Source organism: Tamandua tetradactyla, chromosome 25 (genome assembly GCF_023851605.1).
Source record: "Tamandua tetradactyla isolate mTamTet1 chromosome 25, mTamTet1.pri, whole genome shotgun sequence".
In the NCBI taxonomy this organism is placed as follows: domain Eukaryota; kingdom Metazoa; phylum Chordata; class Mammalia; order Pilosa; family Myrmecophagidae; genus Tamandua; species Tamandua tetradactyla.
The window spans coordinates 32,279,742-32,351,830 of NC_135351.1; the positions used below are offsets into that span (position 1 = coordinate 32,279,742).

The 72,089-nt window shown below is 36.5% G+C and overlaps 2 long non-coding RNA genes across 4 annotated transcripts in view; one reads left to right on the forward strand and one right to left on the reverse strand.

The window, feature by feature from the left end:
* Nucleotides 1–6,627: 6,627 nt before the first annotated feature.
* Nucleotides 6,628–29,378, forward strand: LOC143669032 (uncharacterized). 3 transcript variants are annotated; one of them, XR_013168655.1, is made up of 5 exons: nucleotides 6,628–6,702; nucleotides 12,112–12,178; nucleotides 26,040–26,103; nucleotides 27,283–27,372; nucleotides 28,859–29,378. It is a non-coding gene; the product is annotated as an uncharacterized LOC143669032 (long non-coding RNA). The 3 variants fall into 3 exon arrangements; XR_013168657.1 differs by lacking the exon at nucleotides 27,283–27,372; XR_013168656.1 differs by lacking the exons at nucleotides 26,040–26,103; nucleotides 27,283–27,372.
* A 30,608-nt stretch (nucleotides 29,379–59,986) lies between these two features.
* The window catches only part of LOC143669033 (uncharacterized), a 19,458-nt gene continuing 7,355 nt past the window's right edge, over nucleotides 59,987–72,089 (reverse strand). The window contains exons 2-4 of the long non-coding RNA XR_013168658.1: nucleotides 70,937–71,058; nucleotides 69,071–69,135; nucleotides 59,987–60,133 (exon numbers count right to left, since the gene is read on the reverse strand). This is a non-coding gene — a long non-coding RNA (uncharacterized LOC143669033). The remainder of the gene's footprint in view (nucleotides 60,134–69,070; nucleotides 69,136–70,936; nucleotides 71,059–72,089) is intronic.

Here is a 72,089-nt window from a genome sequence, read left to right on the forward strand (position 1 = left end):
CTATGCCAGATAAGCCCTGAAACCCAGAGGTACCAGTCACTCCAAGAAAATCAACCAGTTTCTTTCCTCTACCCCATAAGATCAACAACCCTTTCCAGCACTAAGAAGTTAAAATGGTCATTGGACTATAATCATTCCAGATATCTCTGAAGATCGAAAGAATGATCAAATTAGAGGGAGGAGGTGTAACTGAGAAACTAGGACATAACAAATGATTATGACTACAGACTCATTGTATAGATATTTCTTTTCAGTTTTTAATGTATTAGAATAGCCAGAAAGGAATACCTGAAATTGTTGATTTGTAATCCAGTAGCCTTGATCTTTGATAATGATTGTGTAATTATATAGCTTTTATTGTGTGACCATGTGTATTAGTTTGTTAAAGGCTGACAGAATGGAATATACAAGAAATGAGCTGGCTTTTATAAAGAGAATTTATTGAGTTACAAGTTTACAATTCTAAGGCCATCAAAATGTCCAAACTTAGGCATCCAGAAAAAATATCTTGACTCAAGAAAGGCCAATGTCTGTCACATGGGAAGGCACGTGGTTGGCATCTGCTGGTCCTTGTTCCCAGTTTCATTGCTTCCAGGCTCTGATGCCAGTAATCTCTTCTCTAAGTGTCCTCTGGGATACAACTCTGGAACTTGGCTTACTTAGAATCTCCTGGGAAGGTGCATGCCAACATCTGCTGGCTCTGCATCTCTATGTGTCTGTGTCTAGGTGCCTGCTCTCTCGGTCAGCATTTCAAACATCTTCAGATGTCTGCATCTCTATCCACTTTGGTTTCTGTCCAACTTCTGTTGGCTTTCTCTGCTCTTGGCATCTCCTGGGACTTCTGCATTTCCAAACATCTGTGTCTGTGTCTGCGTTTGCATCTGAGATTTCTCCAAAATGTTTCCCCTTTAAAACGCTCTAGTAAACCAATCAAGACCCACCCTGAATGGATGAATTACATCTCCATCTAATCAGAAGTCCACACCCACAATTGGGTATGCTACATCTCCATGGAAACTATCTAATAAAAAGTTTCCACCTAATCAATAGGTCTGGCCCCAGATGTTCTAGTTTTCTGCCTGCTGGAATGCAATATACCAGAAACAGAAGGGCTTTTTAAAAAGAGAATTTAATAAATTGCTAGTTTACAATTCTAAGGCCAAAAAAAAAGTCCCAATTAAAATAAGTCTATAGAAATGTACAATCTAAGGCATCAAGGGAAAGAAACCTTGATTCAAGAAGGCTGATGAAGTTCAGGGTTTCTCTCTCTCAGCTGGAAGGGCAAGTGGCGAACAAGGTGTCATCTGCTAGGTTTCTCTCCTGGCTTCCTGTTTCATGAAGCTCCCTGGGAAGTACTTTCCTTCTTCATCTCCAAAGGTCGCTGGGTGGTGGACTCTCTGCTTCATGGTGCTTTAGCATTCTCTGCTCTCTCTGAATCTCTTTCTCCAGAATGTTTTCTCTTTTATAAGATTCCAGTAAACTAATCAAGACCCACCTGAATGGGTAGAGATACATCTCCGCCTAATCCCGTTTAACAACCACTCTTGATTAAATCACATCTCCGGGGAGATGACCTAATTATAGTTCCTAACATACAGTACTGAATAGAGATTAGAAGAAACAGCTGCTTTTACGAAATAGGGTTAGGATTGAAACATGGCTTTTCTAGGGTACATACATCCTTTCAAACCAGCACACATGGCTTTTCTGGGATACATAAGTTTCAAACTGGCACACTGTATGATTTAAAACCCTTTACCAGTATATGGTAGATGAGTAACAAAATAAAGACATGCACGAAAATAATAATAACAACAGGTGGGGAATATGGGGGAAAATATTCCTATGCAAACTATGGGCAATAGTTAACGTTACCACTGTAATCATCAGTTGTAAAAAATGTACTTACTGTTAAAAAAAAATAGTAGAAATACAAAAAGTGTCATCAATTGTAACACATTTTCCACACCAACGTAAGTGTTGGTAGTGGGGTGGTGTATAGGAATCCTCTATTTTTTGCATGATTTTCTGTAAGCCCACACCTTCTCTAATTAAAAAAAAATTACTGCAACTGGGGTCCAAGACATTTGTATTCTTTAGTCAGATTTCTAAAGGAGTCTGCTTCAGAGTCCCAGGGTATTTCCTAGGGAAGAGGGAGCTTGCAGGGCAAAGCCTGTATCATTTGCTTCATCAAAAACACTAATTCACTCAAAAAACAAATAAAATGAGTCCTTTGATCTAAAGTGAGAGAGAAACAGAGAGAGAGAGAGAGAGAGAGGAGAAAGAAAGAGAGAGAAAGGATCCTCTACCTAAGATGGTATCTTCTAACATTTGTACCTTGTTGGACTCTTACCAGTTTTGGTATTACTGCAAGTCACTTGCAATATGAATACCAATGAATGCATTCAGGTTTACTAAAACCATTCTAAGTGAAAAATAAGACTGCTCAGTTGAATAAAGAAGCCAAAAGTACGAGAACTGTATACCCTTCTATCCCCACATCAAAACACTTGGTTCCTGTTCTAATTTCTTAGCTTCTAAAACAAATGCCATTCAATGGGTTGACTTAAACAATGGGAATTTATTGGCATATAGTTTTGAGGCTAGGCAAGAAGTATAAAATCAAGAGATCAGCAAGGCAAGACTTTCTTCCCAAAGACTGTGGCATCCTGGGGCTAACTGCTGGAGATTCTCATTCCTTGACTTTTCTGTCACCTAGCAATGCACATGGTCTTTCCCTTTCTCCTCTGAGTTCAGTTGACATACAGTTTCTTCCCCTGTGAAATTTTCTCTCATGTCTAATTTTCTTTGCTTACAAGGTCTTCAGTCACATATTGGTAATGCCCACCCTTATTCCATTTGAACACACCTTAACTAATAACATCTTCAAAGATTCTGCTTAAATGGGTTCACAGCCACAAGGTTAGTGGTTGGGACCTGTGATGGTTAGGTTCTGGTAACTTGACCAGGTGATGGTGCCCAGTTGTCTGGTCAGGTAAACATTAACTTAACTGTTACTGCAAAGTTATTTCATGGCTGGTTGATAAACCAGCAGGCTAGTTTATAAATCATTAGTCAGTTGATTGCAGCTGTGGCTGAATACATCTACAATCAACTAAGGGTATGCCTCCCACAAACAAAATAATCCAATCAGCTGGATCTGATCCAATAAGTTGAGGACCTTTAAGGGAGAAGAGAGAATTTTCACTGCTTCTTCAGCCAGTGAGCCTCTCTTGCGGGGTTCATGGGGACCTTTCATCAGAGTTGCCAGCCTCACAGCCTGCCCTACAGATTTAGGACTCTTGCATTTCCACGGTTGCATGAGACACCTGTATAAATCTTATATTTCTGTTTCTCTAGAGAATCCTGACTAATATATGACCTGAACACACCTTTCATCAAGTGGCATGATTCAATTTCCAACAGTTCCTCAGAACTACAGCACAAGGAAAGCTATAGATGAATGAAAATCTTTATTCCTAGATAATACTGTCTTGAATTGCTCCCATCTTCCTTATCTTAGTGAACTTGCAGGATAACCTGGAAGAAATGGAAAAGACAACAAACCACAATTAGTCCTCTCTCCCCTCCCCCCAAGAAAACCAGCTTGCAGTCAATTTCTACTTTTCCCATTTCTGGGTCTCATCTCTGGGCTCTTCAGAACCAAAGTGTCCTGCTTGAACAATCCTCTCACTCCCCCAACATCCTGATCCAGTCCCAGTGAGAGCAAGTCCCTCTCAAAGGCCCAGAAACTCAATGAGCTAGTGGTCTAGTAGTTAGGAACACAGGACTCTGCTCGCAAGAGACAACTCAGTATTCCAGCTGAGAAACTGGGTGTCTTTGTGCAATATGTTTCTCCAATTTTGGCTTCCTCATCTATAAAATGGAAATAGCTTCTATTTCAGAAGAATGTCATGAATATTAAATATAAAGCTGGAAGCTGCAATTCAACTGCTTGGGAAATGCTTATCATACGTGGTCTCTCCTTTTTTTTCCACTCTCACTCCTGGTTCCTTTTTCCTCTTCGCTTTCCTCTCTTTAAATATATTTCTCCTTCTTGCCCTCTCACCTCTCTCCTTTCCCTCTTCCTCCCACCTTCACCATTCTTGATACTCAATCCAAAAATGCCCACAAGCAAAATATCACAAACCAAAAATTTGTTTAGTCCGGAATAATTTCAGGAGCCCCCAAACTCATACATCCACAGAGACCTTCAAGAGTTCTCTACCTTCCTGATTGATAAGTCACTTATTTTAGTAACCAATGGTTCCTCTCAACTTCCCTCCAGCATTTGTGATGCCAAGGCTTAAAAGGAATTGGCTAAGAAATCATGTGTGGTACTTTCTATCTCAAGCTGAATTACTATTCCAATTTCCCTAAATCTTAGCTGTTTCTGACATCCTTGCAACTATTTCATTCCCTTGTTAGACCTCTGCACATGTCCATTATATTACCTAGATTTTCTGATTCCTCCTTTGACATCCCACGCAATCCTACAAAGACTAAGTTTAAGTTCAGCAGTGAGACCAACACTTTCATAATAGTGCTTGAAAGTCTTAGCAATCAAAATTCCATCTGCAAATTACACACTGCCGTCTCTAAGGATGCCACTTGCTATCAGAGAACAGATAGGTATCTTGCTTCAGAGCAGCAGTTTTCTGTGTCTAGTCCTTGTGATGGGTTGTTTGGAATAATTACCAAAAATGTTCAACTCCAGTAAGATTTGATATTCTAATATGAAATAAAATATTACATCTGTGAGTGAATTCATTTTTACAGTATAAATTAGGATGTCTTAAGGTTTATTCTTATGATAATTTCTCTCTCACTGGCTTACACTCTGATAGGCTGATCAGGAATTGGACATCACCAGCAGCCTCTGACTCAGCTGAGATTCCTCTGATGGACCATTAACAGCTGAAATTTGGAATCATTAATGCACTTGCAAAAGAGATGTGGTGGGTGATATGAAAATCAGGGTTCTAGTTTCCTAGCTGCCAGAATGCAATATACCAGAAGCTGAATGGCTTTTAAAAAGGAGAATTTAATAAATTGCTAGTTTACAATTCTAAGGATGAGAAAATGTCCCAACTAGAGCAAGTCTATAGAAATGTCCAATCAAAGGCATCCAGGAAAAGATAACTTGGTTCAAGAAGGCCAATGAAATTCAGGGTCTCTCTCTCTCAAGTGAGAAGGCACATGGTGAACACAGTCAGAGTTTCTCTCTCATCTGGAAAGGCACATGGCGAACATGGCGTCATCTGTTAGCTTCTTCTCCTGGCTTCCTCTTTCATGAACCTTCTCAGGAGGCATTTTCCTTCTTCACGTCCAAAGGTCGTTGGCTGGTGGACTCTGTTTCTTGTGGCTATGTCGCTCTGCTCTGTTCTCTCTGACTTGCTCTCTGAATCTCCAAAATGTTTCGTCTTTTATAGGACTTCAGAAATTAATCAAGACCCACCCAGATGGATGGAAACACATCTCCAGCTAATCCAGCTTAACAACCACTCTTGATTAAATCTCATCTCCAGGGACGTGATCTAATCACAGTTTTAGAAAAACAGTGCAGAATAGGGATTAGAAGAAGTGGCTGCCTTTACAAAATGGGATTAGGATTAAAACATGGCTTTTCTAGGGTACATACATCCTTTCAAACCAGCACAATTGGCGTTTTCCCAGGAGAGCACACTGAGCACATAATGTTGTTGCTCAGGGTGTCCCAGCAAATAGAAGCTTGCAAGAACTCTTTTGGAGTAAGAAACAGCACAGACACAATGGCAAATCATACCCACCATCTGATAATGCAGAAAACTTCATGTTTCCCATTGACCTTGATTTGTAATGACAGAGGGCAAAAATTCCTTCACTGAAGTGAAATTTTAATGAAACCTTAGGTGAAACTCTAAAGTGTCAAAGCGTATTTTACTGTAGTATTAATATAAATTTCTTGACATGGAGAAAGAAGTATTTTCCTTGATTCACTATGACTGCTGAGGAGGAAGCCTCTGTTTCTTATACCCTCTGTTTCTTATACCCTCTTGCCATTTGATTGTTGAATAAGGGGCAGTGGAGATCAGATGGGCAGGAAGTCTTTGGAGGTGAGTGCCATGTGCTTATTGTTCCTTGGAGCCGACACTTTCTGGCCTACCACGTATATGCTAAAGAAAGTAGGATATGGTTAGTCTTGTGGTTTTCAGCTAAATTAGATTGAGCATGGGAATTAGCTTCTTTGATCTATATCTGAGAGCCAGTTTATAAACACTGAAAAAAGAGCCATCGTTTTAGGTGAATGTTAGCTAGTAAAACAAGATTTTCTTGGATGCTAATAGATACCTAAAATCAAACATAAAGCAGCCAGTATGGGCAAACAAAAGAAAGACTCACATACAAGTATAGGGTTCCTACAGCAAGAAATAATTATGGTCAACAATGTGGAAGGAGAGTCACCCCAAAATAGCTGACTACAGTGGATTAAGTTTACATCTGGCTACTAGTGACTCTCCAAAAATGATTCTGGGAGGGCAAGGAAGCATTTGACAGGGCTGTAATTTTTTTCTCTGTTTTTTGTGAGCCTCTGCTGGCAGTGCTTCATTAGTGCATCCATTATGACATCATTTCATTGGCAAACTCTTTGTGGACCAAGAAGATCTGAGAATCCCTGGAGTGAAAGGAAATGCCACAGACATCCATGGGCTTGGATGCTCAGTGAGTAAACTGTGGTTTTCAAGCAATTTTTAGGGCCTGAGGAATAGTTGGTCATGACCCAAGTCTACGCCCTTCAGCTTAAGCTCCCTCAGAGAACAGTTGGATACATCTGCAAACCCCATGGTCCAGCATGTCCTGACTACATTAGAACAAATAAGATTAATATGGAGGAAGATGCTATTGAACTCACTTCTTTTATGGAGCATGCTGGTGTCAGGAGCCTGAGGGCTAAGACGCTGATGCCCACTGTCAGTGTTGACAATTAACACTCGTTATAGTGTTGGCATGCATGATGTCTGAGCTCAACCTTGCTCTGGATAAAAGAAATAAATTCAGATAATTCTAATGCCTACATGCATAATCCTGCATAATTATAATATTCTAAGCTTAATATGGAAATATATGCTTTCAGCTCAGTGTATGTACATACATCTATATTATAGATGAAAGGGAGGTTGAGTGTCCATGATGGGTGATGATAGATATAGAGATACATATGTATATATACCTATATATCTATATCTCTATATGTGTATCTGTACCCTATCTATATTTACATCTATATTAATATAACTATATATACATATGTATGTATCTATCTATCTATATATATATTTATATATAATCACTCATCATGGACACTCAACCTTTCATGTGTTAACTTTCATAAATCTCTCATAACTCTTGTTACCCAAACAAGGCTCATTTCATTCCATCATACCTTTATTATGAATTTCCCCTACTTCCCCTGCCCAGAACCACTACCTTCAATTATACTTCTCTTTCAAGACACCTGAAAAGATGTGACTGATTTTGTCTGAAATCTCCAACTACACAGTGGCTCCTCTAGCTTAAGAAATATGCTTCTACCTCTCTCACATTACGTTTCATTCCACTTTATGTCTTCAAAGGTATGAGGTATGCATTTAAATGCATACTGAATTTTTTGAAAGACAAAGCTGACCTATAGCTGTTATTTAGTTAACTCAGTCTCTCTTTTTGCGATGTAACATCACTAAGCAAAATATCATATGTGTGTAACCTAACAGAGTTACGTTATATAAGGGCCATATACAGAAACTTCTATTTGCAAGTTGATACCCAGTGCCATAATCCCTCCCTTTGATATGTACATGGATCTCAGTGTCAGAAAGACTATTTACTAGAGGGCGCATGAAGATTATTTTTGACTTATTGATGTTATTCCGATTAAATTCTTTTTTTTTTTTGGTCTATATCATGTCAAATGAAGTATTTGCTGAACATAAAGAAATGGGTGGTGACTTTCTTAACGTATAGACACATTTTCATTCTAAGCGGATCATTTAAACATCAAACATAAGCTTAACATGGGATTGTTTTGACAGTTACCAATTTGTGTGATTGCCCATTCACAGATATGTATTGCTCCCTTCTCTCCCTGTCCAGTGTGAATAAATGTGAAATCACAAACACCTCATAAAAAGCCCTGAAATACTACCACACTCTTTCAAGTATCACCTCACTCTATGTATGTTTGTAAATGTATGAATAGACCTATAGTAATGTTATGGCAAAAAGATGCCTATTTAAAGAAGAGAACTAAGAATCGTAAGTTTTAGCAAGGCATTCATTCTCATAGCAAACCTGAAGTATCCATGATAAATTACAGACTTATTTAATGTCTGATTTAGTGAAAACATTGCACCAAGTTAAGTTTTGTGGTGGTTTGAAACTGTATATACCCCAGAAAATCATGTTCTTAAAGCTGATCCGTTTCTGTGGGTGTGAACGCATTATAAGTAGGACCCTTGGATGAGGCCACTTAAGTTAAGATGTGACCCACCTCATTCAGGGTGGATTTTAATCCTCTTTACAGGAGTTCTTTCTAAGAGAATAAAATTTAGAGTTAGAGAGAGAAACCTGGAAGAGAAGGAAGGGAGAGGCCAGGAGGTGCTACCATTTGACTTGCTGTTTGGCAAAGAAGCCAAGGATCATAGGCAGCCAGTCTTTGGGAAAAAAGCATTGCCTTGATGGTACGTTGATTTGGACCTTTTTCTCAGTCTGAAAACTGTAAGCTTATAAGCTAATAAATTCCCATTATTAAAAGCCAACCCATTTTATGGTATCTGCTGGTGTAGCCTAACAAACTAAATAGGTTGCTTTAAGAAATGGATATAGAGGGCTTAGTATTTCATATAACATAATTTTGGTGCAATATTAAGCTTTAAATGCCAGTGAAAATAAGAAAATATATATATTCCCAGTCAAAGCCATTCTCTGTTATTTAAAACACCAGCATCCCAAAAGAATATACATTTTTAGATGCAGGCAATGCAGCAACTTAAAAAAAACATGGACTTTGGCATCAGGCAGTCCCAGATTCAAATTATGACTTTGCCACTTAATATCTGTGTGCTGTTGGGTCACAAACTTAAACCAAGTCTCAGATTCCTCCTCTTTTAAAAGGGAATAATGATAATGTTTTTAAAAAGCTGTAGTGATATGTTCAATGAAGCACTATTCTTAGTAGTAAAACTAGAAATAATGTCTAATTACAATTGTATTAACCAGCTTTTGTCACAATAATGCATGTAAAAGCCATTTCCAAACTCAGTGGTTTGTAACATGAAGCATCTATTCTCCTCATGCTCATGAGCCTTCAGGTCAGCTGAGATTGGCTGAGCGAGGCTAGGCCTGACTGGGTAGCCCTGCCTTGGCTAGGCTTTGCTCCAAGACCCAGGTCGGGTTCAGGCTCGTTTCGCATTTGTATATTTGGGGGCCTAAGCTGAAAGAACATCAGCTACCTATTGTTAAGCAAAATAAAAAGGCTTCCTGCACTGGATGTTGTCAGAAGCGACCCCTTTTCCCAGAAAGGACTTTCCAGAAGGCAAAAGCAATTGACTTGTGAGGGTTTTCAGAGAAAATGAAACAATGGAATGCACCTCACAGAATTGCAGATAAGCAACACCTAGTGATAAACTAGTTTTGGTCCAGAAGGTTACACCTTATCATAAGGGCCAAGCATATTATATCTGTTTCCAACTCTGTAAGACCCCTCTGTGTAAAATGGAAACCTAACAACAGCCAAGCTAACCATGTCCTCTCTTGCTCCCACCTTTACCCTACTCAAACGTCCTCTTTGTGTGCTCTTGGTAACACCTCTTTTGGTGCCCTTTCCACTTTTGGTTTGGTGCTGCCCAATTCATGAATTGTTTGTTGCCCAAATAAAGTAAAACAAAATTTAAAAATCTGGTGTCAGAAGTGGGAACCAAAGGAGACCTTCCTACCCCCAGCCTCAACTCCCTGGCAGCTCCCAAGAGCAATTAGTAACCAGACAAATATACCCACAGAACCACGCTGTGCTCACTGCTTTCATTGTCATGGAGGCCATGGGTAAGCCCCTCTTGGACCAAGCAGCACAGCCTTGTGTTGAACTTTCTGAGTTTATTTTCAGGTAAGACACCCACCCTTTGGAAGGGGCCTTTTGGAAGGGAAAGAAAGTGATCACTGGATGCATGAAAATGTGTTCTGTACTAAGGATAGCTCAGAGCTATAGTGGGCATGATGGGGAAGTTTTAGTTTAGACAAGGTTATTCATGAAGAGGCACCCTAGAAAAAAAGAGGATCCTGAATACCCCAAAAGAATGAAACACTTTTTTTTTTAATTGGTATGTCGAGACACTGAAAAGAATTAGTGATACCATAATAGTTCATTAAAAAGTTCTTAACAAAAGCCAATAAAAAATATAAGAATCAAGAAGCTGAGACCACTGACAAGGAATGTAAACAAATTGACTTCATTCATATTATGCCTTCAGCCCTTTCTTCTGATCCTCCTTTGCCTAATTATTTTGAATCTGCTAACCCTCTTTCTCATTTTCCCTTTTACTTGGAAGATGATAAAGGTAAGGAAGCTGGACAGATGCCCTTTAAGTTTAGGCCCTTCACAGACCCTGGCATTCTGATCACTACAAGTTTTAATCCATAGTCAAAGAAAGAACTCACAAATAAATTAGAATTCTTTTGGGTGCATATGAGCCAGGGGTACTTGATGCTTGAAGGCAAAAGCTGAAGGAACTGACCCAGAAAGGAACCTGTAGGATCCCTCACTCCACAATAAATCTGAGGGCCAAATAGGTCCACGAAATAAGGCAAAGCTTCTATAAGTTTTACATATCAGAAAATCTTAAAAGTTTCCTCCACGAATGTCACTGGGATAACTTTAGCTCTCATATTAAGTAATGAACCTCAACTTGTCCCATCTGCCAAGAACAAATTCTGATAAAAATGTGAGAATAGGGAAAGAATAAGAAAGCCAGCTGTTTTTTATGAGCTAGTGAGTTTTGAATTTCAATGTTTTCTGTACTTCTGTGTTCTTATGTCTGACTCATGGCTGAAAATTTTTATATTGAAGCCGTAAAGTCCCTATTTGTGTCTGTCTGTATGTTTGATGTATGATCTTTCTCTTTATCCAGGTGGTATTACTAAATTAATTTATAAAATTTCTCAAAAGAGCTCTAGTCAAATTGACTTAAAGATAAATAAAAGCTTATATATATGTATATATTAAATACTCCTAAAATCCCAGGAATTTAAAGAAGCTAAACTTCTAACACTGCCAATGTAAAAAAAAATTTCAAGAGAAGTATTCTCATAAAAACTAACCCAATTGCTTTGAAAACTCAGGTTCACATAATTTAGGTAAACTTTTGTCAGATGGAACTAGTTTAATGGTGTTCATTAAATCAAAACACCTAGTCTTCTGAGTTATCAATGTTAAGTACAATGCATTTTTATCATACTTGGGTACCTTCCTCCTAAATTTATATGGAATTAATGAGCAAATAAGCTAGTATTGTATCTACTAGATGTTTAAGGTGATGGAAAAAGTCAATTTTGCTGGACAAAATTGAGTTATTATTTTGAGAAACTTTATTTCAAGAGTAGTTGTGTTTTGTAGAACGTTTGCTTAAAGACATTTTCCAAGATCGTTTTGGTAAGTTAAATATGTAAGCTTTGCAGGTTGTGTTTTTAGTAGGGAAAAAAAGAGAGCAGTTTTGCCCTGAAGTAAAATGGCTGGTTGTTGCAGAATGAAATAGGAACGTATAGGACAAAACCTGAATGGATCCAGAAGTTATAGAAGATCTGTGGAAAACGGGTTTTATTTTTTGTAGTCAAGTTTGGCTAAGATTTGATAGGTGTATAAGATTTCAAGAGTTTTCTTATTAGATAGTATCTACACAAAATTAGAATTTGGTTTTCTCTCTGTCAAAATAATATTTTATTGAACTATTAGTCTGCTTTTAGTAAGAGGTTGGAAAAGATTTTTCTTAACCATCTGAGTGATATGACCAGGAGGCAAAGTTTCTGTATCTTATCACAATAATCACCTGTGCTTTATATTGAGCTTATCCTTCATTGTTTTAGGGAACAAGTCTTTCCAAAAGTTCCTTATGAGAACTTCCAGCAAAGCAAGCATAAAAAAGCCTATATGGTAAGCTATGTATGTAAATAATCAAGCCATATCTAATGAAACCAGCTTTATTTTACAGTTAAGAATAACCATTTTTTGGAGTTATCTTTGATCAAGAGGGGGATGACTATAAAGATAAATTTTGTATTTTAATAGAAAACTAGAACATACCCCTGTGGGTTATCAGATGCTGCTCTCTTTCATTATCTGAGCTATTTTGCATTCCCTTTGTAAACTGCAGATAACTGCATGGTTCGGTTTTACTTTAAAATTAATAAATCTGGTATAAGGAGTATTTTAAAGGTTTGCATTGAGCTGTTTCATGATATTAGTTGAGCTCAAACATTTCGATGGACAGACCTGTTTCCTGACCTTGGTCTTGGTTTAATGGAATATGGGGACAACTAGCACGCTTTGGATTTTTGCTTTTCACTGTGATAATCAATTAGTATGTTTTCATTTCTTGTCGTACAAGCTGTTTTTCAAGATTCCGTTCAAATTCTTGTCATCTCAAGATAAATTGTTGCTCTTAAAATACTAATCAAACAGAAATTGAGATAGAGATGAGACAGTTTCTAGCAGACTGTGAATAAAAATAAAAATAAAAGACACCTTGACTCTGAGAGAGGACCATACTGTGATCCACTCAACGGAGTAAGTAATCCCACTCCAAGGTCTTAAATAAAATTGAGCAGTCACTCAGCGAACCTCAACGTGATCAAGAAGGGAAAAAAGGGGACAGAAAAACTGACCTTAACCTACTTGACTCCCCAACACAAAAAGAGACCTATGGTGGTGGCTAGTGGCAATGAGATCACTGGAAAAATGACCAGAAGGGGAGACTGTTAAGTAAAATAAGATGGTTGACTGCATTGGGCATTGCTGGGAGGGACTCCTTTGACAGAAAGAATTTCCCAGAAGACAAAAACAATTGACCTACCAGGGTTTTTGGAGAAAATGGAGCAATGGAACACTACAGGATCACAGATAAGTAACACCTGGTTTCTGCCTAGTAGAGATAGCGTATCAGAATGGATGTGTACCATATTAATCAATATTTATTTGCTCACCTCTCTGTAAGACCTCCCTATGCAAACCGGAAATGGAACATCAGCCAATTGGAACATTCCTTCACTTGCTATCGTCTTTGCTGTATATAAGCTTTCCCTTTCCACTCCCTCAGCAGAGCTCGTTACTACTTTTGGTTGGGTGTTGCCTTATTTGTGAATTGTTTGTTGGTTAAATAAACATGAACAAATTTTTTAAATGCCTCAGTTTATCTATGACACTATGGTGACTCATCAAAGCACTAGAGTCAGGATAATCTGGGCAAACAGATGCAAGAACTCTACTTGAATAAAATCCATTGACTTCCATTAGTCAAAGTAAGTTCCATAGCCAAGGTCACCCTCAACAAAGATAGAAATCCATCTACAATAGGACAGAAAAGAAGTAAATATTTGCTGTATGAGAATTCAAATTATCAGAGAAGCTAATTGTGAATGCAACATTCATATGATGAAAGGCTATTTATCCATTTAAAATTTGTATAGCAAAGATGATTGATATAGTAATATTGTTTATGATATCTTTTAAAAAGAAAGGTAAGCCATTAGAAGACACACACGTGGGAAAATATAGGAAGATTTTGAACCAAAATATTAACAGTGATCATCTTTGAGAAAAGGGATATGGTGTTATGTTGGGCTATTTCCCAACACTTTACATGCTTTTCAGTGTTTTCCAAGTCATCTGGACTGATTATATATTATTTTTGCATTTAAAAAGTTCTTCAAAAAAAACCTTTTTCTTAATTTGGGAAATCATAAACTCTTATCTGAGGCAGCAATATCACTACAAAAACATGGCTCAGATCATACAACAAATACGAAATTATGGTATAAAGTTTCCAAAGCAGAAAACAAATTAAGAGACTTTTTGTAATTTGGACTATGTCTCAAATTCCAAAAGCCTATGCTTTAAGTGTCTTTCCTGGGTACATGAATTATGTCTTTATCTTATCCTCATACTCAAAATATAGTTTTACTGAGTATAAAATTATAGCCTGATACTAATTTTTTCCCAGAACTTTTAATATGTTCTTTTGGCTTCCACTGATGTTTTTAAGAAGACTACCAGCTTAATTCTTATTTGTTTGAAGTTATTTATCTTGTCCCTCTTGAGATTTTCTCTTTGTCTGCTATCTCATTGCAAAGTGTCTTTTTTTTTTACCCTTCTTTTTATCTGTTGGATTTCCTAAGCCATTAACTTTGAATACTTCCTTATTCCAAGTCTTTCTTTTATGCTTCTGAAACCTCAGATATCTTCTCTATCATTTGTTTTCCTACCCATATTTCACATTTTCAGTCTTTTTGTCTGTGTACTCTCTTTTGGTTAATGCCTTTATTTCCACATTCATCACTTGGTTCTTTTTTTTTCCAAGTCTGCCTAGTGATTTTTGAAAATCTCTTGTTTTTCATAAGTTTGATATTATTTTATATTTTTTTAAGAAAGAAATATATATGTTTAACATATGATTGCAATTTATTTCATAGTCCATACGTGTCTTTCCAAAATCTGTAGTATTTTGACTTGGAACCTCCACTGTAATTTTTCTGGTGACTTTCTTTCATGATTGTTTACATGGCCCCAATCTCCTGAAAATGTCTTTTTCCAAGTTCACCTACCAAGAGTGTCGCCTTTTAGTGGCATTGGGTTTGGGATTATTTCTTTGCTCTTACATCTCCTCTTACACAGACTCCACACTCTGTCTCTGCTTTCCCATACAGCCCTGACCACCAGGTTTGGCAGATATCTTCAGGGAAACACTGACTCAAAATTGTCTGCTTCTGTGAAGTCATGTCTTGTCATTCATAGCCATCAAGATTTCCTTTAATTTCTCATCAGCTCAGATAACACAAAAATGTACTATTTTAAAAAATATGTTCAGTATTTTTAGGTATCATTTTCTGGAAGGGTTTTTCTGAATAACTATCCTAGTTTCAGAAATAAAATTGCCCAATCACATGCTTACCTCCAAATAATTATCTTTTACCTCCAGAGAAGCAAAAATTTCTTGTGGATATGTGTTGTGTTATACATGTAGGAGTTTCAGATACTTAACCCAGTGCCTGTCACAAATGAGGCAATGATGAAATAAAGAAGAATGAATGGAACAAATTATTTAATCTTATAGTATATGGTTGTTGAAAGCTATAAATCACCCAAGGAATATGGAGATTTTACTCCAGGAATGTTACTCCAAGGGATTTGAAAGTCATATGAAGTTTTCATTTTATTCTAAAAGTTCCTAAGAAGGATTGCATAGCTTAATAAAAATGATTTTTATGTGATAAAATTAAAAAGTCAAAATATTGCTAAAAATCTATATCTCATTCACATCAAGATTTTAAAAATTTGTGTCAAATGGTAGAAAGGCTACAATTTTGTATTGTTCACTATGCTTTAAAGTTGCCCTGCTTTTGACTTGAGTTCATTCCTGCACCTAAGAAAAAGATAATATAATTATCTTTATTACTGACTTTGATTTATTTTGTAGAATTTTTCTTCACCCTGTGCAAATGAGCCTATATGATAAAAGGGGAAAACAGAGAGAGAATGCATGCTAGAAACTCCTATATCATGGGGAAATATTTTGAGGCCGGGCCCTAGAGAAAAATTTCAAGGCGTGGTAATTTATTTTCAACTCTAATCTGTTATGTATGCCCTAACCATGAAAAACTTACCTCCATGGGTTTTATTTTTTGTGTTTTAGTTTGGTGTATTTTGTTGTTTTTATTCAAGAGCATGCACAATACTTTTAAAGCCTAATAGTTAAACGTGGAGAAAACAAAGCAAAGAAGTGTCCATGTACTTTTACTAGTTACGCACAATTTTTTTTCTTCAATTGCATTGACTAAAATTCCTGGGAAAGGGGCAGATGTGTGGAGGGGAAGGGTAGGGTTGGAATGAAGTGTCTACCTGTGTTTACACTTTGTTTGTGGCTCACATATTTTGTGGTTGAATTATCCAAGTTCCCTCTCTTCTGACGAAGACTTGCATTCCAACTTTATTGCAGTGTGCAGTTCTTATGTGTGGCTTGCCTTGCATCTGAAAATAATTTGGGAGAAACAGAAACATAAAATTTGATTTGGTCTGAAAAATAATTTCTATTGAAAATGTGACAGTCCAGCCATTTCTATATAAGGAAAAAGAGTCAAAGACAAGCTAATCCAGGAAAAATGTGAATGTGAAAACTTCCTCAAATTCAATATTTGGACAAAATATTCAAGGTTTATTCCTTGGCTCTAAGAATTGCAGCATCACAGGAATAGCCTTTTCCCATCACTGGCAGTTCTTTTGCTTGTTCACACTTTGCTATTGTAATTTTCTTCTCATGATTCTTCTTGAGAAGGATTGAGTCTAACAGGAATGAATACTGCACCCCTGAAGTCACTAGAGGTGCAAGTCAAAATGATTTTATTTTCAGGCATCAGTGTAAATTCTTTAAGCTCTGGGGGACTCCGCTTGAAAATTAAAGCGAAATGGAAGCCATTTTATAAATTATGGAATAACTGATTCAATGAAACACTACCCAAGCTTATTTACAAAAGTTTGGAAACTATGGTAAGTTGTTATTCTAAAGTTAAATGGAAAAGTAAGATCTAAAATTATATGATGCTACACTAGTATGATATTTTAAAACTAGAATAGACAAAAAGGTGGAAAAACACCATCAAATTGCTAATAGTCATCTTTTTATTAGGAGAATATGGAGTTTTTAAATAATCTTCATCAATTTTTTAAACTTAATGAAAATGGATATGTTTATGATTTTATGTATGTCTGTAATGATTTATATGTTTAGTTGGAAGAGACAGTGTGGTAGGGCACGATGGGTTTCCAGAGACAGTTCTAAATCTTCTCTTTACCATCTAATAATGAGGGCTTCCTAATAAAATCTTTTATGGTCTATAAAATGCTATTATCCTGAAATCATATCCATTTCATCCTATACTCTAGGACATCACAGAAAATGTATTTTTCTATTCTCTTTATAGTATATAAGACAGGTGTTTATGAAGCTGTTTGGATTGGTAGATACCATAAATCACAAATTTCACTTGGAAATGACAATTTAGATAGAAAAGATGGCTTTGTGACCCATAACATCTGGATTTGTCATGAGAGAAGGTGGTTGCTCTGCTTGACATGGAGAATACCGGCCAATATGTAGTGCTATCAAAGTGATGAAAGCAAAGGTGGATTAGCAATCTCCTTTTTATGGGCTTCTATATGTTAGGTCTTTCCACACAAAGGCACATTTCTCTAACTCATAGCAATAATATTTTGGATATTACTTTAAATCTTCAGACTGCAGTGGGATGTTAATTCACCACAACAAATATCTCATGTGAAACTACTTGCTAAATAATTGAGCATATTTTCTCCCCACTGCACTTTTTACATCACCACCAGTCAAATTAGTTCTAAATAGAAAAACATGAAAATGTCCAGAGTTTCCCACTAATGTACATGCTGGTTCTGATTTTTCAACTGTCATAATCCAGTTTTCAACATGAACTGTAGAAATCATCTTTAATCCATTTGAGGTTGCATTTTTCTCCTAGTGCATTCCTTAGTCCCTTCAACAGAAATATTTTCCCTCTAATGAATGGCTGATGCCTTCTGGAACCTTCAAGCAATACCTTCTGTGGATATGATTTCTTAGAAGTTTTTTGAAATATTTTATAAAGTAGTCTACGGAAGACCACAAATATTCCCCTCTAACATAGTGTAGATTATCCTCAAGTCTCTTGAACAGCCTACCTATTTAAATTACCCAGTGGAGGGTTCTGACAGTGGTTTGTCTGAGGAATTCTAGGTTGTGCCATTTAAGGCAGACCCACTGCTTTAACTGTTTTAGGAGACATTTTTCTTGACATCTCTGGTTGAAATTTTTTCAAAGAGAGAGTCATTTTTCAAGCAGTCACCGTCAGTTTGGACATTGGAATCCATGTGGGATTGTAATCAGAACCAACGAATAGAACATGGACATCTCCAAGTAGAGGCTGGTTTCTGAAAAGTCTATGAAAAAGCCTCACTCAATCTGGAGGTTCAGATGGACTATTAAAGAAAATGATAATGGACTTTAATTTTCACTTGAATGTGCTTAACAAACAAAATTTTAGGTGGTAACAAATATTGTTGCCTTATTATATTTTATGAAGGTTCTTAACATTTCGTACTGTAACAGTCTGATCCAGATTAGGCAATGGGCCCACCCACTGCTTTCATTTGGAAGCAAAGATCTCCAAAAGGAAACAGGGAAATTGTTAGCAGATGAAAGGGAACGGGGGGCTGGGTGGGCAAAAGCTAAATTGTTCAGACTTTTCTTCTTTATTGTGCTTGTTTCTTGAGTCAGAGCCAACAAAGTGAGACAGCCTAGTGAAACAGAAAATATTTAGACAATAATCTCTCTAATTTAGTTAAGTATCACAGAAAAAAATTTGCTTCCACTCCCGCCTATACCAGCAAAGGCTGAGAGGGGAGCCTAGATTTCCAAATGCAACAATTGAAAGGCGAGTCCCAAACTCACTCTCCTCAGTAGGGTAGTATCAGAAGAGGCCCTTGGGAGGATCAGGACTTCCACCCGAGCCCATAGGCAGTGAGGCCACCCCCACCCCATGGTGTTGGTGGAGGTCACCTGGAGAAAAATAGGGTGCACTTCTACCACTGTCAGCTAGGGCAGCATCAGGGGAGGCATGGTGAGGAGCCTGAATTCTCATTCACACCTGGTAGCAATGAAGAGTCCCTCCTCCTCTTGGGACTCAACAGAGGCTGAGCACAGAACATAGACTTATACCCACAGTTGGCGTTAATGAGGTGACAACCCCATTTTCCCTGATAAGATAGTGTCAGAGGAAGCTAAAACTGAAGGTTTGAATAAGATCCAGTGTCAAAACATAATCCACCAAATGTCCAGGTTTCAACTGAAAATCATTCTTCATACTGAAAACAAGAAGAACCTCAACTTGAATGATAAGAAAGACAACCAACAGATGCTCACTCCAAGAGGAAAGACTAAATAAACATCTATATGATGGAATACCACTGAGCAATAAAAAAGAGTGAACTATTGATGCATGCAACAACTTGAATGATTTTCCAGGGGTTGTGCTGAGTAAAAATAAAACAAAACAAAAACAAAAAACAGAGACAATCCCAAAAGAATACTTACTACATGGTTCCATTTATAGAACATTCTTGAAATGTTAAAATTACAGAAATGAGGACAGATCAGTGGTTGCCAGGGGTTGAGAGGAGAGAGATGTGAGAGAGAAGAAAAATGGCTATGAAAGAACAACATGAAGAATCATTGTGACTATGGAAACTGCTGAATCTTTAATGTCAGCATCCTAGTTGTGATCTTGTACTATAATTTCACAAGATGTTACCAGTAGGAAAAACTGGGTAAAGGGTACCTGGGATCTGTCTGTATTATCCCTAACAATTGCATGTGAATCTACTATTTCAAAAGAAAAAAGTTTAAAAAAAAGCAAAAGTCAAAAAATTCTGAACTTACAAAATCAAATTAGTATTAAAAGTTACTTGTTTTCAAATTTTTGAATGAAAATCATCTTATCTGGAAGTATTTAGGGTTACAATTATTTCCATCTAAGATCATGTGATTTCTTGCTGGCAGTTACTTCTCTCATCTTGTGTTAGAAAAGTCCTTTCAGGGGCATTTTAAAAAGCCATTATCAGCCTGAGATGATGCAGGATTGATTCTGGATTTGTATTCAATTACGATATATATTATGATTACATAAATGAATATGTATACTTTTTGGATGAAGATTAAGTTTCTTGATAAATATTTTTGTTCAGATTTGAAAAATTATAATGTTGCTATATACTTGTAAAACGAGGCTCTACTTAAAGTAATGAAACTTGAGTAATTTCTACTAGCTTCTTGCAAAAGCCACTTGCAATGTGGCGAGATTTTTGTAATGAAAAAGAAATCTACTGCACTCTGAGAATTACCTGTGTTAAGCCTACTATTATCACGGCAATGGGATATTTGATTCACTAGTTGATTAAATTATGGAATCGGTGATTAAATCTCATACTGGTTCCAAATTATAGAAAAACAATAGAAGGATTGGAAATAAAGATATTGATTACTGAGAAGTATAGGGTAAGCAGGCATTGACTGGTAAAATGGAATGAATATGTATTGCTCCTTTAAAGAAATAAAATAACATAGATAATAAAAGAGCAGAAAAGAATAATGACAGTTAATTCTGAAATTTGGGCTTTAAAAAATAATTGTTGCATTGTGGAGTCATACAGCAGTAAAAGAGTTTTAAATTGGGAACACACTTTTATATATTCTAAATATATGAAAAGATAGATAATTTCCAAGATTGGAAGGAAAAGGATCACTCTCATACACAGCTGTCAGTAGTATTAATTACAACAGATTATTTGGAGGGAAATTGGTAACAAATTTCAAAATGTAAAATTTTCATACTCTTTGATTCAGTTGTCCCTCTTGTAGAAATCCAATCTAAAGAAACAATCATATAAATGCACACAGATAAACATACATGTTCATTGTGACCTCATTTGTGATAATGAATACCTGGAAATAATCAATAGTGAAATGACTGGACAAATTATGACATATTCACAATTTGGCATATTCTGAGTCATTACAAAGAATCAGTGTTGTGTGAATGTATGGACATGGTTCAATATTCATGGTCTTTTGTTGAATAAGAAAAACAGGTTGCACAGTAGTATTTATAATGTGCTGGGTTGAAACTGCTATGTACCCCAGAAAAGCCATATTCTTTTAATCCATTCCTGTGGGTGCAGACCTACTGTGAGTGGGACCTTTTGATTAAGTTGTTTCCATGGTGATGTGACCCACCCAATTTAAGGATGGTCTTAATTCTCTTAACTGGAGTCCTTTGTGAGAGTGTAAAAGGATAAAAAGACAGTGAGGAATTCTCACTTGCTATGCAGGAGACTCTCCTGGTCCATGCACTTCCCAAACAAACAAACAAATAAATTCAACAAATTGTGTTGCAATAACAGGATACTCACATGGAAAAAGAATGAAATGTGACCCTGCCATACAGCATGAAAAAAAAAGAAAGGAATAAAAAAGGACAGTAAAGGCCGAGAGAGTTCAGAGACATTTAGAGAAAGAAAAAAAAGCACTCAAAGACATTTTGGAGAGTGTGGATACAGAGCCCAGGGAAACAGAGAAATGCCCTGAGATGCTCAGAGTGGACCCGCAGGACACAGAGAATTCAGAGAGTTGTTCCTGGAGGAACAAGCAAGGACCCATAGAAGCTCAGAGAGAAAGAGCCTGGAATAAGAAACTGAAAGCCGCACGACCCAGGAGTGAAGGACCAGCAGATGCCAACCACCTTCCTTCTCATAAGACAGAGGGCCCCAGATGTTATCGGCCTTTTTTCAGAGTCAAGGTACCTTTCTATGGATGCCTTAATTGGGACATTTTCATGACCTTAGATCCATAAGTTTGTAATCTAATAAGTCCCCTTTGTAAAAGCCAATCCATTTCTTTTGCAAACCAAAACATATGTGTATGGTCCTAGTGCTGTATCAGAAAATAACATACAGTAGTTACAAGTCTTGCAGAGCATAAAAGTGTGAAAGAGGCAGGTCAGTAGGTTCCTGATTTTAGAGGGGAGGGCAGCTGCTTTCCCTTGTTGCTTCACATGCTCCTTTATTAGTTCAATAGTTTCAACAAACATATAACTACTTCTATAATCTTCCAAATGGAAACAAAAGGGCAGGTTCAGAAGGGAAATGAAGTATACTGAAATAGCACTAGCGCTGTGAAAATTGTAGAAGTTTATTGAACACTTTTGTGGGAAATAAGCTTGCTAAAACCATTTTAACAGTAATTTTCCTATTAGTAGCACAATTATGAGAACATTGACGTGTGGACTCAACTTAGATAACTCTCAGTCTATATTTTCAAAACTTTTAAGTAGATGTAAGAGTATTTATCTCTTGTCACTTGTACTTTTAAAGTTAATTGTAATTAATTGTAATTAATTTTTAATTAATCAGATATCAAAGACAGTAAAACAAAGCCTCAATATTGACCATTTCCTAAACATCTGTTACCAAAAAAGGTGAACACAGCAACACATGTTTATGTTATGTAATGTCTACTGGACATAAAACAATTTCCACATATATTGCACATGTTAAATTAGCAACAGTATTAAAATTTCCCACTACATTTAGATTAAATAAATGAATTAAAAGAGGGAAATATAATTCATTTTTACCTTGTTTTTTGGCAAAAAAAATAGATATCACAAAGATTAAATTAAAATCTCTACAAATACTAAAGATTTCTCAGGACCTTTTTTTACACATTAACAATAAAGAAGAGGGGGGTGTTCAAAATCAGTGGCGAGCAAGCTTGATTACACAAGGTCAAATAAAAAATATAGCTCTATTCATAGGCCATATTTTTAGCAAACAATTATATCTTTTAAAGTCAGGAAATTCATTAACTATTGCTGTACTCAAGCAGTAGTTAATTTGCTACCACTTGAGCATTTCCACATACTGACCAACCTTGCAGAGAGTACATACATGATACACACTGTAGCAACCAATTATAATGTTGCAGCTTGAACAGATTTGCTTTTGAATGCAATTTTGAAGCTTATTTATTCTATAATCTGCTTAATGGGAATATTGTTTTTTTCTCATAGTGCATTTATTTCATTGACTTAAGGATAGTAGCTTTTCCATTGCAAATAAATTAAACAGCAATCCTCACATGTCCCAGGCCCATACCACAAATCATCCCTGACTTAGGCAATTGGCTCCCACTCCTTGCTTAGGCCATCCATTTGTGAGTCTTCCTCGTTCTTGAAGAACTGACCAAAGCACTCAAGACCATAGAAGTTTTAAGTGGGCCAAGATGCCCAAGTTTACCTCTGTAGGGTAAGGCTAAATGAGATCTGCAGGTAATTCATTTTAAGCTTTCTCCAATGGAAGTCCCCTCCTTTTGATAATTCTAAATGTCACATTTAGTTACAAATTAGGTGTAGAGATTATTGAGCATGTTGGTACAAGAAACTGAAAGTTGAGCACTTGAAACAATGTTGCAGTGGTGGGTTCAGGAGATTTTAATCCACATGGAAAACATTGCTTTCTCCGAGTAATAATTCAGTTGATTAGAATGGTGATAAAAGCAAGCATTTGAGGGGTTTGGGGATAAGATTATGTAATGGACTCTTGGTCATAAAGCAAGGATACAATGCTGCCAACTTCCATCATCATTCAAAACGCAAAATTAGGCTTCCCCTCTTAAAATTCCAGAATTGGAAGAGATGTTACAGCTTATTTAATTTAACCACTCATTTTAGAGATGAGTAAATGAGAACACAAAGAGGTGAAATTATACAGTGTGTCAGGCCCACCAAGTCTTAAAGTGGATGAGATGCCTCCAGGAGAGCCCAAGTAAGCCGCTCAAACTGGAGGCCCACATTTCCATATCACCCATCACCACGGTACCAAGACCTCTTTCGTCGACTGTTACCCATGGCTGCATCAGGGGTCCTGCTTGACGACTGACAGCGAAGGGAAAGAGCAAAGCTTGGTTCATAAACTGTCTGCTCAGTATGTGTGTGCAAGCCAAAAATGGACTGAGGCTTCACTACAGCCCCTTTCAGTGGTGGTCTTGAGGGGAATTTCCTCCTAACAGGCAGACCTTTAGGTGTCGTGACCAATTATCCTCTTTTTGAGAAAAGAAAAGGACCCAAGATGAGAATATCTACAAATGTATTGCCAAAACAAAAGCTCAGAGGAGAAAGATGGGAAGATAAGGGGCAAACAGGCCAGGGTAGTGGCATGTGGACAGTCGCTAAGAGTGGGCTCAAAGTGGGGAGATCTTCATATTACGTGCTAACATCCAGCAGAGAACATCGACCCCAGATCAGCATTAAACAATCAGGTAGTCAGAGTAGATGAAGTGTCAGCTGGTCCATTCAACCATCCACTGTCATTGGAGACCCCAGTGTTTGAATATTGAGCACATGAACAGAGTAAGCACAGTGCCAGAGATGGAGGCTGTGCATGGCCCAGTGCTTGAGCTCCCAGCTACCAAGGCTGATGCAACTTCTGCTGTTGCTGCATATCCAACAGCCAGCATCAGAGACCAGTGCTAAGAACCAAGTACAACACAAGCCCTTCAGGAGACTGACTACCTGGTGCCAAGTTGAATACATTGGACCTTGTCCATTCTGGAAGGGGCAACAATTCATTTTGAATTAACACTTTTTGAATCAACTTTATGTTCCAGGTAAGATTTTTACTTTCCTACCTAAAGTATCTCAGACAGCACCATATATGCATGAAATTACAGAGCGTTTACTCTACCAACATGAGATCCCACATTGCATCAAACCCTTAACCTGGGCCGATAACCCCCCAGGCGCTATTTGACACTGTTTGGAGACCCTGTTGTTTTTCACAATTGGGAGGTGCTACTGACATCTAGTGGCTAGAAGCCAGGGCTGCTGCCAAACATTTACAATGCACAGGCTGGCTGCACCCCCACCCCCCACCCCCCGGCCGGGCTGCCACCGTAGCAAAGAATTATTTGATCGAAGATGTCAATTGTGCCACTGTAGAGAAACCCTGGATGAAGAGACCCACTTCAGAGCAAAGGAGATGCAGCACTGTGCACACGAGCATGGGATCCATTGGTTCCCTCATATACCACACCATCCTAAAGCACCTGGCCTGACAGACGGATGGAAAATAAGCTTATACAAGGCACAGTTGTGGCAAAAACAGGGAGCCACCTTGCAGGACAGGGTATGTACTCAGATCAACAAGCATCATGTGGTTCTGTTCCCTCATTAGGTAAAATACATGGCATCAGGAACCAAGGGAAGCAATGACCTCTAAGGAGTTTCTGCTTCCTTTTTCCAAAATTCTGTGTTTAGTGATCCCGGTTCCTGAAGTTGGAATACATCCACCAGGGAAATATAAACTATAGCTTCTTTCTGACTTCTTATGCCAAGGGACCTATGGTCAAAAGTGGAGCACCATAATGAGAGGAATAATTGATCTGATCATCAGAAGGGAGGCTGACATAACATGGTAGCGACAAGGAAGAATATATTGGCATCCAGGTAATCCAGTTGGTTATCTGTTGGTACTTCCTGGCCCAATTAGATGATAAATGAACAAATACAGCAGCCACAACCTGAGAAGGCCTGGATGATCAGGGTTTCAGATTTTCAGGGATAGAGATTTGGGTCACCTCACAGGTACAACACTGAGACCAGCAGCCATGGGAGAAGGGAACCCAGAAGGAAAACACAGGTTTAGCATCAAGGTCAACTGCATCAATGAAGTCTATGGTTTTTCCCACTAACTTTCTTCAATAACTTTATCTCAGAAAGGAGACCAGCGTCCTGGAAGCATGGCTTTTAGAACATAGATAAAGTAAGAGGATCCCGCTCGCACAAGAGTGGACCACGTTGGATGCTGTGCTACACTGTCAAATTCCCGACTCCAGGGAGGAAGGACAGATTCCCTCAAATGTTGAGAGGGTTGCTGACTGATAGCTCTTAGCTGTCAGTATTCTCTTGGAGTTGTCCTCCTTTCCCCTGAAGTTGCCCTTAGGCAAGCTGCATCCAAAGTCTATATAGTGTCTTTGTATGCCTGGTCCCTTACCCCAACTTGGGATATAATTAAACGGCAATCCCAGCCTCAAGGGTCCCTTTGGAGTCATCCTAACACTTGGGACAGCACTGCAACCCAATTTCTCCCACAACTAATTCAGCTTTCTTCCCTTCCCCTGCAGATGTTGATCCTGAGGGTACTCACCATCCAACTCCCATTTTCTTCCTACTGAGCTCCATCTCAGAGTGAGTTTTCCAGGGAAACTGACCTGCAACATTAACACACACACACTATAGCCCTTGCACATAAAGATTAAGAGGAAGTATGCTGTTTCCTTCTTCACTGAAGGTTCGCCTTTCAGATGTCTGTTCATAGATACACACCATTAATATTCTTACCCACTCTTGCTTTTTTCTTTCATATTTGGAAAAGTTTTCTGTTAGAAGCCAGGCTGCCTTTTTCACCTTTTTGTTTTGTTTTATCTGCAACCAGTACTATCAATATTGATAGGAATCACAATTACTTTTAGTCCATCAAATATTTGACCTGAAGTCTTTGTTTATGAAATGCAAAATTCACCTTGACCTAGGTTCAAATTTATCAGTGTTTTTCCTCCTTCTCCTTTCAAACACCCTGACTTTATTTGTATTGGTGCTGATATTTAATTCACCATTGGGATGACATTAACTTTGATTTGTTTGTTCAACAGTGGTGCCAAGTCTCTATGTTTTTCATTTCTCCTCTTGTACTTCAGTATATACCAGGACAGAAACTGGCTGAAGTTAAGGGAAAACATTAAGTACTAATCAAATGACAAAAAACATAACTTCAACCATATTATACTCAATTGAAATCACTAGTCAAATTCTTTTCTTTATCGGCCTGAAATCTAAATAGTTCCAGGAAATCAACAAATCAGAAAAGAGTAGGTATGATTGCTTTAATTTCTTCCTGAAATGCTTGATTTAATTCAACAGTGAAGCCATTTGGGCCAAGTGTTTTCCTTAAGGGAAGGTCTTAAATTATAAATTGTATTTATTTAATGGAACTACTCAATTACTTCTTTTATTTTGGCAGCTTGTTTTGTTGTGTTTCTCAAAAATGCTCCTCTATTTCATCTAATTTGTTCAATTTATTTACAATTTATTAAGGTTGATCATGGTGTTTCATCTCCTTTTCTTTTATAACCAAATTTCCATGTGGTATCATTTATTTTTAGCATTTCTCATAATGCATATCTGTAGTGCATATCAGCTAACTAATATGTTTCTATATTAAAAGGTTTTATTTTCTTTCATTAATTTACATGTTTTTCTACTGTCTTCTGATTTTCATTGGTTCTGATGAGAAAGTAGCCTTATTTCTTATTTTCAATTCTCTGCATTTAATGTATATATCTTTTTTTCTTCTCACTTTTTAAATAGTCTGCTTTATTATGAAACTATCAGAACTACTGGAGTTCAGGGAGACAGATTTTGGGCCAATGGGCCATCTCATCTCCTGCTACATGCCTGGTAATAAACTTTTTCTCTCTTTGAAACTCCATTGTCTCAGAAATCTGGCAAAAGAGTCCAGCAGTAGAAGTATGAATTTGATCCTATAGGTTTCAAATATTTTTTAAAAGGGGAAACTTTTATTGTTGTTTCGGGAAGATGATTAATATTGCTATAATGTTTAGGATGAATTGCAAGAGGTGGATAGAAGACAAGAGGTCATGAGAAGTTTGTGAGGGTTGAGGACTTTTAGCTGTGGAGGTGAGACGATGAGAGCCTGGCAGTGGGGATGGAAGAGAAGGAAGTGCTTTGAGTTTTGTTGAGCTGCATAGTTTATGGATGTATTTTCCTATGCTTCCTCCTTGAAAACCTAAAAGTCTTTGTATTTGTATATTGCAAGCCTTATAAATAGAGTCCATAACTAGAGATACCTCAGTGGATGACATTAGCACCCAAAATATATTATTTTATGCTATTGAACACTGACTCCAAAGACTAATAATACTCAACGCTTAAACTAAAGGGAAAACACAGATGCCTAAGAAAAGAAAAGTTGGCAGCACAAACTTCTGGGAATTGGGCAGGTTTCTTTTGGCTTCTTGCTGCACAATAGGCAATTGTGGTTCAGGTGTATTTGTTTATTCTGGTAGAATAAAATCCTCCCACGGAAACAAAAGTGCCATTATAGAGTGCTAGACATACCCAACAACACCCTACTTTGTTATGTCTTTCATGGCTGTAAGAGGGTCACACTCAGAAATGGTTGATCAGACTTCCTTTGTCTCCTCCTTCCACAAAAGCATTTTGCAAATTGTAATACTTCTCCATGTTCTGAAGCATCATTTGTCCAGGAGAAAATAATTGGCCCTCAAGCATAGAGAGGTCTAGAGGTTTCTGAAATGGTTCCTTTGGGAGTCCTTTTCTAATATGTTTGTCGGCATGTCTTTCTTCAATTTCTGGTTTTGTTACCTTCACTCTGTTTTTGATGTAAGCAGCAATACAAAGGGAGCGAGCTTCCTGTTGCTCAAAATAACTACTTATTTGAGTAAAATTTACAATGTCAGAGTCTACTTTTAGCCAGGAAATACAAACAAAGCTTGGAGACTGCTTGTTCCCTGACCCCAAATTCATTCCATGTTGCTATAGCATCACCCTGAGAAAATGGACCTGCCTGTTTTCCTCCCCACGAATGCACTCAATGGGCTTTTGTCAGCTCTTGAATTATAGCATTAAAATTTAAAGACTAAGGATTTAATGCAGGATTATTATGACACTCCAGTGCATTCCTGATGCTGCCATTAGCAACAACCCCAAGGATGCAGTAAAACAATTCTTTTAAGAGGTGTTGTCTTCCTCAAAGATGAAGAATTGATCTTTTTCTTGGCATTTTACAAACTGATTTGTGTCGGTCACTATTAGTATGAGAAGAGTATATAATAATATGTGTGTGTATATATATATATATATAATGCCAGTCCAATGATTTAAGATTTTTTTTTCCTTTTAGTTCAACTGACCTATGAAGGCAAAAGATATTTTCACAGGCCCTCAAAAGATGAACTTCTTTTGCTGCTCCCAAATGCATTCACTTTTGTCTGGAAGACGTGCAAAGCAATGACACTGCATTCTCCACCTCAAATTCTTCAATGCAGTGGGAATAAAAGAGTCCCAGCAAAAGCTGAGGGAGATGTCTGTCTGTATGGTATGGTAATGACTGAAGCTGTTCCAGGTCAGATTCTGGGACACACCCAGCCATTGAAACGTAATGAATGGAACTAAGAATTTCTTGCTATGATTCTGTTTCTTTGATTGGTCATATCCTTGTGTCTAAGAAGACATCAAAATGTACAAGTAAAGCAAGATATTGTTGGATAGGTCTTTGAATTTTTGTTTAACCAAAATTGCTTTTGATCTGAAAAATTTTCTTATATATGATTTTGCATCTGAATTTGTATTTTCTGCCAGGCCTTTAGCTTTCTAGTCATGTGCCATTTTAACTACTTTCCTATTCAAATCTCAACATCAAGGTTTCCATTCACGATTATATTTTTCTTTTCAGCAACACAGATCACATAAATTTTTGTTGCTGTACCAGCTACCAAAATATAGATATATCCTTCTCCTATAAGCCTTGCTGTATAGACCTTTTCAAAAGAATACAGTTAAATGTTATTATCTTGCTTTCAGAATAAATTTAAGTTCATTGTGGAGATAATACAAAATGAGTTATGGGCAATAAATAAATAAATAAATAGTGCTTCGGATTTTCACCACCCAGAGATAATGCTTCTTAACCTAACTATTATTTATACAGAGCAGTGAAAATGAGTCTTATCATCACCAAAGACTTTCAAGTTTCCCTGTCCCTTTCTGCAGAAGAAACTTTACCACCAGTTTCTTGTGTTTTTTATCATCCAAACATTTTATATATGTGGTTTTCACATGAACATGATCAATTTTACATCTTTCAGCTCCTTGTTTCATAAATATCCATAGCAGTTCCCAAAATTTGTATGGGGGGATATGGGCATAGTAATCTTCTAAGACTGGAGGGTTGAGAGTTTGAGGGAGAAGACTAAGGGGTTGGCCTTAAATTTGACTTTGCATTTATTTCTGCTTTGTGGACTCTGACGTTCAACAGTCATAGACACAGCTTTTTGGCTAGGGCTGCAGGGTTTGCTGCCCCATATTATGATAACATTTCCTCTTCCACCCTCCCAGAGGAGAGCAAGTAGCAAGTCACTGTCTGGAGAACCTGCTTCAACCTTACCTCTCATTGCTCAGCCTCTAACCATTCATTAACAGGTGGGTCTGCAGAGGACCCTTACTCCCCCCACCACCCCAGGATTCTTTACACCAGAGAGTTTTATATCCCCAACCCTGGTCAGCGGGACCTTTGTCCTTCCCCTTCCAGAGCAATATCTCTGTCAGGATCCCATCCTTGTCATTAAAACTGCCAAGAACTGTGAAGTGTCTGAAATGTTCTCTTCCTTGCAAGCTAACAAGTTGGCCTGATAGTTTTGTGGATGCTGAAAGATGATTCCAGACTTGAAAGTCGAAACAAAGCACTTTGTTGCTCACAACAAAGGAGCAACATGAAAATCAGCCTGTTTCTGAGAGTACCTCTAGCTCTCAAGTCCTGTGGAGGTAACACAGGTAGACCCTGTTGGATGCCTGTACATGACGGGGTTTGCATGCAGGGAAGGAGCCCCCTAGCATAAGGAACATGATTGCTGTATAATGAGCGGTGAGCATGCACGCCCTTTGCTCCAGAGTGAGACCTTATCTTTATTCTACTGTACAGTAAGCATGCCCACCCTTTGATCTGGGGAGGGATACTCTATTGTCCAAGGCTATTCATTATGCAAACATCTTTGAAAAGATAATTCAGAATAAAAAATAGTCAGGATCTCTGTTCCCAAGCTGTGCCGAGACATCTATGACCCATGGAAAATTGTCTCCTAACACATTCTAATTGTTTGGATTCACTTAAATTTAATCAAATACTCTCCATATTGGTTTGGAATTCTTTCTTTCTTTCTTTTTTTTTTTTGAAATACCCTGTAAGCTGTGATAATAATCATTCACATAGACTGTTCATTGCTATTGGTAGGTGGACATTCATAATTTAATTTTAATATATTTTGCCTGTTTGTTCCATCCTGGGGTTGTTCAAATTAACCCTTTAAATGAGTGTGTACAGGGTGACTTGCTGTCATTGTGAAAACAAATAAAAGATACGTCTCATATCCTTTAATTTAACTTTTCCTAGAAAATGTAATGAAGGCAGAGGCTAGAGAATTTTTTTTTTTTTTTTTTTTTTTTTTTTTAAAGGAAAGACAGAGAGAAGGAAGGAAGGATAGAAGGAAGGAAGGAAGGAAGAAAGGGAAACATTTTCTTGTTTTTATTGTATTCTGTTTCTCCGTTTTTGTTACATGGGCTGGGGCCGGGAATCGAACCGAGGTCCTCCGGCATAGCAGGCAAGCACTTTGCCCGCTGAGCCACCGCGGCCCGCCCGAGGCTAGAGAATTTAATTATAAGTTTTATAAATAATCTTTAATGCAATAATAAGACAGTCGATACAGGAGATTTGAAAAGACAGAGGTCACATGTATCTATTATATTAGATAAGTAAAAAGTTAGGAAATATTTCAATGCTTACTACCATAAAATTGAAGGTAAACCTACACTCATCCTGTATCTTGTCATTTAGAAATGTGGGTTACTGTCTAGGTATATTTCAAAAAATAAAAGACAAGCGTTTTTCTGCATTATTAAAAAGTTTTTGAGATTCTGTTTATTATCCCAAGCTTATGACTTTTTAAATCAGAAAATACATTTGTTAATGTTTCCTGTAAAGCACTGTATTCATTTGTTTTCGATTATACTTGTTGTTTGAGACTGAGATTCCCAGTAATCTTGCAATAATTAACTTTGCTAAGACTCCACTGATTTATTCTGTACCTTTACTGGTGGTGGATTGAACTTACTTGGTAGCAGCAAAAACACCAAGGCCCTTCTTAAGTTTTCTTCTAACATATACTATGGTTTATAATAAACCTTGTGACTTAACATAGTCAATTCCAACAAATCTTGTGATTTGACATAGTCAATTCTAATAAACAAATTCAAGTTTTTCTCCTCCATCAAAATCTATTTTGGCACTCAATGCCATAACTCTTAAATTTCTGCCCAACTGCTAGGTAAAAAGCCATATCTCATTGTTATATTAATCTTCTGTAAAGGAAATCCAGGCACTCAGGATTTTTACTGATTTATGTCAATCAAACATGATCTCTCATCAAAGTTCACAGCAAAAGCAAAAGGAATCCAATTATCATTTGTGAATCGATGGAATCAACAAAAAAGGGAAGTAGATCCCAGGGAATTCAGATAGTGGGATTATCAGAAATAAGACAAATGTATAAAATTGTTTCAAAACAACAGATAAAAAAATGTTTTTAAACTACCATTCGGATTTAAACAAAATAAAACTTTTAGGAATTTAAATATAATCTTTAAAATTAAAAACCTAGAGGATGATCAGATTAGACACAGATGAAGAGTCAATTAGTAAATTAGAGGTTTCATCATAAAAAATACTTATAAATACAGCACAGTGACAAAAGGAAATTAAGAATCCTAAAGAGAGATTTGAGACATGTAAGAAAGAATAAGAGGATCTAAACTTTCATTTATCAGTTGAAAAGAAATGAACAGAAGTAATGGCGAACAGCCAACATTCAAAAGGTAATGACAAAGAATTTTCCATAAATGATAAAGGACTAGAATATACAGATAGTAGAAATACAGTGTATGCCAAGTAGAGCAAATAAAAATAAGTCTCTAATTATGCACTCCGCATTAAAATTTTAGAACTCCGGAGACAAAGAGAAGTTCTTAAGACAGCCAGCAAGAATGAACAAATCTACTAAAATAAACAACTAAACTTACAATAGATATTTCAATAGCAACAACAAAAGTTAAGACAGTGATATGATAAAATTGTCAGCTAGAATTAGGTAAAGGGACATACTCTCAAAAATAAGGAGGAAAAAAAAACATGTTTACAGAAATAAAAACTAGAGCTTTTACCACCAACAGAACTCTAGTATAGTAACTTCCAAGGTATGTTCTTCAGCATAAAAGGAAATGATTTTAAACTGTAGACCAAAGATGCATAGAAGCAAAGAAACTGGAGATACAAATAAACAAGCTTCTGAGGAACTGTTCAAGAAAAGTAAAAGGGAGGTGGATCAAATATCCAATACTAAGAATGGAAAAGAGGGCATACTTACAGTTACAGCAGAGATTTAAAAGATATTGGAATACTTTGGACCTTTACATTTGGATACCAGAGAATTAGAAAACCCTGGGGGCAAAGTAACTCAACGAAGAATAATCTCACAACTATAAAATTAATCTGACAATATTAAATAAAGAATAAACTTGCAACAATTTAAAAATTGGAATAGCATTTTAAAAATCTTTACAAAACCAAGAGCACACACAAATAATTTTGAAGGGGAAGTTCTACTGAACTTTCTAATACATCATTCTTATCTTGAGCAAAATCTTCCAGGGACTAGAAATAAAGGAAAAATAACCCAAAATCATTTTACAAGTCAAGTATGACCTTAATAACAAAAATCAAATATATTAGTTTTCTATTGTTTCTGTAACAATTCGCCACAAACTTTGTGGCTTAAAACAACATATATTTTTTATCTTACAGTCTTGGAGGTCAAAAGCCCAATGCATGTCTCACCAGAGTAAGATCAAGGTGTCAGTAGGGCTGCAGTCCTTTCTGCAACTTTAGGGGGGAAATCAATTCTTAGAAGCTGCCCACGTTGCCTGACTTATGACCTCCTTCCTCCATCTTCAAAGCCAACAAAGGCAGGCTGAGTCTTTCTCACCCTACATGTCTCTGGTTCTCTAAAGCTGGAAAATGTTTTCTGCTCCAAGGACTAATGCTATTAGATTGGACTCACCCAGATAACCTTCCTACTTCAAGATCCTGAACATGAATCAAGCATGCAAAGACCCTTGTCTATGTAAAATAACCTGTTCACAAGTCCCAGAGATTAAGATTTGGGTCTCTTTGGGGTTGGGAGCCATTATTCTGTCTATCATACCCAACAAACATGAGATGAGAAAGGAAAATCAGAAGCCATAGATATAGATGCAAATATCCTAAACACTATTTTAATAAACTAATCCTTTGGTGCTCTTAATCTGTGATCATTTTATAGTCAAGGATTTTAGTGTTGTTAAATAGCTCAGAAGAATCTATAACTGTAATTCACCATTGTAAGAGAAAAAGGGAGAAATATATCAATATCTCAATTAGGTACATAATGCAATTGTTAAAATTCAACAATTATAGAAGACTTGCTTCTATAAGGAAATCACTATCCCCAAATTGTCTCAAGCAATTTCAACAGGACTTTTTTTTTTGAGAAATATCTGAAGCTGTTTCTGAAATTTATGAGGAAAGGAAAGTCTCAAGGTTAACTAAGACATACTCGAGGAAGAGATAAGTTGAGAAGATTCTCCTCACCAGATAGCAAGATCTATTAAAAATCTATGGTAATTAAAACAGTATAGTATTGTATCATAGATTTTAAAGGATACTGACAATAGAAATGAGAGACCAGAAATTGATAAATGTAGCTACGGTAATGCTATAGAATCGAGGCAGCAGGTCAATGGAAGAAGGGGCACTATTGAATATGGGGTACAAGAACAATGGATCATTCATTTTAAAAAATATGGAGTTGGATCCCTACTTTATACAAGTCCCACAAATCAATTTCATATTGACTAAAAAATTTGCCCTAGTTTCTCAGAGCTGCTGTAGCAAAGTACCAGTGAGTAGTTGAATTAAACAACAGAAATATATTGTCTCACAGCTCTGGGGTTAAAAGTCTGAAATCAAGATGTCAGCAAGACCTTAATTCACTTAAGGGAAGAATTTGTTCCTTGCCTCTCTCCTGCCGTTGGGTGGGTGACTGGCAATCCAAGGCATTCCTTGGCTTGTAGTAGAACATCTCAGTTTCTCCTTCTCTCTCATGGCCATCACTCTCATTCTCAATCTCATCCTCTCTCCGTGTCCAGATTTCCTCTACTTAGGACACCAGCTGTATCAGATCAGGACCCACTCCTATCCAGTTTGGCCTGATCGTAACTATTAACATCTTCCAAGAGCCTATTTCCAGTTAGGTTCATTCCCAAGACTGGAGGTTAGGAATTGAACATATCTTTTGGGGGGACACCTTTTAATCAATACCAATACTTAAATCTGAAAGGCAAATTTTTTGAATTTTAGAAGAAAATCAGGAGAATCTATAATCTCGGGACTTGGAGAGGATATTATCAACAAGACACAAAAGTACCAACTAAATGAATTAAAATCTGTAATTTTGCCTTAAATGAAGAATTGCTGTTCATTTTAAGACACCCCACAGACACACCAAAAAAAAAAAAAAAACCCACGAAAATATAAGCCATCAATTAGAACTCATGGACCACACATAAAAATGATGAAGGATTATATCTAAAAAACAAACAGAATCATAAAACATTGGAGAATCTATGAGAAAAGACCAACAACAAAATGGAAAAATGGCAAAAAGCATAAACAGTTTTCAGAAGAAAAAAGTACAAGGCTGATAAGATATGGAAAATGATGAAGCTCTGAAAAGAAAGCGAGGAAAGATAACATATAACAGGATTCAAATGTATAGAGCTCAGATACATGAAAAATTAAACAATGCACTGCTAAGAAATATATTTTGGAAAACTTTTTTAAAATAAGAGCAACCAACCCAAAATTCAGAATGATTGCAATTGGGGACAGCAGGAGGAGATATAGAGAATTACACAGATACGTACAAGTAATTGCAAAGCTCTTCTAACACTTTAGTTCATAAATATGGCTCACTGTAGTTTATTTCATTATTGTGCTTCAAAATGTAGTGTATATGTTATGTATGTTTCATGTGTATTAAATATTACAGATTAAAAATTATAGAAGTTATGCATTACAGATAAGAGGAATCCTTTATTTTAAACAAGAATCACAGCCGCAATGTTCTCATTATCAGTGATAATCATTGCTAATATTTTGGTATATTTCCTTCAAGTACACACATCCACACCCACAGCCATCTCTCCCTTATTTTATTTTTCTAAATAGGATCATATTGTTTAGACTATTAGAGTTTTTGTCTTTTTACCAACACCATGGTATGAATGTTTTCATCTCTTAGCATTTAAAAAAAATTTATTCACACACCATAAAATCCATCCTAAGTGTGTAATCAATGGCTCTTGACATAATCACATAGTTATGCATTCACCACCACAATCAATGTGAGAATCTTCTCATTTCTTCCAGAAAAAAAATCCCATGCCACCTTATATGCCCCCATTATTGACGTTTAGCTTTGGTACAATGCTTTTGTTACAATTCATGGAAGAGTATTAAATATTGCTGTCAACTATAGATCTTAGTTTGCCTTAATTCCATTTTCTCCTATACACCACCTTATTATTAACACCTTGTAATAGTGACTTACATTTGTTCTAGCTCATGTAAGAACTTTCTTATACTTAATAGTTAACTACCCTCATGTCCACTCTAGGTTTCACTAAGTTATACAGTCCCAAATTTATCTAACTTTCTTTCTGGTGACATACACAACCCTAGCCTTCCACTTTCAACCACACTCATACTCAGCTTTGTTAATTGCACTTCCATTTTATACCACCATTGCACAGTATTGTGCTATTCATTTCCAAACACTTTAGTAGTGTTTTTTTTTTTTTTTTTTTTTTTTTAAAGAGAGAGGGAGGAAAGGAAGGAAAGACAGAGAAGGAAGGAAGGGAGGAAGAAAGGGAAACATTTTTAAACATTTTCTTGTTTTATTATATTTTGTTTGTTTGTTTGTTTGTTACATGGGCTGGGGCCGGGAATCGAACCGGGGTCCTCCGGCACGGCAGGCAAGCACTCTTGCCCGCTGAGCCACCGCGGCCCGCCCACTTTAGTAGTGTTTTAAGACATAATTTCTAAGGGCTGTATTGCTTATGATTATATGAATTACCATAGTTTATTTATCCAACACACCAGTTTAGATATTGTATACTTTCAACCTTGCATTGTTACGAATATGAACCTTGTCTTTTATATATACACATATAACCTTTATTTTCCTTAGTATAAATGAAATTGTTGAATCAAAGAACATAGACTTAGGAGGTCAAATTGACCTTCTCTTTAGACTCCACCCGTGCGTATGAATCACAACTTTCTCCCTCCCATATGTGCTATTTAATACCACAATGCAGATTCTGGGACGAATAAGGAGACTAGTGAATGGAGAAATCAATAGGTCATTTTCTGATGCTTCTCTTTCCATTGTGTCCTTCATTCATCTACAGAAACATAACTACAGATCACCAAGTATCAAGAAAAAAACGAGTGTAAAGAGAGAAACCAATTTCCGAGGAAAAAGAAGAAATTCTTATGAAAGAGAAATTTAAAGTATTCATTCTCACTAAGATTCTGGAGGATATTGAATCAATGAAACAAAAATATGCTGCCATGAAAAAAGAATAACCAGAGACCCAGAAGTTTCCTTGGAATATTAAGCTATGTTTATAGACATAAAAAGTATTTTAAAACTGCAGTCATGGAAATAAAAATATTCACAAAGGTGTTGAATAACAGAAGAGTCATGATAAAAGACTTTAGTTGGTGATATGGAAAATAAAAGTCATCATGGAAAATCTCCCAGCATGAAAAACAAAAAGATGAAAACGAGGTGATGGAGGTGGAAATGCTTGGGATACTCAGTGACTGCACATATTTAAGGCACTATTAGTAAAAGGGAAGTCAAATGTGATATATGATGGTGGAATTCTAAATATTTGAATAGAGAAGTAGGGCAGATATACTCACCCAATATATAAGTATGTGAGTGTATGCATGTGTATGTTGCTAATCAAGCAATTAAGTTATGGAATGTCACAAATTCTCTTTCTCTTTCATAAGGCACATTTTATCACAGAATTGTTTCTCACCATTGTGGAAATTACGTAGATTCCTAGAAATCACAACATGGAATTTCATACAGTTTGGAAATGTGGTGAGCCTGGAGTTTCAGGCATGTACTGATTCTTCTGTGTTTACTCAAAAGCAATGCTCAGGAAGGTATACACAAAAGATAACTAATTGTGGTTTGAATAGTCGGGATAGTTTTTCACAGGTTTATTGCGTTCGGATATACAACAAGGATTCTAAATAGTTTTTGTTTAATCTCAAACCAATTTTCCTTTTTAATGGTTTTGAAATAAAATAGTTCAGCACCTTTCATTTGCATATTAAGCTCAGTGTAATGCAGTAGGTTTTTGTTATTATGCAACCTGAGCGTCTGCACATGACGTTTTCTCGGAAACTTTTGCTTCAAACAAGATATAAATTCTCTCCTCAGTGGCCCCAGACTCCCAAAATAGACCTGAAACACCATTGAAAGTTAACAGTAATGCCAAGCAGTCCGCTAGTACCTCTGCTTTGAAACCACAGAGACATGCTCGTCAATGAAAAAGCCTGGCCTGTTGCCTAGCAACAAGAAGTTTGGTTGGTACACACCATTTCCAGCAAAATGAGGAAACTAAACCACTGACTAAAGTTGTCAACTCCTGAAATGGGGATTAGGTTATGGAGAAAATAAGAATTTTAAAGTAAGTGACCCTGATAAATATTGACTTTCTGGCAAGTTTGGATTTCTTCATGCTAAATAAAAATATGAGGTTTCTTAGTGACACTTGACCTATGAAGTCACCTCCAATAATGTTATAATACATTGGACAAGAAATGCAAAACAAATGAATCCTTCTCACGAAGCCAAATTATTACAACAGCCTTTGACTAATTCTCTCCACATTATCTTTTCTGTTTGCCAATTAGCAATCACTTTCTCAGTATGGTTTTCCTAGTTTATAGAAATTTCAGATTGTCAATGTCACAAGCTTACAGAATAATAATGATGACCACAAAAAGAAGGTATAAACAAAATGCAATGATAATGCAAGGTCTTAATTTGGAAAATAAAGGTAAAAAATAGAATAAAGTCACTAAAAAAGTGTATGGGAAACAATAAACAAAATTTCTTGTTTGGTTTAAATTTATCAAGCTGTGCTCCAAGAATTCTAATATCTATCTTTCACTTCATTTCTGACTTCCTGAAAACAAAATTCAAAGTCATCATCAGCATTTTCCTGTCTCTCTTATTTATGATGGACTTTCAATTTATCATCATATTCTTCTATAGGGTATGGCAACTGTTAATGCTATAATTCTATACTCTGCACAAGTACATCTCCAAGTAAATAACATCATAAATAATGTTAATATTGGTTGTGTTTCTACTATATGATATGTGGAAGAGCAAATATAAATATGCATAACAATGCATGGTCCCTGAACCCAGGAATTAACAATTTAGTGGAGAAAAGAGAAGCATGTTCAAAGATATCCCAAGACTCTTTGATGTGAACAAAGTGGTCAAATTAAACAGAGAAGAAAATGCTAACCACATTCTGCATATAAAACATGCTTTTAAATATGAATGCTCATTTTATGGCATGAAGTTTTGGGCGTGTGTGTGTTTTTTAATTTCCATTTCCACTGTCATAAAAGAGTGTTTTCCCGGGTCTGAGACCGGAGAACAATTGAATACAGAGCCACGGAATATTCAATCTTGAACATTCTTCTGTGCTGAATTTGAAGAGAGTTAACTGTGTATAAAGTCAATTTATGTGTGTAAATTTCTAGCTCTAACTGGATGTAATACGTAGTTCAAGAAAATGGCATTACTTCATTTACATCAAACATTCTGACTTTATCTAATACTGACAAAATAATTGTTGAAATTTATCAAAGAAAAACAACACACCACATCAATTTATTTTGATATTATGGAGACTAAAAGATTGCTCAGTTGACTGATTGAACTCATTATTCAACCCTTTGTGGTTTTATAGAAGCATGCTCTTGGCTTCGTAGTTCTTTTTTTTTTTTTCCAATGCAATGTTCACTTCGTGACCATGAGAATGTAGCAACCAGTCTTCCATTTATCAATGGCTTAACAATTTCCTTCAGGATTTTGAAAGAAAACAATTGAAGAGGCATCTGATAGAACTGGAAGAAAAGGGATATAAACATGCAAACTAGTCACAAATAAAGGGCTTTCTTTCTTGTCTTCCTTTCACTTAAATTGTGCCACTGAACAAGCTGTGTTTCCCTTGGGAAGTCACTTCAACATGTCAAGAGAGATCCCTGGTAAATGTGAGAGTCACCACCTGTTCCCTCTGGCCTCTCTACATTAAAAAGAAATCAAATTAACTTGGTGTGGTAAAATGAATTCTGCTTTGTTTATTTGCTTTTAATCCAAAAGGCAGGAGACCTGTGTTCTTGGTTGGGTCTGCCTTGGGGTAACTGCGGGACGTTGCGTAGTTCTTGTTCCTTCCATATGCCTGTGTTTTCTAGTCTGCGTATTAGAATTTGGACTAGCTGAGCGTTCTGGTCCCTTCTAGCTCAAGGTTCTATTATGGAAAAAAAAATGCCTCCAGGCTTCTAATTTGAATGCCAGGTTTCAGCCTGAAGTGAATTAAGCTGTCTGGGTTATAAACCAACTACAAAATGAGGTTTATAATGGAAACAGCGAGCGACCCTTGGCTGTAACAGCACTAACTGTCCCTGCTATAATATTCAGTTACTGCGCAGATCCCTGGGCAGCGATGGGCATGTTATATAACAGTGACTCTTGCAGGGTTACCCAATCCTTTCACCTAACCCTAATTGCACAGTCTCTTTGTGGCTCCTGTAAAACCTGCTTCTCTCCAATGACATCCTCCAAGTTAGACGTGGTTGCCAGTGCCAAACCCAACTCTTGCTGACTTTAAATAACAGTTATGTGTAACTTGTAAGTACAGCCCTTTTTTAGAGTACAATATTTTTGCTTTTCCTTCTGCCTCTTTCTAACTGGCAACGTCTTCCAGCCCAAAATGTCCTAGCCCTAGGAAAAATCTTAACAAATAATAAAAGGCTCCAGTACAGGTACAGTACATACCGTACTGTGCCTTATGGGCCCAGATCAAGAAGGCATCTCAGGCTCTCCAGCTGGAGAGACCTATAATGTTTAGTTAGGCAGAAGACAATGATTCACACTAGCTACAAATCCTAAATTGAAGGAATTGCCCCTCCTTTTCTCCCTTGCATCTAGCCAGCACTCCTTTTATTATATATAATGTGTTAACAATCAGGAAGAGAAAAATCATTGGCAAACATAGAAAATAAAAGAGATCATTTTTACAGCACAAACTAGAAGTGGCTAACTAGGCAAATATCAAGTCTGACATATTTAAGGTAAAAACAATAGATTTCATGATGTGCAGCTCACTTAAAAGTTTAGTAATTAGAAACAACCTAAGCATATGTTCCTCAAAATATAACTTGTTTTGCTTATAAATTTTTACATTTCCAGTTTACAAAGAGGTAAGAATCAACATGATAATTTATCAAATAATCTTCTGTACTTTTTTAGTGCAGTATTATTACATTTAATTTAATGTTATTACATTAGTATTATTACATTTAATTTAATGTAATAATAACATTGTAGTAATGATTTTGTATCCTGATTTTGTTTATTAATCACTCTCATAAATATTTCTCTGTTATTTAAATTCCTAAATCATGAATAACATTTTATTTGTTATGTATTTTATGAGTCATAGCATACTCATCAATTCTCTTACTGTTTGAATTTTAGATTGTATCCGATTTTTTTATTAGTATATCAAACAATGTATTTTTATACATATTTTTGCAAGCACTTTTCCTTGAATTTATGATTATTTCACTAGAACAGATTCTTAAAAGTGGAAATACTACATCCTAGAGTATGAACACACCTTGAGTTATTAATACAGATTGCCAACTGGGTTTAAAACATTTAAAATTATTTTTTTCATTTATTAGAGGGAAAACCTAATGCCAAACTAAAGTTTCACTATAGATAGAGAACCTATGCAAAGTAGAAATAAAAATGGAACTGTCTAGGAGATGCAAAATATGTGAACAGTTACTTTATGCTGTACATGAATGTATCAAATATGCCAAAAATTCTAAAACTTTAGAAAAGAAGAAGAGGAGATATGAATGACATTGAAATGAAATTACTGTAAAAAAAGTTTGTAAGTGAGAATCATACAGAAGCTTAGATATGGATAGATTTTTAGATATCATGGTATAAAATGAAAATAGCAAATAAGATGAGACGTTCCCAATGCCAGGATTTAAAGGTAACTGCATTCATAATCCATCCTGCCACCTTGTTTTTCTTTTACCATAGAAAAGCTGCTTCTCCTTCCTTCTGAAGCAGATTCCTCCACTTATTGTCTGGATCCCAGCCATTCCTTGTTTTCAGGAATCCTGCTCTACCCTTTACCTCCTCTCAGGTATCTTTAGTTCCTCACTCTGCTGAATCTTTTCCACCAGCATTTAAATGTGTGTAGGATCCTTCCATTTTTTTTTTTAGATCTTTCTCAGTCTCTCCCTTTTTTCCAACTTGTTCCCCTATGTCTTTCCTCCCTTTAGTAGCCAGGGTTGTGTTTTGTTTTATTTTGAGCCCCTGTGCACTGGCTTCTTCATTGTCCAACCAACCTCAATTTGCTATGATATGGCTTCTTCCATCACTCAGCTGCACTTATCAACCTTCATGACTTCAATGATCTTTTCTAAGCTGATGAATCCCAGAACTTTGCCTCCAGCACAGACCTCTCTCTTCAGATCTAGAACTATATAGCCATCTACCTTTTGATCCTCTTCATCTGGTTATTCTTCAAGCAGCTCAAACTCAACATATCCAAAACTTAAGACCCAATCTTGCTTTTCCTCTTGTTGATGTTCATTTGGGTAATGTCATCATCACCCCTGGTACCCCAAGGGAGGACCTTGGACATCGTCTTTCACTGTTCTTCTCTCACACCTCAATTTTAGATTCAGGTAGGCTTCAGTTCATGTGGAATCACCTGCAGGTAATCCTCTCCAATAGCCCAGGTTACAGTTCAGTGCCTGACCTATATGAATGAAGAAAATTCATGTTTCCCCTAACATAGCCTCTATAACATTATTAAATCTTCTTAGTATACATCTATATCCACAAGATCATAAGCATTATGTCTCTCTTATTGTCCTCTATGTATAGCAATGTCTGCCATGCAATAAGCACTGGATAAAATTTATTGAATGAATAAATAATGATGTATTGCCTTTTAGATGTTGAGGAATAGTGATACTTTTGTCTGAATATCAAACACCTTTTACAAAATCTTTAAAAATAATGAAGTGTAATGGATTTTATTCCCAAATATAACAAGATGGCACTTCAGAGCATCTAAATGATAAAATATTTCTCCACTTTTCTTGTGCCAGACAGCCTCCACCTCTGAGGAATCTACCAGCTGTGCTACATTCTTCTAAAATGTCTCAGAGGTCCAGCCTTGCCTATATGCCCCGATGAGTGGTCTCTTACTCATAGTCTATTGGGCTTTGTCCTTGGTAACTCTACCTCCCTGGACACAGATGGCTGAACTCAGAATGGAATCAGATCCAAAAACAGCTATTGGTAGGCTTTCCAGAGACCCACTGGCAATTCCCAGTCATGGTGAGTGGAGCCAGGTTCTTTCTTTTGAGCAGGAATGTGCAGAATCAGCCAGTTACTGGTGGAAAGGTTGGAAAGGCCAGAACATCTACATTAAGAGCAAAGGAGAGGTTATAATTTCAGTGGCCATGGATTTCTAGAACCTTCGTAGTATTCTTAGTGGCAGTGAACTGGGTCCAGGCTATGGGGCTGCAAAAGGGCCTTGATGTCTGTCTGTCGTAGGCATCAGTGTGACTGGTCAAAGACTATCTAGCATTGATTAAGCTTGCATTCATTTAGCACCTTTCAATTGCTATAATGCTTCATTTTGTGACAGTTTATTACTTACTATATGTTCTAGTTTGCTAGCTGCCAGAAAGCAATATACCAGAAACAGAATGGTTTTTAAAAAGGGGAATTTAATAAGTTACCAGTTTATAGTTCTAAGACCAAGAAAATGTCCCAGTTAAAACAAGTCTATAAAAATGTCCAATCAAAGGCATCCAGGGAAAGATATCTTTATTCAAGAAGGCCGGTGAAGTTCAGGGTTTCTCTCTCAAGTGGAAGAGCACATGGTGAACATAGTCAGAACTTCTCTGTCATCTGGAAAGGCACATGGTGAACATGGTCAGGGTTTCTCTCTCATCTGGAAGGGTACATGGCGAACATGGCATCATCTGCTAGCTTCTTCTCCTGGCTTCCTGTTTCATGAAGCTCCCCGGGAGACATTTTCCTTCTTCATCTCCAAAGGTCTCTGGCTGGTGGACTCTACTTCTCGTGGCTATGTCATTCTGCTCTGCCCTCTCTGAATCTCTCATCCTCCAAAATGTTTCCTCTTTTATAGGACTTCAGAAACTAATCAAGACCCACCCAAATGAGTGGAGACATGTCGTCACCTAAACCAGCTTAACAACCACTCTTCATTCGGTTACATCTCCATGGAGATGATCTAATTACAGATTCAAACATACAGTATTGAATAGGGATTATTCTGCCTTTACAAAATGGAATTTAGATTAAAACATGGCTTTTCTAGGGGACATACATCCTTTCAAACCAGCACACTGTCTTTGAACTTTAATACTATATTATCAATCAAAAACGTGGTCAATTTTATAAATTTGCATTAGCAAGCTTTTTTCATCCTCATTAAGTACACCTTTAGTTTTGGTTCAAAGTTATGTATTCCCTCCTGTGCCATAGTTTCTAGTTCTCTTATACCAGATGCTGGCACAAGAAAACCCATTTTAAGTCTGTTTCCTAATTCCTAGAATTTTATGAATGGAATAACATTTTCTTAAAAGTGAAATTTAATGTTAATGTTAAAAAGAGTATGTCTTTCTATTTGCTAGGGGAAAAATTGACATCTGAAAGCAGATAAACTGACTCTACATAAAAGTATCAAAATTTATTTCCACCAAGGGCTCATGAGTAGAGATACAAGATGAGCCTGTGAGGCATGGAACTCAGCAGACAGCCACCTTTCAGTCAGAAGTGCTTGGAACTGGTTCTGAAGAAGGGATAGACACCTTTTTCTAAAATAGCAACCGACATGCACCAACTGTGCACCGGCAGAGGAACATGCTCCAGAAGACGGTGCTAGAAGGGAGGCCTGTAGCTAGAAAAGAAAGCTCCTGCTGGACAATTTTAGCATTAATTGGTTGACTAGTGCAGGTGAGTCCCTCTCACAGCAGCTCCTGAAAAGATTGGATAGTGTTTAGTAGGATATGCAGAAGGCTATGTTTCCTATCTTATATAACTTAAGATACTACAAGTGGTGGTTAATTTCATGCGTCAACTTGGCTAGATTATGGTGTCCAGCTGTTTGGTCAAGCAAGCACAGTCCTGTTCATTTGTTACCCACTATGAGGGTATTTAATAGGTGGATTTACATCTATAATCACTTTATTGTATCTACAGCTGATTGCATCTGCAATCAACCCAGGAGATTGCCCTCAGCAATGTGGGGAGTCTCCTCAGCCAATCAGAAGGCCTTAAAAATCAGAACTGAGGATTCCAGAAGTCAGAGAAGAATGTCTGTGTCTACTTCAGCCAGTCAGCTTCCTTTGCCAAATTCAACTTCACTTTCATTAGAGTTTCCAGTTTGTGGCCTGTTCTATGGAGTTCGGACTCCCCAGCCCTCATAGTCTCATAAGCCAATTCCTGTTGTATTTACATATATACACACACGTTTAAATACATGTACATATACATACATATACATATACATCCTGTGAGTTCTATTTCTCAGGAGTACTCTGACTAATAATTGCATTTTAGCTTCCTTCAAAGATTCTTAGTATTTCTAGGAAGTTTAAAATAGACTAGCTAAGGCATTGCCTATTTTCTAATAATGGGCTTCATCAGTTGATTTTCTGTTTGTCAATACATTTAGGCTTTCTAATTGAATTTTTGCACTGATGTGGCTTTACTTTATTTTTTTGTTATGACAAATGAATAGGTAGAACTGTTGATCAATAAATGTCACCAATTTGACGCGGCTTTATTTTAAAAGAGAGTTTAATTTGCATGTGCATGTTTAGAACTCTCTGATTTCAGTGAATTATATATGGGAGAGAAGAATAGAAGTACTGGTACTTGCTGGTGAATTCTTAAATAGGTGATAGCACCGACCAGTCGCTCTCGTATGCTTAATTTGAACAACTACCCATGTATTTTTTACTGTGTTCATTTTGTTTTTAATATATTAACTTTGGGTGAATTCACTTAAAATCTGCTCAAAAATAATACTGTCAAAACCACTGCAATGTAAAAATTGTGCTGTAGATTAAAATAAAATTGTTACTTGGACTTGTTAAAAAAAATACACAAGCTCCTCATAAGGATAAACTTCCTAAGAGGGAGATAGAGCCCAAACACCCAAAGCCCTGCTAAAGAACCTACAGTTGCTGAATTTGTGCTCTTGTTTGGCACTGGAATCATACGTTCCCAAAAGTTGTACAGGCACACGGTGGAAATCTGACACAGAACAATATTAGCCATTGGGTAGCCTTTATTACTTATTCAAGTAAAAAAAGCACATTTTAGGACATGACGGACTGAAATGTAAGAGCATACAGTACACACTGTACGCTAATAAAATCGTGTCTTGTGTGTGGGTTGGAAGGAGGACTTCTCATGGCTAGACCAATTTATGCTCACATTTTTGGGTTTTGGAGGTTTTCCCCTTTTTAATAGTTCAAGGATAACCTCCTATTTTGCAGGTTTAATCTTAGCATTCTGGATCCTAGAGAAATAAGTGGGAATGGTAATAATACTGCAATTTAAAAAGTCTGAATAAACTTTTGGCAAACAGGAGGTCATTTTACAAATGAGTCAACAGAAATTGATCTCAATTTGCAATAGATTTCTACCTAAAACGGTGGCCAAAAAAGAAAAGAAAAGAAATAATTAACAATCAAACAAGGATACTGCATATCTAGCATTTGTTAGGTCTATCTTTGTGCAGAACAAGCCATTTAATAAAAGGACTAACTGTGCCCATCAGACCAGGTGAGCTATTAAAGAGACTACCACAGTGAAAGCCAGGATGACATCAGCTATAAGATTCTTTCTTCGTATAGCATGTCCTGCAACATGGGGTAAAGTGACACGAACACAACAGTTAACTCAAATAACCAATTATCCCATTATAAGCCAACTGCTGTAACTTCCAGACAGCAAACTCAGAGGGAGGAAATCAAGAATGCAATATCTCATGAGCACAGGAACCCTAAAATTTTTTGGATGGGTTTCCATACAATTTGTAAATCTCCTATCTGCACTATAGAGCTCAGCTTCTTGAGGACCAAAGATGTATTTTGTTTTAGCCCCAGCATAGAACATATTATCTTTCATATTGAGTTGCCAGGCAAAACTTTATTCAATTAACTTGTTGAGAATTTAGGTAGTTTACATAAAGTAGTTCTGGAGAAGACTCTAGAAGAATTTTAGGGAGATTTCTTGAATAATCAGGGCTTTATTTGCAGTCTCGGATTGAAAGGATCATTTAAATCAAGCCAAGATTGGGACTTAAAAGAAATAAGCACATTTAATGGAGTGAGTTTATCCTGCTCTGCTCTGCCTTCCCTTGCTAATCTGTAGTGAATACCATTTCTCAGAAGTCTTGTGAAGAAATATTTTTGTGAACAAAGCTCTTCAGATGCAAGCATGAATTAATGACAATTGTTCATAAGTTTGCAAATATTTGTTGAGGCACTGCTAAAACCAGCTACTAATCTACATTCCAGGGATATTATGGTAAACAAGACAGATACAGCTCTTGCCTTCATTGGAGTTCTAGTCCAGTAGTGTTCAGTAAAATTTTCTAATTTCAAACATGCACAAATGTAGAAGCCAATGAACCTGCCACTCCACTTCAACAATTACCACTCTATGGACAACTTTGTCCAATCCATATTCTTACCCATTCTTTACCCCATGCCTGATTATTTGGAAGCAAATCTCAGCTATGAGACCATTTTATCAAAAAACATTTTAGTTCTCTTAAAAGGCCATAATATCACGTCTACATAAAATTTTCTAATGGTAGTTACTTAATGGCATTAAAATTGTTCACATTTTCCTGATTGCTTCTCATACATGCATGTGCACTGAACACACGTTTTTACAAATAGTGGTCATATTAGATTGCTACGTCTGTCAAGTTTCTTTTAAAGTTTACCTCTCCAAAGCACCTTTTTGGGGGGATGGGGGTGGGGAAAGGGGTTTCATTGTTGTGTCTTTGTGTTGAAAACACAGGATCCTTTATTCAGTAGTTTCCCACTTCTGGATTTCCTGATTCTATCCTCATCATGTGTCTAATGTATTCTTCTTTTTCTTTAATTTTTAATAAATTCTTAGTATGATCTGGAGTTTGGGTGGGATTCGGGTTTGATTTTTTTCTTCTTTGTGTCGATATATATATATATTTACACTTTTTATATATATATGTATGTATATATATATTTACACTTTGTAATATATACAAATATATATATATATACATTTTTTAGAGACATTTTCAGACTTTTTGTAAAAACGGAGCACCTTTATGACCCTCAAATTAAATTAAAGATTTTTTTAAATGACATCTAGACCGTCATGAGGGCTGGCTTTGACCAAGCCCATTAATCTGCCTGAACCTCAGTTCCTTCCTGACATTAAAGACTCACCCAACTCTGAAAGTCCAAGCCTCTCTGGGATCGGTGAGATGACTGTGTTCCAAAGCCATTTACCCACATTCTTTTATGGTTCAAAGTCAGTTACTGGAGCTCCCATGACTTATTTGTATGCACAATCAGATTCATTCTCACAAACTGGAAAGATCTCAGGTATAGAGAAGCAGCCACATTTTGCCCCTACCATTGTCTCAATTCCCCAAATTTCACCCACTTAATGCTCCAAATAAATCTTTCCAAATTATTTTTCTAATAAGGTGATGATGTCTACCAAACCAAATTTAAATATTGAAGCTAAACTGATTATTTTAGTATAATGTAGACAAAATCAGCATCAGCTTCGTCATTCCTTCTGTGGACTTGAAACAATCTTTATAAAATTCTTATTTTGTACATGGGTCTTTGGTAAAACACACTCATTTTAGCCATTTAAGCATCCAGAACTTTAAAATACTCATTTATTGCCTACTGGAAAATATTGGCTTTCTCAAAGGCATTAATTTTAGAGTTTCTTATTTTTTGTGAGAATAGTAGAAATTAATAAATAACCATAGGCTTAAGGTACAGTCTGTTAGAACAACCCAATCTTCCATAATTCCCCAAGGATTGGAGACATTGTCTCTTAAGGATGGCAGCAGGAAGCAAAGTCACTGAATTTACTCAGACCCAATTTTGCATCAGATTCCTAAGGTAAGCATTACCTCATTAGGGCAGTGATTTGCTATCAGGGAAGACACATTGATCAGCCCCCAGGATAGTTAGAGTCGCCAGCAGGAATGATCACAGACAGCTGCTCAGTGCGGGGTAGGTTGCAGGCTTGTTTATGCTAAGAATTCTTGCTGCTAGACAGCAGAACCCATTCCTTTAGAATCCGTTCCCATAATCGTCCCTAAGGCGATGACGCACAGCTGTGGAGAGGAAATAGGCTCTTTAATTTGTTAACCATGCCCAGAAAAGAGGAAAACAAAATGCTCAAATTAAAAGAGGCCTTTTAAAAGTCTTCTCCAGAAACTGTTATAAAAACAATGCAAACTTCCCCCCACTCATGTGAAATGTAAACGTTTGTTGCTTACATTATATATATATATAAAATCTTCAATTTGAATTCCATGAAATCTTTCTAATCTTCTGGCTCTGTAGTTTCACTTTTTCTTAATGATCACATTGTCCAAAGACCCCACCACAAAAGACCCTTGAACTATTACTGCTGATGAGGTGAACGTTGGGTGCACAACATGGAAACTGAGTGGCAGTGACCCATTTCGGAAAAGATCACTAAAGGGTCAGGGAAAACAAGCCTGCAATTCTATCCAGAAGATTGAAGTTAAGATAGGAACATCTCTTCCTTAAAATGAGGAGTTTTTAGACAGGAATTTAGTTTAAAGACTTTAATCCAATCCACCCTGTGCACAGCTCTTACCCAAACTCATTTATTTTAATGGTTTCCACTTTCTTATATTAAAATTAAAAATGCACAGGTTCAATTCCTGGCCAGTGCACTTCCCCATCCCCCACTACAACCCCCCCAAATTTAACAAATGGTGCTGCAATAACAGGATAAATAACACAGAAAAAGAATGAATTGTGACACCCACCATATAGCATAACAAAAAAAAAAATTAAAAATGCAGTTACTTTGGTTATGATGACACATTTCAAATCCAACAAAATACAGTTTGCCATAACAAACAGCTAGAATCAAGACCCCACTACCAAGCTTTGTCAAGTTTTAAGTCTGACATACTTGCTTCAGCATTTCGTTTTATTTTTTTAAGAGACTATGTACAGATATGTTGGAAGTTCCCTGCCAACCTATCTCCCTCAGGTCTTATCTCAATTTCTTCCCTACCTCCCCGTCTCCCCAGTGATAACCACCAACCTGAAGTTGGTTATTTATTAATTCATGCATGTTTACACTATTATAGCACAACAATATGCAGCATTGCTTGGGATTTCAGATTTTACATAAAAGGCATCATATTTTACATATCCTTCAGTAATGCCCTTTCTTCACTTAATATTTTTTGAGCTGTGTGTTAATATTAATTCAGTTCTAATCCATTCACTTTTACTGCTATAGCACATCATTTACAACATTCACCTGCAATTTATCTGTTCAATTTTTCCTTTTTTTTTTTTTTTTTTTGCTATTACACAATGATACTTTGATTTCACAATTCTTTCTTCTGCCAGCTCCAATCTGCCCTTGAAACCCTCTGGGGAATTTTTCATTTCAATTATGGCCTTCAACTCCAGGATTCCCGTTTGATTCCTCTTTAAAATTTCTATCTCTATATTGAGAGTCTCATATTTTTCATCATCAATTTCCTGATGTCCTTCAGTTCTTTCTCTGTTTTCCTTTTACTTCTTGGGCATATTGAGAATCATTTTTTTAAAAGTCTTTGGTCAGTGTGTCCACAGTCTGGCCCTCTTTGTTGATGGTTCCTGGGTCTGTCATCTGTCTATCTATATCTCTTTATTATCATCTATATATCTATCTATATTGAATCATCAATCATCTATCCAATGTCTATTATCTATCCATTTATCTATCTCTATTGATCACTTATTTCTCTCTTTTAATGTACAGTTTCATGTTTATTACTTTTTTGGATATTTTTTTAAGATACTATCACAACTTCTAGATATGTATTTTATGTCATTTAATTTTTCATTCATATTTTTTATCTCTACCTTTCATGGCATGTTAGGTAAGAATCCTGTGGCTTTATCTTCTGTTATGCTGATTTTTCCATTTAGTTTCTTTAAAATATATCATTTTTAGTCTGTTGTGGAAAATTTCAAACAGTAAAATAGATAAAATGTTAAAATGAGGCCGTGTTTGTATCATTAATTATCTTCAACAATTATTAACACATGATCAATTTGTTTCCTATACCCGGACAGACTCTACTGACTACTTAATGCAATTTAATTGAGATGCACTCACATACCATAGAACCATCCAAAGTATACAATCACTACAGTTCAGCATTCATCAGTCAATTTTAGAAATTGTCATTACTCCAAAAAAAAAGTAAAAATTAACACCCAGAACATCCCATGCCACCACTTATCTCTCTTATTATTTATTTATTTATTTATTGTCTTTATTTTGTTACTCATCTGCCCATACACTGGTTAATTGGAGTGTCTATGACAAGGCTTTCACAATCACACAGTCACACCATAAAAGCTATTTAGTTATATAATCATCATCAAGAATCAAGGCTACTGGATTACTGTTTGTTTCAGGTCTTTCTTTTTAACTATTCTAATACACTAGAAACTAAAAAGGAATATCCATATAATGCATAAGAATAACCTCCAGAATGACCTCTTGATTCTATTCGAAATCTCTTAGCTACCGAAACTTTGTTTTGTCTCATTTCTCTCTTACCCCTTTTGGTCAAGAAGGCTTTCTCAATCCCATGATGCCAGGGCCAGGCTCATCCCTGGGAGTTCCATCCCACGTTGCCAGGGAAATTTACAACCTTGGGAGTCTTGTCTCACATAGGAAGGAAGATAGTGAGTTCACCTGCAGAGTTGGCTTTAAGAGAGAGAGGCCACATCTGAGCATCAAAAGATGTTCTCTGGGGGTGAGTTTTAGGCATAATTATAAGTAGGCTTAGCTTTTCCTTTACAGGAATGGGTTTCATAAGGGCAAGCCCCAAAGTTGAGGGCTTGGCTTATTAAATTGGAATCTACTGACTTTGAATTTTCAGGAATAAATGTTTAATTTGTGATCCTCTTTGGTTATTTTTGATGGACTAAAAGTTAATTTACAGAATTCTGAATTTCTCAGGTATAAATGACTGGGTTAATTAATTATGTAGACTCTCTCTTACTGTATTCTTAAGTATTTGATGGTTCTTGATTGTTTTATGATTCAGATTTCTGATTAGTTTGTCTGCTGTATGTTTGCACAGCCCGAGCAGGGGTTGAGTTGTGATGAGCTGCTGTAGTTTGCCCAGTAGTCTGTTAGCAGAGATGTCCCCAAAGAGGAAGGATGTGCTACTTGTCTGAGGACCTCAGCAGATGGTGTTCTCAGTGTGAGTACACTCTCTACTTCCTGTAGGATGCAAACACCCTGAATGTTCAAGTAATTGTCTGATGTCTGACCCACTGGATGCTTTCATTACAGAACCACAAACTGGATGGCTTAAAAATTACAGAAATGAGGCATCAGTGGCTGAGAGAGTTCAAATAAAGTTGAGAGGCTACTCTGGAGGTCACTCTTATGCAAGCTTCAATTAGACATTGCTACTATTCTAACTTGCCAAACCCCAACTAAAACCGTTTCTGCCAATCTTAAAGAACACCTAGGGCAATAGATAAGATTCTAACAAGATTCTATGCACTAGGGTAACTTTCCAGAAACCTACAACCTCCAGATGGGTCCCTTGACCAGATAAGTACTGAAATGCAGAGGGGCCAGCCTTTCCAGAACACCAACTACTTCCATCCCCCTATGCCATATTATCAATAGCTCCTTCCAACATGAGGAAGTTAGAATGGCCATAGCCCAAATACCCCTAAAAAGTGGGAGAAAGATCAAAGGTGATGGGGGAGTTACACAGAGAAGGGTGTGTTTAACAAATGAGAATGAGTGCTGAATCATTCTTACTGATAGTACTTTTAGTCTCCATTATCTTGGAGCAGCTAGAAGTAAAAAACCTAAAAGTGTGAACTGTAACCAAATATACTAAGAACAATGACAGAAATGTCTCACAGTTCTGAAGATCAGAAAGTTAAAATCCATAGAGGAGAATCCTTCCTCACTTGCCTCTTCCTAGCTTCAGTGGTTTGTTGACAATTCTTGGACTTCAGTCTCTGCTTCAGACACAATATGATGTCTCCCCTGAAGTCTCTCTGTGCACAGCTCTCCCCTAACACCAGTTATACTGGATTAAGCCTCACACGTTCCTGTTTGGCCTCATCTTAACTAATAACCTCATGGAAGACCTTAGTTCCAAAAAAGGTCCCATTCATAGACTGGGGGTTAGGACTTGAACACGTCTTTCAGAGGGACACCCCATAACATCCACAACACCAAGTAATTACCCTGAGGGTATCACTGCTTCTCTCTCTTCCCTACATGCCCTCTTCTGGCTTCTGATCCTAGTCTCTGGGCCTAATGCTGTTCTGCTCCTATTTGCTTCCTAACTCTTAAGGGTTTCTGCCTAGTTTCTGGTCAGTGAGAAGTTTCCGTTCTCTTTTTCTAGTATGGTTATGGATTTCTAGAGATTTCTTTTCTAGATGCCATATGAAAACTATTAAAGCTATGGACTCTGAACTCAGAATACTTGGTTGAATTGTGGCTCTGCTATTTCCTATGTGATCTTGAGCAAGTTTATTAGCCTTTCTGTGCCTCAATTTGCTCAATTGTAAAATGGAGATCAAGATACTTCATGGTGTTGCTCTGAGGATTGAATGTGTTACCATCTAAAATGTTCAGAGCAATGCTTCATCCATAGTATAACATGATTCTAAAGTGCATAATCGATTTTATTAAACTTGCCAGGCAAGGAAGACCTGCATCCAGAAACACAACCTTTCCAAACAAAACTGGAGTAACTCTTATATGCAATTCTGGGCAAGCACCAAACATTCTGAATAACTATCAAAAGTGGGGAATAATTTTGAATGCCTCCCAGATTCAGGTAGAATGCCTATAGCATAACCAGCATTTGAAACTGCCCCTGGTTGAAGCTGGACTGTTTTGGTCTTATAGGTTTTATGTGATTTCAAATAGCCAAGTTTCATGAAGTCTATGATTTTAATGAAGTGGGTTTTGAGTGTTATGTCTTTTTTGCTGATATAATTTAATGAACAAGCTTTCTTAGTATTCCATCTTTGATGCCCACTAGTCAGAATTCTAGGGAGTTTAACTATAGTAAGTGCTCAATGAATGCTAATTGTTATTAATATGGTTATTGCTATTATTTGGAGTGGAAATTGTCATTTGTGCTCTTTATGTGTCCATTGGGCCATCTGTTACTATCCATGTGACCTTATGCAAGTGCTCAGCCTCTTCCATCCTCATATCCCTCATTAGTAGATGGGGATAACACCACATTTCTCGTAAGGTTAGATTGCCACGAAGACTGGTCAAAATGTATTTAGTTGCACAAACATGGAGATTTCACAGAAAGTTGTAGTCCTTCATATTACATACTACATTATTGAGCCCTATTCTGGCTCAAAAAATGACCGAAGTATCTGTTGGAAAACACTATTGTCCCTAAGCTGGCCTGTGACCAACAATGACATCAGAAGGGCAGATTGTGCTGTCAGATGAGCTCATCACCCTTTAATACTCATTGTGGTTGGTTTATTTACCCAACAAGAACCACTTGCATATTACAGCTGTGGGATATTTCATAATATCTTAGTGTCCACTATTGTCCTATATAGTGTCACTCTGCTTTAGCTGTATTGGCTCAGAGTAGGGGGAGTCAGGATATCACAGCAGAATTAAATAGCAGCATAGAAGAGTGATCCTGAAATCGGGGTATCCTGAGCATACACACACACACACACACACACACACACAAAGTTGGGCAGGCCACGATGGCTCAGCAGGTAGAGTTCTTGCCTGTGATGCTGGAGACCTGGGTTCAATTCCCAGTGCCTATCCATGCAAAACAACAATGACAACAAAACAAACAAACAAACAAAGCAAACATAAAGTCTTAGGAAGGCACACAGTTTTAAGGCAGTGTGATAACTGGTTCATGAGTCAACTTAGCCAGGTGATGGTGCCCAGTTATCTGGTCAAGCTTACTGGCCTCTTACTGCAAGGACATTTTGAAGGCTGGTGTATTAAATCATCAGTCACTTGACTGCATCTGTGGCTGATTACAACTACAATCAACTAAGGAAGTGTCTTCCACTACAAGAGAATCCAATCAGCTACATTTAATCCAATCAGTTGAAGACTTTTAAGGAAGAACAGAAAGCTTTCATTGCTTCTTCAGCCAGCCAGCCTCTCCAGGACAGTTCATGTACGACTTCGTCAGAGTTGTAAGTGAGCAGCCTGTCCTGTGGAATTTGAATTCATGCATCCTCACAGTTATGGAAGATACATTTATAAAACTTCATATTTACAGATATCTCCTGTTGGTTCTGTTTTTCTAGAGAACCCAAACTATCACAGGCAGTAAATATGAAGGTTTTTAATTCCATTTGTTAATTTTCCTAAAATTGATCTGCTTGAAAGCCTGACACATTGTTACTATTACCCTTTCCTTTCCTTGATTGCTCGCCTTTCACTTCTTACAAGAAAGGTACATCCAGGGAATGCATATTTCTAGGGCATCAAACAAAAGGGCAACGTAAACAGAGGTGTCTCTATTGAGGACGCGAATAACTCTATTGACTGACTAGCATCCAATTGCAAGTCAAGTAGTGGTTTTTTTGTTTTGTTTTCACTCTGCATCCTATTTTTTTTTAAATGCTGTTTTATTGAGATACAGTCAAACACCATACAAACCATCCAGTCAGGTAGTTTTAATATTTAACTTTCAGCAAAATTGAAGAATCTAATCAATGTGTTAGCTGATGGACTAGTAGCATTTTTTTTGCTGATAGGTGATTACATGATTTTCGGCATCTGAAACAGAAGTCATTCAAGAACTAAGAGTTAGGGCTAGAATAAAACACCTTCACATTTTTATTTCTGTGGATAAGTTTTCTTAGCATTTAGATCCATGAAAATAAAAAACAGAATTGATATAGAACTCATTGAGAGCTGCATTTCCAACAATGTTTTACTTTTATTTTAATAATTATTAAAAATTTTAATGTATTTCATCTTGTTTTTTAAAATTGGGTAGTAATAATAATTGTCATGATAACTCAGTGCAGAAGAAAACATTCAATACGTAGAACCTTATAGTGACAGGAAATTTGAAAACTTTTCCATTTCAATTCCATTCATTCAACAAATACTTATTCAGTTTCTACTATGTTCTAGGCCGTGTTTCAGGTCCGGAGAATCAGCAATGACTAAAAAAGAAAACTTCCTGAACATATGAGTTTACATTTTAGTAGATGGAGACAGACAGAAAATAAATAACAAATGCTTATAAAATATATTGGCACAGATAAATATGTTGTGCTGGAAAAAGATGATAGGGTGTTTAATAAAAATTTCAAGAATAAAATAGATTAAGCTTGGATTATCATCTGGGGGTGGGGGAAAATAGAATGGAAAACATGAGTTCAAAGCAAAAAAAAAAAAAAAAAAGGAATATGTAAAACTTCCAGCGGATTGAAAAGTACAACTTGGTCATGTATTCTTTTATGTGGATGACAGTAAGGATTACATGACTTTTACCTTTACATTCTATGGGAAATATTAAATGGAGTGATATAACACTGTCAACAATTTTACTTTGTGTTATTATTTATAATGTACCTTTAAAATATCACCTTTCAAAAATGATGAAAAAATTTAGCTGTCATCTCTAAATGCAAGAAAGTATATAGTTTTATAAAATTCATACAGTGCTGTGAGAGCAAAATACGTGGATCATTGGGTAGGATGTCCACATGCTGACCTGAGAGGTGGGTGGAAGTTGGTGCTGATGCGTAAAGACAATGCTGGAATCTGGACATATTAAATCCATTTCACTTATGTGATGAAATACCACTAAATTAGCTAAGGATAAATTTTTATTTTTTCCTAAATATTTGCTTTACATTTCTGTCAAAACAGGTAGTTGGCTTAAAATTTGAGCACCAACTATCCTCTTCAAAATAGAGTGATCAAGCAACTCTTTCTGATAGTTCTTCAAAAACATATTATAAAACCTCAAAGAAACAAGCAAAACTTGTGAATTAGACAGATATTTACAAATTATCTAAAAAAAAAAAAAAAGACCTGTCTTCATAATGTTATTTTTTTTAGTTTGGAAAATACCCTAATGATAACAGAAATTCTTTGCAGACACATGGCACATTCTTCAGATTAAATAGCTCCTGAGACTTGTGGTTCTGCTCGTAACTGAAACCTCTTAATGCATTAATCTCTCATGATTCTGCACATCCAGTTCTCTACTAACCTAACTTTTTTTCTTGCAGGTTTCCATTACAAGAAAACTATCAAAGCTGAAGCTAGGAGGGTTTGTCTCCATCTAGCGTTCAATGTCTTGTACTAATACATCATTCTAAATTCAAAATATTATATGTATTTCATTTTCTCAGTTGTAGTGAAAAATGACACTACATGATAATATTTTACTTTTTAATTGTGTCTATCAAACTAGACGAGTAAATAGCCAGACATAAGATATAGAATCATAAAATAGATACATTGAAATATATGGCTTGAATACACTTGCAAAATTCCATGATGTTAATTCTCTGCTACAAAAAAATATACAAGAATACTATGTAGGAAATGTTCTTTCATAGTTTGTCCAAGTAACTCACTCACATTTTTATGGAGACCTTAAAAGGATTGCTTTAATTTTTCAATCAGTCATTTCATTTATGAAATAATATAAAATAATATTATAATATATAATAGAATAATTGATATAGTAAATATAATAAATTGATATAATTCACCTATATAACATTTATAATATAATTTATTATATTTATAATAAATTTATTTATATAAAAATAAATTATATTATAAATGTTATATAGGTAAATTATATCAATTAACATATGCTGAAGGTTTATGTGACTGTTTGAGACTATTCCTACCTAACAGACCGTTTTCTCTTACTAAATGCATAACATTGCTTACCATATAAAGAGACTAATACCTAATGAGTTTCTTCATCACACCTGGTATTTTCTTTGTAGAATGTGTTCTTCTTCATAATGGCTCTCTTTCCTCTTCTTACCTTTTCTTTTCTTTGTCCTTTCTCTTTTATTCTATCAACCCATTAGGTATAAGAGATTAGAGATAAGAATGTATACATATTTTTTGAAATTGTATTATAAAAACAAGGCCATCTTTCTTTTTTATTGCATGTTAAAATTTACAAATGCTCTCATATATGTGTACTGTTACTCACAGTCCCATTTAACAAAAGTGTCAGGTGTTATCCCCTGCCTCACTAAGATCTAGGTACGATTTGTGCGAACATTAATTCATCCCTTTCAAAGTTGAGTCTTCCCCAAGTCTTTTGCAAATGTCAAGGGCATTTGCATTCTCAAAGTCGTCTCCACTTGGGTTCCTGCATTTTTCAGCCAGCTCCATTTATAATTACTAAAGAAGCACCTGATCACCTTGGCATTGGTGAATAGAGAAATGAAAGATTAGGAGAAATGAAAGGAAGAGGAATCACGTCCATGCAAACTACTTCAAATTAAGCATTAGATAACGAGGTTCGAAGGATGGGCTTGCTGAGCACTTGAAGACCTCAGAGCCTACATTCTCACATATTTAAATTTTTAAAAAAATCACCCAAAAGAAAAATGTTTGGCCATTTTGTTACTTCTTATATAAACTATGGATTCAATGTGCCAGCAACTCAGAACACAACAAGAAATGCACCCTCCCCCCCCAAAAAAAATATTGTCATTGGTTTTGATTAGACCGGTTATGGCATAATCAAAAACTCTGGATATAGTTTTGGTTTGTAGCCTAGATGTTGCTTGTCTCAGGGCTTAAAATCTATGGCAAAGGGGATTTGTTTTTACCTAAACAGCAAAATTCCAAGTATTAAAATTAAAGGCAACACCCTACCTTAACTTTCATTAGCGATAAAAATAAGTCTTCTTATATGAATTACTTCACATTAGATTTGACTTATTTTTTCAAAAAATCATGGTGTTTGGAACATCTTCCCCTCAACCTCCTTAGATCTTTGGCCAGTTCTCCCTTGGCCCCGATTATTAGGAGGGAACAGAAAGGAGGTTAATCAGCAGAATGCATGAATCATATTAAAGACTTTGCATGGAATTAAGAAAAGGACTTATTGTACAGAGAAGTAACATGGTGTGGAATGGTGGATACTATTAGCTCATTACACTGATAGGAGGATCATGTACAGACTACAAAATCTTCCCATGCCCTAAAGGAACATGTTTATTATGTGGGTTAAATTTGACTCCATATACTGCTGCAGAATAAAGAACAGATAATCTAGACCTCTAGTTCCTAGAACAAACAAACAAAAAAACTATATCTTCCTTGCCTGAGAGATGGTTTCCAATCTTTTCCCTTTACCTGGTGAAGCAGCAGGTCCGCATAGCTGGCCCTTTAGTGAAACTCACCTCCTTTCTTCCACAATCTTGGGTCACTCCTCTCCTTGAATCTAGGCTTCCCCTTTGGCTGACTTGGAGCCAAAAATTGCTGAAGAATTGGTCAAGAAGAGTCTTCCAGATTCTGTCTTGTTCTCTTGGAGCACTCTGGAAGTCCTGAACCACCTTGAAATGCATCCAACTATCCTGAGATAGCTGCAGAGATGTGTATGCAGCTACCCCAGTTGACAGTCCCCACTGAGCCCAGCTTGCCAGCATTCTCCACAAGGCTTCAGACATGAGTGAAGCCACATTAAACTTTCTTGACCTACCAGTCCTCCCTCTGAGTACCACCAAGTGACCTCATGAGGAGCAGAAAAATCTCCCAGACAAATTCTAACCCACAAAACTGTGACATATCACAAAACAAGATTTTTATGCCGCCAGGTTTTGGGGTGTTTGTTATGCAGCAGTAAACAGTAAGGGCATTTGACTTTCATTTTTTCAACACTTTTTAGGTCTCACTATAGATTTCACATCTTCTGGGAAGCCTTTTCTGACCCCATAGTCTGGTTTAGGTACCTCTTTTATATTCTGCCTTACCCCACCAGTTTACATATTTTGTTATAATTGTCTGTTTATTCTTGTCTGTATTTTTCCCTGATCATATTACAAACAAGGACAATGGCTAATTGATCATCCCATTTATAAAATGACGATCAATTCATTATCATGAGAACCAACGGTACCTGGTTAATATGGTAGGCAAGAAACACATGTGACCCAGTGAATCAATGAACCAGCTACTTATGCAAATGAAAACTGATCTCTTGCTTTGCTGATAAGAAGCCACTTGTCTATTCCACCATTTGACACCTCTCTCCCAATAGGGGCAGTCACCCAGAATCTATCTAAGAAAAGTGCAAGAGTAGCATGCAGGGCACAAACAAGCCACTTAGCCACCTAAAGTATTAAAATATAAGGAGGATAAAGAAAGAGATCTGGGCAATGACAATCTTCCTTCCCAGTATTCATTTAACTCTATCTTTTTGGATTTTGACCAGCCAAATGTTGAATAATCTCAGACAAGTAAAATTCTTATAGCTTTTTTTTCTTTATGGATTGGGAGGATTTTAAGACTGTGAAGGTTTAGGATCCATGTATTCTAAAGGAAGAAAATTGCTCTCTGATCCTATAAATAAGACATCTGTGAATTGGCAAATGCTAACACAAACAAGTTCACTTTGTGACAGTAAAACTGTCATGAACATTTTTAAACTGAAAATATACAAGTAGGAAAATTTTACAAGATGCAGATGTCATGTAAAACGGTGAAGAGAGCCAAATGACCTGGAGGATGTAATGGGAAGGAATTTTTTTTAAATGAATAAGAAAGCAGAGAAAGTGAAGCACACGTGTGTTTGTGCACACACACACAACATGGTGACCCTTTCTTTCATGTAGCTTGATGGGGTCCAAGTGTTATCTGGGATGTAGAATCATTGAACCATTGCCAGGTGCTCTATATTCTGGCTACCTCAGACACGAGCTCTGGTCTGGCTTCATAACCCTTGGCAGTAGTTTATAATGTCCTATAAGGACTCCTTGGCACTCTTTTATCATTTTGAGCCCGAGGAGACACATTGGAATAAATGACATTATAGCTTCTGCCACATACAGCAGCCCCTGCACATTACTTTTCTGTGGCATCATTTGGAGAATGAAATTCTAATTTGTTGCCACCCCTCTTAGAACTCAAGTTTTCTTACAATGTATTCCTTACCAAGAATTTCCTATAACAGAAAAGTACAGTATGAGAACCCTGGACCAATGTGACTTGATTCATTTTTTTCTGATAAACAACAAAATACATTTTATGTCATAAATTATATTTTGACTTGTCTTTAAGGGCTTGATTATAAATGATGTATTATCATCATTTAAATATTATCCAAGACTGCATACAGGAAGGAAAAAACCTTTGCTGTTAATAATATTATTCTAGTTTTTCTCAAGGGGAAAATTTGATGTGCAGTTGAAATTACTTGTTACCTGTACTCAAAGAATGTATTATATGTTATATAAAATAAATTGAGACCCTTTTCTTCCACAACTGTCCCTGCCTTTTTGCATTCAGAAGTATATAAATTAGAAGTCTGTATGACTTCATATATCCTATAGTTGAAGACAAGATCCAGAAAGTTTAAACAAATTGCTCAGATTCACATAGCTAATGGCAGAACAGGAATTACCTAATAATGTTTCTTATGCTTCCATTTGACAATTGACTTATTTCTCAATGAGACCCAGATGCTCAAGCACTGGAACCACACAAAAAACAACATTCCTTGGAGGAAGAGGCATAATGTTTTATAAATTCTCTCTCCCAAATAACTAATACAAGTAATCGGGGTAGATTATTTCTCAAAAGATTTGATACGTTTTTTAAGTGACACAGAAAGAATAAAACGGTATTCCCAAAAAAGCAACCAGGAATGGCTAGGTGTTTCTTATATCTCTGAATAAAATACAGAATTCTCACTTCCAGCGTGGGGGAAGGGGGAATCATTCACCTGGAATAAAATGAACTAAATTCAAAAGAACTGAGTTAGGAAAGAGCTGCTCATTTTCTTGTGTTCAGTGAGAAAATAGGTGCATGGAAGCAAATGTTTAGAAAGCAAGAAAAATATGGGAGGAAAAGGGCAAAATAGGAATAAATAAGGAAATGAGACAGTAAGAACTCTTTAAAGGGAGCCAGATACATAATAATTTGAATATAATTATACCGAAGAAAAATTCTGCCACAGTTTCATTTAGCATATCTCCTTGCACTTACCTTTGCTTAGCTAAGCATGTTCCAAGCTGCTCAATCCTAAACCATTAAGAAATATGCTTATGGTGCCAATACAGGTTCCTTGTGTGAGGCATAAAATAAGAACACGACTGATTAAAAAAGCTTAGTCAGTTTCTCATGCCAAAGAGCAGTCATCCTTTCCCAAGATTGTTTCTTCATTATGTCCCAACAACACATTTCTATTGGCTTTCTGAACTGAGGCATCGAACAAACAAAATGGCAGCCAGCAGTCTTACAACAGAGGAGTGAGGATGAGCCCATGGACAAACCAGATGCTTCCTGCACTTAGAAGCAGCACTGGTTTTCCTCACAACCCCTTGGCAAACCACCCATTAAGATGCTTTTTTGAGCACAAAGAAGCTGATTAAAGAACTGAAACGTGAGAAAAAGACCACTGGCCTACAAGGCTTGGCTTCCTCCTCAGAGGTGACATAGCAAAGAAGGAAGGATTCATAGTCATCTAATTCTTAGTTGAGCACTTTGTCTTCTTCTGGGCTCTTAACAGGGCTGAAACGCAGCTGCTGAAAACTTTTCCTAAGTTCATACCGATCAGTCTATGTCGTTGCATAAAAATTGATGCTGCTTAGGAGCTATTCCCAAGGTCAAGCCCAGAACCTGCGACTGAAAGGCCAGTGTGCAGAGGACCCAGAAAGATGGGAAGTATTTCCACATGTGCAAATGTAGCACATTTTTTACAGTTTCCCAAATCAAAGATTAATTCCTTTAGGCTGAGCATGGATGCTAAGAATTCAAAAACACTTCACCTGTGCTTCATTGTGGCCGAGTATTCCAGAAGGTGGCAGTTTGGATAGTTAACATACTATTTACATATTCTCTCTACTATTCTTTCCCATTTTCCAAAATAGTCAAAAACATCATACATTTACCAATTTGTCTTTTAAATTTAAGAAATAAATACAGCAAATGCTTTCTGAACAGGGGTTCTCTATGCATAATTTCTTATAGCTATACATGTAGACCTAAATTTATAAATGGATTGCAAACAGATCTATACAGAAGCTAGATATGTGTAAATAAATTAAATTATACAAATTATTTATTGATTTGAGGAACCAAGTGGTTTTTTCAAAACACAGAACAATGAGAACACTGAAAAGCATAAAGGAAACCTTAGATATTTTTTCCTTTTTCTCTTACTTACTTCCCACATTTTTTTGCTTTTCCCTAAGAACTTTTTGTTTGGTTGATTGGTCGGTGAGTTAGTTGTGATTTTTTCCTTTTAGAACACATTTTCTATCAGGAAAGAACTTCAGTGAAAAAAATAAAACTGCCTCAGACGTAGTTCTAAAGATAGTTTTAGGATTTTCCAGAATGACAAGAAGTAAAAGTGGAATGGGGAGCAACATATACTTATGATTCACTACATGCGAGAAACTGTACTGTGTGCTTAACTTTCTGTAATTTTTTTTGTCTTCACAACATTCTCAAGATGTTTGTATTTCCTTATCCTCGATTTACGTATAAGGACGTTGAGTCTCAGAAAGTTATAGAGTGAACAGATCTTTTTTTAGAAATTCGGGTAAGAAAAATATTTTTAAAATATTTTCTCCCAATAAAAAGAATCTCGCATTGAATTACTCACAAATCGGCTCATAAATGTTCCTCTCAATAAGTAAATATGCAACACTTAATTTTCTCATTTTTATTCATTTATTCAACAAGTATTTATTGAACACCCATCTCATGGCAAGGACTGCTCTAGGCACCGGGGATTCAGGAGTACATTAAGCATGAAGTCTAATTTTAGTAACATGGGGAGAGGTAATAAAGATAGTAAAATAGATAGTAGAAGTATAGACAGTAAAGTGAATAAATAAAATCAAAATGTATCAGATAGTATCAAATGTTCTGTAGAAAAAAAAAAGCAGGAAGAAGGAATATGGAATGCGAGGAGGCAAGGGAAGTACAATTGAACTTGTCAGGGAAGTCCTGACTGAAAGATGAATTCAGGAAAAGACCTGATTCCGAGCAGTGTATGACTAGTTTATAGAAGAACACAGTTGAGTGACCAGTAAGCCTAAAGGATCCTTCTGTCTATTGAGATTAGTTTATAAGGAAATAAAAAGTCAACCCCTATTATTTATGTGATTCCCCATTCGTCCCAGCTCTTAAGACTTAGTCTCAAATGGGGTCTTTTGAATATTCTTCAACCAGCCCATGCAACCCATTCCCATAGTTGTAAAAAGGGAGGTTTTTATTTGAAAATCTTACTAGGCGCTACTTGCTATGGAAAAGTGTACAACGCCAGCTTTGGCTGAATTCTGCACAAATTAGTTTCCTTGCATATTGACTTTCCCAATTTTTGATAACCCTTTTTCCTGTTTCACAGTTTGGGGTCCAGAAGTCTCAAAGCTACATTAAAGATATGATCGTTCCCTTATTACTCGTGATTGATTTCCTCTCTGCTGATCTTCATTTCTTTTTGCCAATCTGGGCTTCCACGTGATACCACTTTCTCATCCACCTGAAAGACTTCTCCCAGCATTTCTCAGAGTGCAGGTTTACTGAAGATGAATTCTCTCAGCCTGAAATTTTTTTAGGGGGTGGTCAGGTCAGATATAATTTGATATTATCTTTTTTTCTTTCATCCCTTTAATGATGTCATTCTTTGTTCTGGTCTCTGTTGCTTCCAAAGAGAACTCAGCCATCATTCTTATTGATACTTCCTTGAATGTAATCTATCATTCTTTTCTGAATGTTTTTAAGATTTTGTCCTCATGATTAATGGTAGCAGTTTGACTATAATGTACTTAGATTTGATTTCCATCATATTTATGCTGCTTGGATTGGGATCCACTGAATTTATTGACTCTCTTGTGTACCACAGGTCTCAGATACTGATTTTTGTTTAATTTTTGTTTTTGCTCTATTTTTTGCACTATTTATTTCTTTGTACTTGAGTATGGATAAACTCTATTTACCTATATTCAAGGTCATGATCATTTCTTCAGCTGTGTCCAGTCTGCTGGCAGGCTCATCAAATAAAATCTTCATTTCAGATCATGTGTTTTCAGTACTATAATTCTCATTTAGTTCCCTTTTATATTTTCAATTTTTCTGATAAAATGATCCATTTGTCCACACATGTTGTTAACTTTTTCAATAAGACCCAACACATTTGTCAGTTATTTTTTAAAAGCCTTGTCAATAATTCTGACATCTGAAATATCTGTGCCTGCTTTTGCTGATGGTTTCTTCTTTTGATTGTACATCATATTTTCCAGTTTCTTTAAATGTCTAATAATTTTTTCCTGTGCGCTAGACATTTGCCACTGCCTCTTTTAAACTATACTACGATTTGATCCACAGTTTTGTTTCTTTTTATTCACCGTGATCACCTTTCTGTTCTTTGTTAGTCAGCATATCTCCTTTTGCATTTTTATTACATTAGTGTTTCTTTAAAGTTTCTTGGAAGCATTGAGCTAGTTTATCGTGAGGATGCCAAAGTCCTGACTAACAAAATACTTGCAGTCTAACTGGAGTCTTATAACGAACCAATGCTGCTACTCTCCCATATGAGTGAATTCTGACCTACAACCTTCAGTGAAGGGAGAGATTAGCATAGTTTAGACCTAGTCAGGGGAGGAGGTACGACTTGAAAAAGGGTTATATATTGATCATCAAACAGGAGAAGAGAAGCATTTTGGCAGAAAATACAAAAAAAAAAGTCAGTGCATGAAGAACAGTAAATATGATATTTGCAGGTCAGTAAGAAGGTAAATATGCTGAGAATAGGTTATATTGAGCCAGAGAAAATCAGGATGAAAGCAATTTCTTTTATATTTTCAATTCTCCTTTCTCTCCTTTTTCATTCCCTTATGATTAAATGATATCATGAGTAACATCATATCCTCTTTATTACTCTAGTACTTCTATACAGAGAGCAACCAATGATATTTCCTACTGTAATATTTTTATATTTCAGCCTTTGGGCTCAATAACATAGCCAAAATACATCTAAATGTTACTCATCTAGACTTCATTTTTACTGAGCACCCTAAATTAATTTGCATCTCCAATATGTGAAAAAAAAAAAAAGATAGAAAAGAGATATTGCCAAATAAGTGAGTATAATTTTTTTGGTGAATTGATTCATTTATTTCTCAAATCTACCAATGAATAGAGTTGAAATAATTAAAGTAGCTACGGCAATAGCAGTGAAACAAAAGACCCAAACTCAGGAATACCATTTTTCATTTTCTCATCCCCCAGGATAGAAATTCTTTCCTTCCCCAGCAGTCTGAACTTTCAGTTCCCAGCTTTGTTGGACTTCTAACACATTGAGAACTCAATCGGTATTCTACAAAAAACAAATAATCACAAAAATGTCTCCTCTGTGGTAAAAGAAATTTCTGACAGGTTCCTCCCTAAATAAAAATAAATGGAGTGACTCCCATAAAATTCATGTGGTCCACAGAGAAATAGTTGGACTGTATGAAGACCTCAAAAATGTCTGGTTAAAAACACAGGGACCACATTAGGATAAACTTCCTATTGATGAGCTCTCTCAGATCACAAAATCCTCATCAAGGGAAATGTGGTAAGAGGTTTATCACTGGACCTTTGAAAAACACTCTGTGTATAACACTAAAAAATAGCAATCATATATTATGTGGAAGCAGAGCAAAAATCCACCCTATCTCCAAATACTAAGATTCTCAGTGATTCAAATAATACCTGGATTTTTGTCTGCTCTCTACAGCTGCTTCTTTAGTTCTTAATTATATAGGTGTATCTTGCTTCTGTATTTTTAGCTCATCATCTCTAACCCATCAGATTATTGATAATTAATGAAATTAAATGAAAATGTTCTCTTTGTAACCCATACCTCTAAATCCTAGGATTTCCATTTTGTCATCAGCATTGGTGATAAATTTGCTCAACTCTGCCTTTATTCCTTATCCTTGTGTTTCTGAGAGGGCTGGCTAGAAGGCTACTTTCTATATCTTTGAAAGACAAGGAAGTTAAATAAGTTGCCCAGGGATTGAACTCCTACCCTATTCATCATTAATTTCATTCTATTCTTGCTATAAAATGTAGAATTAAATTGTCATTTGAGAAACTACTACAAGTATAAATAGCAGCATTTTAGACATCTAGGTTGTTTTAAAATTTTTAAAAACTACTATTTTTAGTTATAAAATTATTCAAATCTCAGTTACTGTAGACTTTGAATATGCCAGTAATAGCAATAACATGCAGAGACATTCTGTATATGAATAGTGAGTACCATGAATACAAGTAGCAGACAACAGCTTTTACTTTGGGGGTTGTGTAGTCCAGAAACTTCCCCTTTGCCAGAATACTTGCACTAACCAGGCTTCAGAAGTTTCCATAAGAAATATGTGTTAGTTACGGCCTTTCTATAGCACTTAAAATGTTATTTGTGTTAACTTTTGATCTGCCTCTTCTCCTCAACATTGGCAAGGTACCATTTCTTTCCATATTTGCATCCAGCATTTTGGATCCTTTGATGGCCAATTATGGATGCAGCACGTAGGCAACTGAAAACTTAGTATCCGGTTTATTTCCTTCTTTTTTCATATAGTAAAATAGTGCATGGGAATGAAGCTGAAACAAAAAGGGTGGAGGAAACATAGTATCATACATACATGCTAGTAAATAGATTATTTCATGTGGAATTAGTTAAGGCCTCCAAGTACATTACTAAGCCACTACTACTGTGTAGACAGTACTACAGATAACCAGAGTTCTCTAAATAGACAAATTATATGGAGGATTTCTGCAAAAGGATGACTTGTTTTGCCATCTTCAATTTAACTGATCATAAGTTAGTCATTGTTTCATTCCTATGAATAGAGAAATTGGCATAAATTGTTCCTTATCGGCTGCATAACTCTATCTAGCTTATGCTGTTCAAGTGTTGTGTCATATGGTTGGCATGTGATTCTCTCAATAGCCTACCGTGTTATAGGTCCTTGATGTGGTTCTTGTGTTGTTCACAAGATATTTATAAAAGTTGGATGTGGTTTATGTATCACTGATGTGGTCTTCACAAGTCTTAAAATTTTTTTGCACTTGTTTTTCTTCAAGGAGGAACCCATTTGGAATTCCTTACTCAACAGGGTTTGGGGTTTTCTGCAGGTTCACAACATCGAAGAGAACAGCCCTGCCATATTAGAAGAGGAACTACGGTCTTTGATGGCATATTGACAAAGATAGTTTGTCCCTGGAGTCACTTTATTATGTGACTACTATATTCTGCCAAGAAGACTGAGACCACCTACCTGCACACTGAAAACAAGCTGAGATCTGTCTTTGTGACCCAGACGCATACCCTCTTAACTTCGCTCTGTACCGAAGGAAAACATCTAAGCTCAGTCCAGAGGAAAACAAGTACTTTTTTCTCCCTACTTTTTCTGTGGGAAAGATGAGTTGAAACCAAAGTTAATATATTTGAAAAATCTGGGGAAAAAACGGAGCAGATTTTTAAAGAATCATTCCTTTCCCCATTGGTATGCTACTTGCAGGAATCTTATAAAGGAAACTTCTGTTGGAGAGGAAAACACTGAGCAAAACCAATGTTATATGAGACTTTAATTCCCTGGGGCAGGGAAAGGTGAAAGAATCAGGTCCCTATACTCTTGGACTGTTTTCATTAGTTACCCAGGAATGTTTATGCAATTGGTTTTAACCACTTCATTAGACACCCCTTCATCTGCTTGGGATAGTTAACACAGGGCAGTTGAAGTTAATTTTAAAAAGCAGTACTATTATATGCAGCACACTAAGGCCAGACAAGGAGACACAAGTAAGCAGAAGAGAATGAATAATCTATTTGTTCTTGTTCATTTTTTTAATGCTTTTTACTCACCAACTGTACGTCTACGTGCTATTATCCCCACACAACTTTGCCACAGTTTCACTGAGTCGATGATGTGATGTGATTTATGTCTCAACACTTTTCTTGGAAGGGGCATGTTCAGTACAGCATATCTGCATTTACACAGTAGACTCACAGGCTTTGGGCCAATCTTGTAAAATTGTTGGTTAATGTAGAGCTAACTCATCTAATAGAATTCTTTTGCAGAGCCTCTTTCATTTTTTAAATCACTAAATCAGTAGAAAATTCAATTTGGAACGTATCAAAATGAAAACTGCTGGGCCATTTGGAATTTTGCATGAAGGACTCCCTTTTTCTCACTTTCTATGAGTCTAAACAAGTTGATTTAACAGAGTGAGCTCTACATCAGTGTTTTGCTAACTTTTTAAGAGTGGGACTCTCATTGAGAAATGTGTCTCACAGCATGACCCATATATATAATCTAAAACAAAACTTTCACGAAACAATATTCATGAGGGCATTCATTTATGTAATTCTCTTCAATATATTCTATTCTATTTACTTTATTAATGTGAATTATTTATTAAATTTTTTACTACCCTTTTATTCATCACAAATAGTAGTTTGAAATACATGGTTTTAGATAACATTCATCCTGGCATGGAAAACCTATTGCAAAATAAAATAGCACTAATAATTTTCCAGGGCTGCTCTGACAAATACCACAGATGGGTTGGCTTAAACAACAGAAATTAATTGTGTCACAGTATTGGAAGCTAGAAGTCCAAAATCAAGGTAACAACAGGCCATGCTTTCTTCTGGAGTCTCTACTGTTCTGGTGATGGCATATAGGCAATCCTTTGTCCTCATGTCTTCTTATCTAGTTTCCACTGATTTCTGGCTTCTACTTCCATGTCTAAATTTCCTTTACTTATAAGGACTTATGATATGGATTAAGGCCCACCCTGATTCAATCTGACCTTGTCTATATAGGCTCTCCAAAGATCGTGGGTACGAATGAGTCCACATCTTTACTAATAACATCTTCAAAGGTCTTATTTACAAACAGATCTGCACCCACAGGGCCATGGCATGGAATCCAAACGTGCCTTTGGTGAGGGACCTGATTCAAGCCTCAATAGCCAGTAAATGGAAGAGCTAGGCTCTGAAGCCAGGACTACCCCATGCTGTTAGCCACTAAATTAATACTAGACAGAAAAATGGAGTCTTTGGGTCTTTTATTACACTTGGGAATATTTGATTGGCTACTTAATTCTCTAAATTATAAGGGACATATGGAAAGCCTTACCTGGTTCTGAAAGGATCTCCACATCTCTAGAATCTTCACAGCATCTTCCACACTCCTCCAAGGTGCACATGTCCTTCAAAGGGATGGAAAACAACCATTCCCTGCATCCAGCTGGAGGGGTGCTGTACATCAAGGGAGGACAGGTAAGAAGCAGATGAAGTTATTACCTGCCATTGGCCTTGCATGAAAGTTAGTCTATTCTAAGGTCAGGGGGAATACATATATTGGGTAACTTATTCTAGAACAAATAGGAGGGAAAAAAATCCATCTGTAGCACAGCTCAGTGACAAGTCCTGGGGTGGGTAGCATAACTTGGAAGCTTTTCTTTAAGAGCTGGAGCACTCATAGCACCAAACTAACTCCAGATACATAAAGAGAGTTAGGCAGGTAGTTATTACAGTTTCATTCATTTCTTATTTTTGACTGAAAAACACCTATGATCATAAGGTTTTTCAAATGAGTTCTCTGGAATGCCTAAAAAGAATTCTAAATAATCATGCCTGTTTTGTACTCTTTATCTTCTGGGAAAAAATAAGTATCTTAATTGCCGAATTTCAGGATCACAGTTTTTGTGATATATATGCGCACATACATAGATTTGATCTCACCTCCTCTTCTCTTAGAATGCAAACTACATGAGGGCAGGATTTTTGTCTGTCTTTAGTTATCCAGCTTGTCTAGCATAGAGACAGACACTTTCCTGAAGGAGCCTTCAACTATTAGCATTTTGAATTTCAATTTCTTTTTTAAGGGAAAACATTTTTAATCATTGGTAAGTTTTTACAAGTCCTATAAATGTTCCTTTAAGACGTACGTTTAAAACAAACAAGCAATTCTGTTAAGGTAACATTTATTTCTTTGTATGTTTGTTTAACAAATACCTGAGCTAATACATTTACTATGAGCAGCTATAGACTGCATGGCACTCTTTCAAATATTTAAAGATGCTCAGGTCACCAAAACCTGCTCTTAAAGATACCACAATATTCTTTTCAATTTTAGAAACCAAGGGTTTACCTTTTAAGACAGCATCTTGTGATGAATTTCCATTTGTTGAATAGCAAGCAAAAAAATTTAAATAATTCTTATATTGGTTGTCTATTATTTAAAAAATAGTTAGCACTGAATTAACACTAGATTCTCAAGCCAGGTG